The sequence below is a fragment of the Ammospiza caudacuta genome, chromosome 16 (assembly GCF_027887145.1).
Source record: "Ammospiza caudacuta isolate bAmmCau1 chromosome 16, bAmmCau1.pri, whole genome shotgun sequence".
Taxonomy (NCBI): Eukaryota; Metazoa; Chordata; class Aves; order Passeriformes; family Passerellidae; genus Ammospiza; species Ammospiza caudacuta.
Genome location: NC_080608.1, coordinates 16,291,886 through 16,362,042, shown reverse-complemented (window position 1 = coordinate 16,362,042; position 70,157 = coordinate 16,291,886). Strand labels below are relative to the sequence as shown.

General features: G+C 49.0%; 2 protein-coding genes across 2 annotated transcripts; both read right to left on the bottom strand.

The window, feature by feature from the left end:
* Nucleotides 1-1,271: 1,271 nt before the first annotated feature.
* Nucleotides 1,272-3,644, bottom strand: NKX2-5 (NK2 homeobox 5). Its single transcript, XM_058815437.1, has 2 exons — nucleotides 3,359-3,644; nucleotides 1,272-2,757 (listed from the first exon to the last, which is right to left on the bottom strand). Exons 1-2 carry the CDS (start codon nucleotides 3,642-3,644, stop codon nucleotides 2,150-2,152), a joined length of 894 nt encoding a protein of 297 aa, XP_058671420.1. The 3' UTR covers nucleotides 1,272-2,149.
* Nucleotides 3,645-31,887: 28,243 nt separating this feature from the next.
* Nucleotides 31,888-40,979, bottom strand: STC2 (stanniocalcin 2). The gene is made up of 4 exons (XM_058815481.1): nucleotides 40,811-40,979; nucleotides 38,513-38,655; nucleotides 35,878-36,089; nucleotides 31,888-32,426 (listed from the first exon to the last, which is right to left on the bottom strand). The coding sequence occupies exons 1-4, from the start codon at nucleotides 40,977-40,979 to the stop codon at nucleotides 32,054-32,056; spliced, it is 897 nt and encodes a 298-aa protein (XP_058671464.1). The 3' UTR covers nucleotides 31,888-32,053.
* Nucleotides 40,980-70,157: the final 29,178 nt, after the last annotated feature.

Genomic DNA, 70,157 nt, shown 5'->3' with positions numbered 1-70,157 from the left:
AATGACAGAACTGTTCCTGATAACTAAACTCACTCCTAGGTATGAAAGGTTTGTCATAGGCACGTTATTTAATTTAACATTTTATTGTTATCCGATGTTAGAATAATAATCTTTTCCCGGAGTTTTGGGACACCTTGGCTCTCCTCAGGGCATTTTCCTGTTGCTCTGCTGCCTCTCTCCCACCTGGACCCTGTGTCCCCCTAAGGCAAAGCCCCCGTGGAGCCCTGGGGATGGTTCCAGGTGAGGGGAGGTGGCTTCGCCTCCCCCTGGGCTGCCCAGGTGCCCTGTGCCCTGCTCCAGGCTGGCAGACTCGTGTCCCTTTGTCACAGAGCCCGTGTGGCTCTGCGGGGTGAGCTCCCCGAGGCAGACTCCCCTCGGGGTGAGGCTGAAGGTCCCTCCTTGCCCAGCCCCGAGCCCCACACAGGTGTTTGTACTCCATTCTCTGCACTGGGGGCTCGGTGGGCAGCACCCAGCGCTGCTCTGGCATTCACTGGGGCTGGGAGCTCCTTATCTGTGCAATCCCCCCGGGGAGGGGTCTGTGGGGCTGGGAACGAGGGGCAGAGGCTGCAGGCAGCTCCCATTCCCCGGCAGCCTTTCACGCTGTGTCCCAGGGCCACAGCCACCCTGTCTCCATCGCTGTTTACTGATGGGGCCGATAGGGCCGAGCAGGAGGGGTGGCAGCTCCCCCTCATCGCGCTCTCACCGCCCGGGCAGCCTCAGCCGCCCTCAGAGGATGTTGTGACTGCGCTGAATTACGGTGTTTGTTGTTTCTCACTCCCAATAATTGACATTTGATAGCGACTACCGTAAAAGCGGCCCAGGGGCCGGGGCTGCGGCACAGGAGAGGCGGGAACCGGGCAATGGGGAGCCCTGGGCGCTGTCCCCGGGCACTTTGGGGACAGCCGGGGGGCCCTTTGTGCCTCCCCCCGTGGGGGCAGGATGGGCAGGGGCTGTGGAAATATCCCGCGGATGGGCTGGGGGCAGTTGGGGGCTTTGTGTTATGGGTTGGGGTCATATATATTATATATACACATAATATATGTACATTTTATATATATATATATATAAAATATATACATATAATATATGTACATTATATATATTTAATATATAATATACGTACCTTATATATAATATTTATTTATTTGTTTATTTATTTATTTATTTATTTGTTGTAATTCCCCGCACAGAACTCTTTGCAGTGATTTCTGTTCAGGGAATTAAATGACAAATCAGCCCCGCGCCCCCGGAGACTGGGAACGATGGGCTCGGTCCCGATCCCAGCCCGGGGACACGGGGCCGGTGCTTAGCCAGGCTGGGAGCTCGAAAAGCGGCTTTAAAATAATTTTAAAAACTCCTTAAAATACCTTAAAATACAAACACTATTTGCAAGCGGTAAAACGGGGATGCCGAGGGCACGGGAGGGCTGCACAAAGCCGGGCAGGGAGGACCGGCAGGGAAAGGCTCCGGGATCGGGGAGGAGGCCCCGCTCCCCCCGGGCTGTCCGGGATGCGCAAGAACGCCAGGGACGCGAGGTTCAGCCACTCTCTTTAATGACAACTCGCTGATCTCTCCGCTCGTACAGCAAAGGGCAGCGCGTTCGAAGGGGCGGACAGTGCATTTCCACGCTAACTCACGTTTCAGTGCAGAGCCCTACGGGACCTGGCGGGCCGGAGTGTCCGTGTCCCTTGGGAGTCTGTCTGTCTGTCTGTCTGTCCGTATCCCTGCCCAGGCCGGCGGTAGCGGCCTCGCAAGGGACACCTGGGGGTGCCGAGATGCCGAACTGACCGAACAGCGGGGACCGTACGGGAAGTGCAAAAATTAAATGTGGACGTCAATAATAATAATAATAATTAGTATAGAGTAAAAGTTAAAAAAAAAAAAAAGGGTCGCAGGGCTTGGCTGGGTGTTGTTGGGAACAAGTCACATGAAATTACCGGTTGGTCTGTAGGAAGGAAGGAGGGGAATTATCAGGGTGCTGAGCCGGGAAATTCGGGCATCCCCCGCCGGTGCGTGTCTGTCCCCGCACGAAACACCAAAACCACCAAAACCCGCCCCTTCCGTGGCCGCCGCACTCGTGAGATCCGCGGGGATGCTGCCCTGAGCCATCCCAGCCCGCAGCCCGGCCGTGTCCCGAGCCCGGGGCGGCTCACCAGGCTCGGATGCCGTGCAAGGTGGAGATGCCCGCGTTGCCCTGCGGGATGGGCGCCTGCACCGAATTCAAGTCCCCCACGCCGAAGTTCATGAAGTTGTTGGCGGGCGCCGAGGGCTGCATGGGCTGCATGGAGGGGTAGCTGCAGTTGTAGTTGGCGTTGCAGGCGGGGCTGTTGTAGTTGCTGTACGCGGGGTAGGCGTTGTAGCTGTAGGGGTTGATGCTGACATTGTAGGGCGAGCTGTAGGGGGAGGATTCCCCCAGGCACGGCTTCCCATCGCGCACCAGCACGGGCACGGCGATCCGCCGCGGGGGAGGGATCCCCACCATCTCCAGCGTCTGGTCCTGTCTCTGCCTTTTGCATTTGTACCGCCGGTTCTGGAACCAAATTTTCACCTGCGTGGAGGTGAGCTTTAGGACGTTCGCTAGGTGGTCCCTCTCCGGGGCCGAGAGGTATTTCTGCTGCTTGAACCTTCTCTCCAGTTCGTACACTTGGGCTTGAGAAAAGAGGACGCGAGGTTTCCTCCTCTTCCTCTGTCTGGGGCGCTCGGGGTCTTCCAGGTCTCTTTTCTCCTGCTCCAGGCTCTTGTGTAGGGAACACAGTTCTGCAGCAAAATCAAGGGGCGAAGGAAAAAAGGGAGAAAAAAAAAAGTGCAAAAAATTTATAAATATGTATTTAATAAAGAGCGAGGGAGTCCTGCCTCTTCCTCGGCCTCGCAGGCCGCTGTGGCTGCCCTGCCCCTCTCTTTAGGTTCCTCTGCAGCAAATTTTCCGCGGTTTTTGTTTGAAAACAGCGGTGCCTTGTGCGCTGATGTGAGTGCCGCCCGCCTGTGCCCCAGCCTGGATTTATGGCTCGTAGCTTTGTGCTGAAACCCATCCCGACCGCCGAGCGTTCAGGAATCGCATTTGTCACCTGGTTTGTGTCCAGACTCGAGGCCTCGCGTGTCACAGCTGTGCCCGTCCCGTTGGACAGGGGCGCATCCCCGGGGGTCTCAGTGGGACCCTCCCCGGTGGGCTCAGCCCCGCTCCCGCGCGGGATAAGGATGATAACGATGATAACGATGATAACGATGCTGCCGCTCCCCGAGCCCCGACACCGAGCGCAGCCCGCACTGTCCCCTGTCCCCGCAGCCCTGGGCACCCCCGGCCGACCCTGCTGGGGGATCCCCGTCCCCCTGCCCTCCCTCGCTCCTCACTCGGCTTTACCTTTCTTGTCCGCCTTGGCCGAGTCCATCTCCACGAAGCTTTTCCCGTAGCAGGAGCCGGGGAAGGCGGCCGCGGCTTTGCCGGGGGGCGGCTCGGGCAGCTCGTCCCGCAGGTCGGGCAGGGCCGGGGGCTCGGAGCCGAACGCCTCCTGCTTGAAGGCGGCCAGCATGCAGGACGGGGAGGCCAGCGCGGCCAGCTCCATGGAGCCCAGGCTGTGCTGCTGCTGCTCCAAGTTCAGAATATCCTTCACCGAGAAGGGCGTGCTGGTCACAGGGCTAGGGAACATTGCGGAGGGCAGCGGGGCAGCGGCCGCAGCCCAGGGTCATGGAAAAGGAGGTGGGGAGCGGCCGAGGTGCAGCAGCGGTGCAGCGTGGGCTCCCGGAGGGGGCACATAGCATTCCCGAGAGTGGCCCTGCCTTGTGCTCTGCCGCCAGGTAGGAGCGGACCATAAGGCCGGGGAAGGAGGGACTAGGCGGTTTTTGGGTGACTTTAGCTTTCTATTGGCCAACATTGCGGTGATGGTATGAGAGATGCAAAGTTCCATGTCACCTAATATAGTAATACATCTCAAAAACAGCTCCGCTCTTTTAAAGGGGCGGCACTGCATTTATCCAGCTTTGCAGCGGAGGGTTTGTTCATCCATTTGAAACAAAAAAAAAGAGAATGGCCTAGTGCGTACAAAGTCACTATCTGATGCTATCTATCATACGGTCACATTAAATAAACAGGCCGGGAGGAAACCATCAACCAAATATGTGCTGATTTAATTTTTTTTTTTTTTAAGTGAGACAACGGAGGTTTCGTTTTTAGTATTCTGCAATATCCGATGGCAGGAACTAAAAAACGTGAGTTCACCGCTGTGTGAAGCGCGCTGAAGGGGAAATCCGCGCTCAGGGTTTATACAGATTTTCTAAAGCAGCACAGTGATTGCAAAGTCCAGCTGACAGCAGAGAGACCCTGAGCTGGCTTTGGAGAGGGAAATGCCGACTGGGTTTTCCTCTCGTTTGTTTGTAAAGCTTTCAAACAAAAAATGCGACACTGTCTGGGGGGGAAAAAAAAAAATTAAAAATCAATCAAAACAAGCGCGGGTGAAGGTGTTGCAAATATAAGGGGTGAGAGAAGAGTAAGTAAAGCAAGGGGCCGCCGGGCTGCTGTGCCCGGCCGGGTCCCGCGGCTCGGGTGGGCGCACGGCCCCCGGTTCATGGAGCAGAGGTGGGGCTCGTTCATTTAACTCGCGTGGAGCCGCTCAAATAAACCTCGGCTGCGAAGGCGCGGGTTGCGGAGGGGCGGTTCGGGGCTGGGTGGGTTAGGGGGGCGAGAAAAAAAAATTAGAAATAAATAAAGAATCTCAACCGGGCGCTGGAGCGCTAAAAGAGAGAGGCACAGGGATGGGCTCGGTGGGAGCAGAGCAGAGAAACCCCGAAGGGCTGCGGCGAGTTTGGGGGGCCCTTGGCTGCGCGGCGGGGTCAGAGCCGTGCAAATCCTTTCTCCTCCCGCAGGACGGGACCCTCCGGGGCGGGCGGAAAGCGCTGCCCACCCCCAGCGGGACGGAGCCGCCGCTGCCCTCGGGATTTGGTGTTTTGCCTCCCAGGGGAGCTGAATTTCGGATGTTTTTGCGGGAGCCGCTGCTGGGAGCGGTTTGCTGCCGAGCCAGCCCCGGATCTGGCGATGACAGTCGGAGCGATCCCTGCGAACGGGGAGGCCTGAAATATTGCGATTTAATGAGGGGAGGGGTCGATCTTCGCGGCTGCGTTTCCTGCAGGCTTCCCTGAGAAATAACTGCAGGGGATGGATGCCCCTGTGCTGCAGGAGCAAGGGTGAAGTGCCCCAGGAATGTGGAGGCAGCCTGGGGAGAGGGCCCTGTGGAGGGGCTTTGCAGAGTGTTTTTGGCACTTTTGGCCTTTCTGAACCTCGTTGCCTCCTTTTTATTACAAGCTTAGGTAGGTTAGATAAATAACGAAGCGGTCCCGACCCTCCCCAAACCCAGAGCCGCCGCTCAAATTCGCCATCCCCATCCTGCGGGATGGGAGCAGCGCCTTGCAGCGCTCCCTTCCTCCATCCCGCTCCTGCCCGGCTCAGGCTCGGAGCCCGCACGGCCGCTCCTGCCCCGGGGCTTGCCCGGGCAGCCCGGAGCGCATCCCGCCGCTCCGGCAGTCACGGAGCATTCCGGGCTCCCCGCAGCCCCCCGGTCTCACGGCGGCTGCCGATCGATGTGGGCCCGGCTGCACAGGGTGGAAGTGATTAATTGAACGATAAGCCGGAGCTATCATTTGGAATGTCATTAATGCGTCGGGGAGACATTCATTGGAGACAGACAGCGTTATCTCCGCTTTATCTTCAACAATGCATCACTTTTAATACTGCAGTTTAGAAACAAATGGGGGCTTTAGCCTCAGCCCTTCTCTTCGTGTTTATATTTTTGGAAGAATCACAACTAGTGGGAGTCCCGGGCTCGGCCCCCTGATAAATGAACATTAGCACTTTTTAGAACTACTGTATCAACAAAAAGAGCTGCAGGGCCGCAATAATTGGTGAAAAAGCAAACACTCGGCAAAGAGAGGCCGGGTCTGCTCTGTGTCCGGCTGATTGATGAATAAGTTACTGACGTACAGCAGCTCACGGACTTTCCGGGTCGGGGCTCAGCACCCATTCCTCCCCCCATTGCCGGGGCTCTCCAGCAGCTGGCCGGTGTAAGGGACAAAGGGACAGCTTCCCCCAGCTCCGGACACTGCTCGCAGCCCGCAGGTCCTGCCCAGCCCGGGGGCATCCCGAACTCTCCCGCATCGCTTTTAACTTCTGCGGACTCGCTTTTGACCGCGTTTAAATAACTCAAAAAAGAAAAAAAAAAAAAAAAAAAAAAAGGGATAAAGAGAACCAGGACCCCGAGGAGCGCCCTGAAACACTTTCTGTAGAGTTCTGTAGAGCCAGGGCTGTAAGTGGGGGCGATAGGGCGAAAACCCGCTGCTGTTTTTTCTGGCTGTCAGGGCAAAGTGGGGGTGCCCTGTTCTGTCCCCCGCTGCCTTCACTCTGCTCGCAGGTTGCTCTCGCTGCGCCCTCGGGACTGAGCCTGCCCCGGCCTCTCACAGGCGAGGGTCGTCGTCCACACCCGCCCGTTGCTTCTCTCCGGGATTGCTGAATGTGATTAATGCTAGGTTTATTGTGCTTTTGTAATTTTTTCTTTCTATTTTTTCTTAAAAAAAAAAAAAAAAAAAAGAAAAAAAAAAAAAAAAAAGAAGGGGCACCAAAAACTTTTCTTGCTGAAACCAACCAAACAAAGAGAAAAAATCCCCAACCCCGCAATTAGCTCCAGAGGGCACATCCTCTCTCCCTCGGAGCTTTCGACACCTCGGACTGTTTAGAGAGAGAGAGATGGTACCTTTTAAAAAAGTTTTCCTCTTAATCCCAGCCAGTTAAGATGTCCAGGGCCCCCTCCCGTTCTAATTCCCAGCTATCTCCGAGGACTCTGTTTATACCTCGCCAGTAAACGCTGGGGTTTGAAACCTTGTCACTAATTGAGTGCTAACACTTCAGGTGCTATAGATTTGTTAAGAGCCAGTAGTCCAGAAATAGCCTATTAGGGTTTCCTTGCGGGAACCGGTGCCAATCTCCCGCTTCCCTCCGTGGCGCCGGGAGCCGCCGGGACCCCGCGATCCCTGCGGGTCCCGAGGGCTCCCCAAGGCCCTTTGGGCAGGGATTCTTCCCAAGCCATTGGGAAGGTGCTGAGAACCGGCGATCCCTGGCTGGATAAATGCTGCCGTGCCTGTCGGGGTCCCACCGGGGCTCCAGGAGGGGGTTTGGGGGTAGTGGGGATGGCTGGGGCCAGGGAAGGTTTTGCTTTCACTCCTCTGGAATTCTGCAGAGGGAAAAAAACGCTTCGGAGCTGTCCAGGCACTTCACTCCGCCGCAGCTAAAACCTCCTTTTCTTCCTACTTCCCCCCCCCCAATTTAAAAAATTTTGGTTTTATTTTCTTCTTTTCCCCCGGTCTTTTCAAGCTCTAACGGCCGCCAAAAAAAGAGTTTGGACCTTGATGCGAAGCCGGCCTTGGAGCGAGGCCTCTGCTGCGCCCGGAGCGCTGCGCTGCCAGCCCGGGGCTCCCTCCGGTACCGGACCGGGACCGAGACCGGAGCCAGGGCACCCGGGTGGCCCTGCCACAGCCCCAGCTCACCCCGCCGGGCGTTTCGGAAATAATCGCGTCCCTTCCCTCCGTGCAAACCGCGGGGAGAGCGCGGATGCTGTGAGGGCACAGCAGCCGGACAGCAGCACGGAGCATCCCTGTATTACAGCACAGCCGGTGCGGAGCCCCGGTGAACCCCCGGTAAAAGCTCCCCGGTGCTGCTTCGCTTTGGGCACCGCGGGCCGGGGCTGGCCCGGGCCCCTCTTTCCGCCTCCCTCGGTGATTCGGGTGCGGTGACTCGGGCAGGAGCGCTTGCAGAGCAAATGCCTCCGTGGAGTTTCCCCTGCTGCCCTGGGCTCCGTGCCTGGAATCTGACAATTCAGCCGCTCCTTACACCTCGGGTGCTGGACGTGTTTTCCCCCGAGACTGAAGCGAAAGCTGGGCAGATAAATGAAAAGCTTTAATTTTACCCTGCTTGTAGGTTTTTTTTTTTTTTTTTTTTTTTTTTTTTTTTTTTTTTTGCTTGTAACCGTGCTGGGTTCGCTGGTGAGCAGAGAGCGATGGGGGAATTCTCCGACCTTCCCGCCGCCCTCTCCCCGTCCCCGGGCAGCGCTCGCGTTATTTGCGCTCCTTTCGGACCCGCCGCTTTTCTGCGCTCCTGAAAAAGTTTTTTTACCCGTCCAGGTAATCCCCGAAGCGCTTGTTCGTTATGTTTCCATGGGAAACATTCAGGGCAAGAGCCATTCTGTGATTTTTAGGGATGGGGAATTAAACGACCGAAGGGATTTTGATGCGACAATGTTTTGTCACACGCGTCCCTCCGCCGGGACGCACCGGTGTGCGGTGATGGACAGGAAAAGAGTTTCAAGAACGAAATACCTTCCGGGCACTGGGAAGTCTGGGCTGCTTGGAAGGACAAAAAGCTCTAAACACGGCCGGGCTTCGTCCCCATTCGGGCAGAGGGGTCCCCGCGGCTCCGCTGGGAACGGGAGCGGCGCTCGGCCGGGAATCCCGAAACTGCCGCAAGATTTCAGGGTGTTTGCGGCTTGTCTGTCCGCACGATGTTTTCCAGAGGAGATAAAGGTCTGACTGCTCGGGTACTTCCTGCTGGCCACGTAAAATCCGATCCGTCTTGCGGTGTCACCGTGCGCGCTCGGCGCTCCTGGGGGATCCGGGCCGGGGGAGTCACGTTTAACATGAGCGGCTGTTCCGGCTTTAATTTGTCCTAAAAGTGTTCTGTCCTCGCCCGCACACACCCGCAGGGGTGAGGGACCGGCCGCGTTCCGGCATCGGTGCTGGATCAGCCCGGCCGGGCACTGCGCGTTCTCCCGGGGCTCCCGCAGCAGCATCCGGATCCATCCCGGTCCTACCCTCTGGAAAAGGCCCTTCCCGAGGGATCAGCTCCCGAAACAGGATCCATCCCGGTCCTACCCTCTGGAAAAGGCCCTTCCCGAGGGATCAGCTCCCGAAACAGGATCTATCCCGGTCCCTACCCTCTGGAAAAGGCCCTTCCCGAGGGATCAGCTCCCCCGGACGGATGGCAGGATGAGCCCGGGTGAATTGAGTTACAAGCGCTGACCCCCGGCTCCGCTCCGGCGTCTCCCGGCCGTGTCCCCTTTGCTGCCAGCCTGTGACCCGTGAAATGGGCTGTGCTGGGGCGAGCCAGGGCTGCGTGTCCCTGTCCCCTTCCCTGTCCCCATCCCCGTGGCTCCCGCGGGGCCGGCCCGGGATGGCCGCTCTGCCCTTCCTGCCCGTCCCTTTGCTCCAGAAAAGCGAATTCTCGCTTCGGCCCCGCTGCTTTTGCCGCACTTGGCTCTGGGCTGTCCCCAGGGAGCCTCCCCGCTGTCCTGAGAATGTTCCGGGGTGAGCTCCTGCTGGGAGCGCCGCGCCTCTCTCAGGTAATAATAAATAATTTCCGAAAAATCACAACAACCCCTCCTCAAAAACCAGCGTCCCCTCCGAATTCAACAAATCAACAAAAAAAAAAAAAAAAAAAAAAAAAAAAAAAATTTAAAAAAATAAAGGAATACTCCCTGCTACCACGGAGCTCTCGGAGCCGCGATTATTTGATTATTTTTGATTATTTGATTATTTTTGCCCCGAGATACGTTTGGCAGAGCCGGCTCCTCCTTCCCCACTCCTGAATCCCGCAAACGGAGGCACCGCGAAAAACTCAGCCCTGCCGGAGCAGGACCAGGGCTTTGAGCCGGTTTTATTTTTTTTGGAAAGCGGGGAAATTATCCGTTGTTGGGTTTTGCAAAGGTCTGACGGGGAATGGATCGGTTTCTCCGAATTGTTTCATTTTTGCATCTTCTCCGGAAAGCAAAAATTTCGGGTGCTACCGCGGCTTCTTTTATAGAAAGTAAATGTCTGAAAATAAATCCCTGCAAAATTAAAATATATAAGAAAGAGAAACCGGTAAATACACACAGGAGAAAGTGTTTTCATCAGCGTGATGAATCTATAAGTCACCGTACGTAAAACACAAATATCTCAAATGCATGGCAAGAACAAAAGGGTAGAAAGAAACGAAAATCTTGTAAAAGTTATTCTAAGTTTTTACCTTGTTCTTTTTTTTTCCTATTCTGAGTGAAATGTTCAAATATAATAATAATAATAATAATAATAATAATAATAATAATAATAATAATAATAATAATAATAATAATTTCTTCTTTTTCAAAGAAATGTCGCATAAATAAAACCAGGTCTGAATTTTTCCCCTAAATTTTGCCTTAATTATCAGCCCGTTTTTCAGCGGTAGAGGGGAAAACACCTTTTAAACGACACCTTTTATTTATTTATTTTTTTTTTTCTCAGAGTTCTGGAAATCCAACAAAAAACCCAAAAAACCTGGCGGAATGGAGGGAGAAGCGCCCGGGTGCCTCTGTGCTTTCCTCCCTACCAGCTCTGAGCGATCCCTGCCCGGATCAAGCCCAGCCGCTGCCGCCTTTTCTATTTGTCAATTAAATAAAAAAACAAAAAAACCAAAAAAAACAAAAAAAAAAACAAAAAAAAAAAAACCAAAAAACACAAAAACCAAGAAAATTCGGAGTGAAACACACAAAACGTAAATCGCCCTTTAATTTCGCGGGTAGGGTTTATTTGTTGTAGAATCGAAAGGATCTGGGGTTGGCTGCTGCCACTCTCTCGCACTTCTGTCCGTGCTTTGGAGTTACTTTTGGTTTTTGGTGACATCGTATCTGCCGTGCCTGGAAGCTAAAATTAGTGCGGGGAGCCGGCGGGGCCGCGCTGGTTTGGGAGAGGAGGAATCTGAGCCAAGGGATCAACCCCGGGGAGCTGCCCCGGAGAAGGGGCTGGGGTGGATCTCGGCTGTGGGAGGGGGGATTGTGCCCCCAGGGGCAGAGGGAGAGTTTATAAACCTCGGAGCCGGGTTTGGAGCCAGCACAGGGATCCGCAGCGCTCTTGCTGTGCTCGGGGTCCGTGAGCATCCCCAGGGTTTGTCTGGAGCGCACATCGCAGCACCTGCTGCAGGGCAGGGAGGGGAGCGCGGCGATGATGCTGCTGGACAAACACCACCGGGAGCCCACGGCCAGGCCCTGCTCTCCAGATTTCCCATCTGGGAAAAGGTCCCTGGGCAGGCACTGCAGCTTTTTGGGGCGCCTTCACATTTGAGCTTAGAGCTGGAGTCACAAAAGATCCTTCCCTCTTATTTCTGTTGTTTTCCTGACCCCGGCCCAGCGCAGTTTTAATGTTCAGCCTTGATCAGAGCTCAAGAGGACATTTCCTCCTCCAGTGTTTCTCTGGGCAAAGAGGCACCACCAGATTTTTTCCGTAATGATGAAAACATCTGGCCCTCTCTGAGCTGTCAGGCTCTGCTGTGCTTCTTCCCAGATGCCTTCCCCAGCACAGCCCCGGTGCCCGAGGAATTCCCGAGCTCCAGCTCAGGGATACTCGACCCTGTCCGCACAGGGAGGCTGACTCCTCCTGCATCTTCACTCCCTGGGTCGGGATTTTAGGTGCAGCCAGCCCAGGGAGGGGGAAATCTCCACCCTGAATTATTTTCTGAGTTTTTTTTCCCCTTCACTGTGTCCAACAGAAGTTGTTTCCATCACTGCCTCTGTGTGTGTAGATCAGGATTAGCTGCTCCATGGCTTCCATCCTGGAATGAGGGGGTGCATCCATGCTTTTTCATGATTTTCACTGTCAAAACATGCTTTAGTAATAATGTGCCCTTAGTTCTGTGTGTCAGAGTTAGACCAGGCATCCACTTTCAAAAAAAGTAAAAAGATCATAAACTCCCCAAAGAGAAATAAGGAAATATTGAAGCACTAATTCAATGAGATCCTAAAGTGCTGATCAAATTTTAAATAGCTGAATTATAAGGATCTCTCATGTGATTGAACTTTCATAACAGAATTGAGGTGGAAAATTAGAAATTTTATTGACATATTGTGATTTAAAAGAAAAAAAATCCTGAAACTGATCTGCCCCTGGAAAGTGAACAAGGGTACATCAAAGTGGAATGACTGAAAAAATAAATATGTTCTTAGGCCACAAGAAAACACTCTGAAAGATGCATTTGGCTCCAAGTAGCCAGAGCAGCCTGAGCCCTGTCTAGAGCAACTTTCAGGATTTCAGCATATAAAAGGAAAGGGGGCGATGTCCTATGTTTAAAAATATGGCTTTACTTAGTCCCAGGGAAGAATAAACAAAGCAAAGCCAAAATCCTCAATGTCTCTAGAGAGAAAAAAAAAAGTGTTTAACCACAATTCTAAACTATCCTTTTCCTTATCCCTCCCCACTTTTTAAAAAATGGACAAATAACAGCGCCAAGCCCCAAAGCCTTGTGTCATATTCCAGCCTCTCCAGCTTCACTCTCATTGATGCCAAAGTTCATGGAAGAACAATAATATTTACAAAACATGAACCTGATCCAGTAGCTCACATTCAGGCAGCGCTCTGCACTGAAGGTGATGGAAGCTGTGGCAGAACAGAGCAGAAAATCCCAACGTGAATTGAATTTCATCAGGGATGGGAAAGCTCTGCAGGCTGATCCTCCCTGGTGCTCAGGATTTTGGTGCTGGGCAGGAGAACAGGGATAACTCCATGGTGGAGATCTAATGGGAAGAGATTCCTGTTCCCATTCCCGTCCTCATTCCCAGCACATTTATTCTGAACCACTTGTTAGCATTAGCTGGATTAAAGTTCCAGCGGGATAAAATGTCCTGCAATAGGGATTTCTGCTCTTGGTTTTGAGGGCAGTAAATGCTGCTGTCTCTGTGCACATTTTTATTGTAAGCTCCACTGGCCCTGGAGAAAATCCTCATTTTGAAAAAGCCCCTTGTATGACTGGAGTCACCCTGAGCTACTTTTAATGTGTATCACACGTGAGGGGAAAGGGACGTGGTGTGAGCTGCAGAGCCAGGCCCCCAGCACTCAGGATGTGACTCTGTTGTGTACATTCCCTGTCAGGCTTTTGGGTTTATTTCAGCTCTGCCTCTCCCCCCTAAAGCCAGAGTGTCCCAAAGTGCACAGGCTGCACAGTGCTTGCGCAGCAAAGTAACAATTCAATATTTAGGTTTATCCCTGTTGCTGAGCTCCCAGCTTTGTTCCACAGCAAGATCCTGAACTTTCAGTTTTTCAGTTTTTCCTTCATTTTGAGGGTGCCCAAGTGGTCAGAAGGTGTGAGAGCTTTTCCTTTGCCTATCCCACACGTGGAGAGGAAATAACCAAGAATTTCAGCCCTGGATTTAAGGTACAGAGTGTGAGGTTAAAAGCATCCATGAATTTGGGGTACTCCATGTGACACTGTTGCAGCGTGAATGAAAAGAATTTTGGAGGTTAAAAGATGCTACAGCATTCCAGGCATGGAGAAAGCCTGGAGAAATTGCTGTTAAATGGAGGGAAACTTGGTTATGTTTAGGTGATTCTCATGTAGATAAGAAAAATTCCTGGTCCTGGTGCAAAGGTGAAATATTTTCCTGAATGCACAGATGTGTTACAGTCACTCAAAGCAAAAATCCTTGGGATTTTTCTGGTGCATTGTTTTCCAGCCTTGCTCTACCCGAGGTTTTCCAAATAAAGCAGGTAGATACAGGTTCCAAAAAGAGCCAGGTGCCTTTTGGCTCAGCTGCTAAAAAGTGTTTAGTAAGTGAAAATAATGGAAATATCAGTCAAGTCTCCATTAGGTGGAGAGCCAGGGATGAGAGGCTTCTCCAGCTGGCCAGTTTGGAAAGCTTTTGTGCGTGAACAAGAAACAGAGGGAAAAAAAGGAGATTTTTCTTGGGTAAATGCCCTGATCTGATGGTTTACAAACTGTCCTCCCACTCAGGCAGCCCCTTTCTCTGGGATGAGAAAATTTGTTCAGACAGGTGCCACCAACACGTGCATCTGCTCCACCTGCAGGCACTTGGACCATTCTAAAGCCAGAAAAAGTGGAGCTCCAGCTTGCTTTTTGTTTACTTTCCATTTTGTAAGTTTAAACCCATCTAATTACAGTTCTCCAAGTGAACGCTCCATTTGTACAAGCTTGCAGCATCCTGCCCTCCTGCTCTTTACAGGCAATGCTATCTCAGCCTGTCCATATCAGCTCTGTCTGCTTTGGGACACCCCATCCTGGAGTGGCTTCACTTTTATCAGGGCTGGTGGGACATTTTCCTGCTGGGAAAGGCCATCCTGAGGAACAGGAGCTGTTACCTCATCAGCAAGGTGTGAGGTGGGGCTGCCTTTTGATCACTTGCTTGACTCAGACTCGATGCGAGCTCTGTGGCAACTCCATGGCTGGGGCACCAAGGCACCCTGTCAAACCCATCCCCTTCTCCTCCTCCCTGCCATCCAAGGCTGCAGATAAGCAGTAGTGAGATGTCTGTCTGTCTGATGGAACCAGCAGTTTCTGGTCTAATCCACGCCGGGCTGCAGCACAAGTGTCTACCAAGGATGACAGAGTATTATGTTTTATACAATACATTCTGGTGGGTAAATTTAGAGTTGACAAGTCCCTTCCACAATTGGAGGACTCAAGGACAGTCCTATCAGGTGGCAACTGGCTGGGGGAGTATTTATAATCCATTTGCTGACTGGAATTAATATGAATCTGTCATCCCTTGTGCTGCTTGGGAAGCCACGTAACCGGGGCTGGCGGTGCCAATGGCTGGGGGAGATCTTTGTTGGCAAGAGCTGGACGTGTTTTTCCCCACTGATTTCAGAAAAAGTTGTCACTGAGATAAAGCCCTGTCTGGATCCTCTGTTTTGTGAGCCCTGCAGACCTGGGGAAAGGGGACATTTGACACGGGCAGCAGATTGAGGTGTGGGGCAGCCGAGGCACAGCTGGCGTGTCCCAGGAGCTGACAGCTGTCTGGGGAGCCAGCTCAGAGCTTCTGGCAGGCCAAGCAGCTTCTCCTGCTGCTGTCTGCATTTAGCAGGTAATGCTGCCTGTTATCTGTGCCCACAGACGGGGAACTGAGGCTTCCTCTGCTCTAAAATCTGGTGAAATACAGCCAGGCCAAGCGAGGGAGGTGCTCGGTCCTTTCTTGTCAGCTGGAGCCACAAATTCACTCAGTTTCCCCAACCTGCTGGATGTGAATGCCTTGATGGAGTTTCTTAGCCTGACCATTTGATTTTTGTGTGTGTTAAAAGCAGCTGAGAGTGTTCCCTGCAATGCTGTGCTCCTGCAAACACCCAGGGGCTCCTCAATGGGCTGGAGCTCCCTTGGGAGCAATGAAAGCTGTGAGGGGAGGTTTCCTGACAAATGGCATCCCTTGGCCGTGCAACTGGGTGATGTAGATGTGATAAATGGCAATAAAAGTGGGGACGGTTACAGCTGAGAGGAATTGTACAAAGTAATTAGTTTTCCCCAGGTTTTGATGTCCATTTTTGCATTTCATTGCGTTCACAAAGGCACAATTTCCCTCTACTCAGACACAAACCTCTTTCCTTGGAGATATTTTTTTCTCCACATTTTATCTCCAAGCAATAAAAGCCAAGTTATTTTTGATCCATCAAAATAACACCCTCCAAGACCAGCCATCCAAATTTTAGACACAGAAAGACAAAACCTTTAAGAAAATAAAAAAAAGTTTTATTCAATGAGGGTTTCCTGGAGACTTTTCTGAGGAATAAGGGGAGGCCGGTGGCATTCCCTAGGGATCCATGGGGATGTCCCCTGCCTGGTGACCCAGCTCTCCCTCCTGCTGATGCCCTCCCAGGCCCTGGGGTGCAGCTCCCTGCCCATCCCAGATGGACACAGCCAGGTTTCAGAGCTCTGGCATTTGGAAAAAAGATCAGAAATCCGGCCTGAAGTTTCCAAGCCGGGAATTAGGTTTCATTTCCTCTCCTCTGCCCCCACACTGGGTGGAACTGGGGCTGGATGGTTTCAGAGGCAGTGCAGGTCATCAGAGGAGCCTTTTTTCCCCTGCCTGTGTCTCTTCTGCGTGCAATGATGGCTCAGCTCAGGCAAGACAGTTCAGCTCTTAATAGTTTCAGATGTCTCTTCTAAAATGAGTGCAGGGAGAATTGTTCTTCCTTTAGGACAGTCCTTCACTCCTGAAATGGGAAGTTTTGTCCCTGAGACCTCTTGGCTTCTTGAAGAGATATTTTATTCTATTTTTAAAGAAAATTTAATTGACTGTAATTGTGCCTGCTAAATCTGAGCAGGATCTTGCATCTCTCAGTTCCAAATGAAAGTTCCTTGGAGTTTTAAATGAGACTTCAGGCAAATTTGATGTGCTTAGGGCAGGTAAAATAACTGGGGATAATATCCAGAATTTACCATTTGGCCTGAGACTGCAGGGAAAGGGATACAAATCTCCCCAGTTTGGCACATGGCATGCACAGAGAGAAAATTGTACTGCAACCCACAGCTTGCTTCACACCAGATCTTTTCACTGTCTGAATTTGACTCCAAGCCCACGCACGTTTCAGAGGAGAGCTATATTCTGCATCCCTAAATCCCATGAACTGCTGGAAGTTGGCACAGGTTTGTCCCCAAACAGAAACCAGAGAAAAGGCTTCCTTCCAGAAAATCTGTTGCCAGATGGTCATTTTGAGCAGAAGGAAAGGAAGAAAATGTGAAATACTGCTCTGCTTTGAGGAGTGGTTTCATAAATGCAGCTTCATGCACACTAATGTTATTGGCTGCTCCTTCCAAAGCAGTGTCAAGAAGTGGATGTGTGCAATTTACCAACGTGTCTGTTCCCTGAAATTAATGGAAAAGCCAAATTGAAAATCTTGGACTCTTAAATTCTTCTGTATTTCATCTCCTTTTTCTCTTTTCCTCTGCACAAACCCCACCACCACTCTCCGCTGACCATTTCCCAGGCCCTGCTGTTCATTTTGGTTTCTTCAGGTATTTTTTTTTTTTCTCCTGGTGCTTTTTCCTGGCACCACAGACAGGTCTGCGACTGCTGGCTGCTCTCAGCCCCTGCTTTGAGGACAGGCAGTGCCTCTGCCCTCTGCCTGCCTGCTGTATCTCACCTGTCCCTCACAAGTTCACTAATGGCCCCGATAAGCAGCTCCAGGAGGATCCAGGGATAAAATTCCTTGGGGACAGCTGATTAGGGAATATCCCACTCTGCAGCTGGTGCTGGCCCCACTCAGACTGAGCTGTCCCTGCTGTCGTGGTCGCTGTTGGTGCTTTAGGTGAGGAGAGGAGCCAAGGCTGGGGGTGTTTGTTCCCCTGCAGCTGCTGATCCTTGCAAGGCTGTGGGCACAGAGGGGTTAAACTCCTTCAGAGGAGGTGCATGGAAAACCAGCACTGTTCAAATATTGATTAATCAGATTTTATACAATGAATTAAGCTGTTTTCCCCTGTGTCTGAGCCCTGTTAACACCTGGGAGGGGAGGGAGAGCTTCTGTGGGGCCAGCAGTGGGACAAGAGGAATGGGCAGGAATTGATCCCAGAAAATTCCACCTGGATTTGAGGAAAAGCCTTTTTCTGGGCAGTGCCAGCCCTGAGCAGGGCCCAGAGGGGCTCTGAGGGCTCATGGCAGAGCAGGCTGGACCCTGCTGTGCCCTGGACTGGCCCTGCTGGAGCAGGAGGTGGCACCAGGGACCCTCTGTGATCCCTCCAGCCTGAGCCACCCTGGGATTTTGGGTTCCCTGCTGCTCATTATCATTGGCATCCCTGCTGTTGGATTTTGCTTTTTACTGACTTAGAGATGGGGCAGCTGAGAGGTGTTTTAAAAAAACTTTTATTCTATTTTTAGTCTCATGTGAAGGGTGAGATAATACAGATATAATTTACACTATTACAATCAGAAGCTAATTATTTTTTGATTACATGATAAGTGTTTCTTGGCTTATTAGCTTTAGTCACACTATGCTCTAAATGCTTTAAAGCTAATAATTTAAAATTACCCCTCATGGGTCTTACCACAATGCATCTTCCACAGTTCTATTTCTCTAAAGCATCCAGTCTTTTTTGCAAGGCCATCCTTTGAAACTTGTTTCTGGTTCAGTTTCTCAACAATGTCTGTCCATTCCACGGCATTTCTAAGCCAGCATTTCTTACCTCAGGGTTTGCATGCAGATTTGTATTATGTGAGCCTTCTGCCAGGCACTGGGAATTTTGTGTAAATGCATTTCCTCCACTCTGCAGTGCTTCCCAGCCCCTCTCTGTGCCCATGAGCAGCGCAAGGTTGCCTTCAAGTGAAAGCAGAAAGGAACTGCAGGGAGGGACGGATGAGGGCTGGGGGAGCTGCAGCTCTGCACCTCACAGGACAACAGAATTTATGAATTAAAAAGACAGGAACAAACTGCCACCCCGATAACGTGACAAATTAAAATTTTGGTCACCCCGACTAGAATCTGTGTCTCCGAATCCACAGAATTTGCGCTCCTGTCCCAGCGCTGCTCACAGACTGAGCTGGGGCTGGGTGGGAGGGGTTGGTGCTGCCAAAAGGAGTCAAAGCTTCACCTTTGAGAGTCAACACCTGACACGGGGCTGTTCTCACCCTCCTCTGCTTTTCCTTCTGTGGAAATGAGTTTTTGTGTCCACCCACCCTGCCTGACACCAAGGGCCAGATCCTGAGTGTGTAAAAGGATGAGCTTTGCTCTCCCTCCCCGCAGCCCATTGCTCTGCTTTTCTATTAATGGAGAATTTAAAATATCTCATGTATTAGTGGCAGGTAATTTTGGTCAATTTGGATTATATTTCTCCTAAAAAATGCAACTAACTTCAGAACTACTGACAGAAGTGGTCTGAGCGTAACTTTCCTGAAAATAGCCTTATCTAAATTTTATTTTCTTTTACTAAAATAGCTCTTGAAATAATATCTCAGAGTTTACTTATAGTTAATATCAACTTTCCACTGTTTCAGAGCCCAACATCCATTTTTTGGAGGTTCTAAATTAATATTATTTTTATTTCAAGTCCTTGCACCTCCTCTGCTGTTACCCTCAGAGTTCTATGAGAAACTGGATACTGGGAGGAGAAAAGTGAGCTCCTCTCCAGAAATGAGGAGACCTAACTAGGAGTGTCAATTTAAACAAATTATAAATCTCCAGCTGCTCTATGTCCTGTCCCCATCAGCAGTTGGAAGGCAGGAGAGTGTGAAAGGCTTTTTTTTTGTCTTTCCTAATGCCCTAAATCCACATGGGAGGGAATTCTAGGACTGGGGACAATGTGTTAGAGGCTGTGGGGCCATATTTGACTTTTTAGACTCTGAGCAAATCACATTTGTTTCGCATTTCCTTCCTGTGGTGGATGTGGCTGTGCAGGGCAGGCTGCTGGGAGCAGACCCAGGGAGAGAATTTGGCAGATAATTTGATTTTAGCTGGGTGCTCAGCCGCGCAAAGCTGCACTTCTGCAGTCAGACAAGGGGCTGTGAGTGCAGTGTAACAATAAACCACCAAATCCCACAGACCGTTCCCCAGTTTGGATGTGCCGGGGTTTTTCTGGGCTGGCAGAAATCCCACCCTGCCCCAGAGCTCCCATCCGTTGGGGTTTTGCTGCTGCCTGGAACCGCAGCTCCTGCACAAGGGGTTTTCCTCCCTCTTGCTGAAGATGGTGCTGCAGAATCGGGAATTGTGGCTCTGGAGAGGAGCGTGGGTGGGCGCTGCTGCTGGGGGCCGCGGCCTCCTCCTCCTCCTCCTCTTCCTCCTCCTCCTCCTCTTCCTCCCCTCCCAAAGCTGCAGGAGCTGCTGGCAGAGCTGGGGATGCTCCTGCCCTCCCTTCCAGGGAAAATGGGATCCCTGGGGATGCTCCCACACCTCCTGTGCCCCACAGATGTGGGGGTGTCGGGGCAGGATGGGATGGGGGGACCCTCCCCCACCTTTGCCACGGTGCTGTGCCTTCTCCTCACCTGCGCAGGAGGGGAGGTTCGGGCGTGGGGCTGCTCCACAGCCAGGGGATGCACTGATGTTATCGTGATTTAAATCAAGATTTTCCAGTTTCGAATCCCAGTCCTGTCCCAGGACTTCCTTGCAGGGATCCTGGTTCATGCTTCGTAGACAGATTTCCTGCCTGATGGGCTCTGGGGAATCTCTTGGCAGCAATTTAGGATATTACTGCCCCTGTTTCCCCACCTTGGGGACAGGACAGGCTGCACTTGCAGCTCTCCAGTCTTAAAACTTGGTTTATTTATTTATTAATTTTCCTATTTATTTTGTTTTTGTTTTGTTTTTGTTTTTTGGGGGTTTTTTAATTTTTTTTTTTCTTCTTTCTTTTTGGTTTTTTTGGGGTTTTTTTTTTTGGTTTTTTTGTGGGGGACAAACTGACCTTTGCCAATGGTTTCAGTTTACGTACCAAACCCCTCCTGAGATGGAGGTGTGGGTCTCATGGGGCAGGTTTTGCTCCAGGAGTGGTGACCCTCACCAAAATCCTGTAGGGATCCTAAACTGGGCTGCTGTGGTTGACCAGAGAATGTCACTCAGAACCTTAAACAACTGCATAAAATTTGTTCTGGATTTCCCATACCTGTACACATTTACCTTGTCCCACTTATCAGGCATTTATTCAGATTTTCAGTAGGATTATTTATTCCATAAGAAAATTATGCCGCGTATATTTTTTAAAAAATTTGTTTCCCTTTTTTTTTTGTTTTCTTTCATGGTTTATGAAATTTATCAGGATTGAAATGGAAAATCAGAAAAGAAATGAGAAGGAATTATTATCTAAATTAAACTGTCTAATGTGTCAACTACAGATGAAAAATAAAGAGTATAAAGGCCTGTTCTGTGTATAAAGCTGATTTGTTGACGGAATTTTTAAGTAGGGAGTGAAAAGAAGTATTTTTGCCGGTCAAGGTCTTCACAGTTTTAGTGGTAGAATATATTTTGGACTTTCTGATGACTAGAAATGGAAAATAAACTTTCCTGCTTTTCAATTCATTAATTAACGCCTGAATGATAAAGTACCCCACTCAAATTAATTAAATAAATCAGAATGAACAATTCTGATAATTTTTTCTGTATTTGCAGTAAAAGTTATTTTCCTCAAAATTTGTTGAGTTTTTTGCCACGTTCGGGTCATGGTGTGTCGCTTCCACCATCTCAGCAGTTTGACTTTCCTTTAAAACGTTCTCATCATGTATAATTTGTGCAATTTTTCCCTGTAGTGCAAAGGATTTTGAGACATGACGGTATAACTTTGATTCTATTTCTGATGTTATTTTAAATTCAAGAAGGCAAAATGAAAAAAGCCCTAAACTGTAATAATTTAATGTACATCTCCACCAGGAGCCCCACTGGCTGCCCGTGCATGACCCAGCAGGTATTTTCAGCCTGGCACTGCTTTTGTTGGCATTGTTGGCATCCCTCCACTGGGGAGGATTTCTTATTTTCTGCTCTCACCCTCCTGACATTTATTCCTGGAGCTCTAAGAGTTGTTGTGAGGGGTTTGGACTTTTTTGAGCTTAAGGATTCTGCTGGGGATGTCTTCCCAGTGCCCAGAGCTGCAGCCTGGCATGGGCAGAGCTGGGACACCCCGCACTGCTCTGGGTTAATTTGTCAATTCAGGAGCCCTGCTTGGCCCTGAGGAAGCCACCAGCACCCTGGGCCATACCTGGAGCCCCAGCTGAATGTCTTGGGAAACAAAACCCATATCAGCTGGCTCCTGACACCTGTATTTTGGCAACAAACCCTTTCTGTGCCCTGCCAGGCGCTGCTGCTGTGCTACGTGGTTTTGGGCCAGTCACTTCTCACCTTTGCTCCTTTCATCCTTTGCTGTGGCTCTCCCCAGCGTCGCCTCCTCGGCCCAGGGACTCCTGTACCATGTATTTACCTGGTTTGAGGAGGGTAATAATGGGTAATAATCATCAGGGCCACCTGCAGCAGGTCTGACGGGTCCAGCTGGCCGAGCACGGGCACAGCACGTTCCCTGCTGGGCTGTGCTGGGCACCAGTGCCCACAGCTCCCTCCTGCTTGGTGCTGGGCTGCCCAAAATCTGGGAGCTGGGTGGGATGAGGGAACAGAGAATGGGTGCAGGAATAGCAGGATGTGGTGGCAGTGGACACAAAGTTGTGTGTGCTGGCTTTGCCTTCCTGCTGGACAGGCACATCCCTTGGCTTTGCCTTCCCGCTGGACAGACACATCCTTTGGCTCTTGGGGTGTTTTTTGGGGACCAGAGCAGCCTCCCCTGTGTGCACAGGCTGAGCCTCATTAGCAGCTCATTAGTAATGTCTCCGGAGTGATTTCTTCACTCCCTTGCCTTCCACACAGTCTCTCCTTGCAGAGGATGGTTGTCCTCAGGGAAGGGTCGAGCTGAGTTTGCCTCTTGAAATACACCCACAGCCAGCAATTTGTCAGCTCCACTCCCTTGAAACCCCTGTGAGAGGGAATTGTGGAGCAGCTCAGAGTCCCCATTTGCCTTCTCATCTTTCCACATCTTCTCTGTTCCTCCCCTTTCTGCCTTCTCTGTTCTTACACTTTCCCTTCCACTTGTTCCTTGCCTCTCTCTTTCTCCTCATTTTTTCCTCTCTCTTTTCTACCCCCTTCTCTTCCTCTCTCTCTCTGTGCTGCTGGATATTCTGAGCAGTGACAGCAGCTGCTGGGAGCTGGAATCCAGGGAGATAACAGCACTGCCATGAGAACCAGCCTGCCCAGCCACAATTAGCCCTGCTGATATCTTTCACCTGGGCAGAGCTGCCTTATCATCGCTACTTCTTGGAAAATGAAGGGTCACAGATACTGATCACAGACTGCAGCATTTCCCTCTGGTTTTTGCGTTGCTGGAATCCCTTTCTGGCTCCCCTCTCCCCAGGATTAGTTCTGCATCCCTGTGGTTCAGCTGTGCTGCTGTCAGATGGAAAGCAGGCACCGGAGCTTCCCAGTGCTGCTGGCTGGAGCAGAGACCCAGGAAAATCCACCTGGAGTGAGTGACACCACAGCCAGGAACCCTGGCAGTTCAAAGCCAGAAATAAAATAGCACAGCAGTGCTCCAGGGCCTCTCTCTGCTGAATCCTTGCCCTGTCTTTGGGAGCTGTTGAAGGGCACAAGGCAGAGGGGATTTTTCCTGTGGGGCTGATCCAGTCCCACCCTGACCCTGCAGGGAATGGATCTCTGTTCTCTAGGGATATGGAGATATTGGCAAATACCCCCACTGGTTTTTTTTCTCACCCTGGATGGGCTTTAGCAATTATTTCTAAAGCCTGTAAATAGTGGGGTTGTCCTTCCTGTGTTTTGGTGGCAATTTCACCTGTGTGATAAAGAGAAACCAGGGCCAAATTTGTGCTGCTGTTTCGCGGGCTGTAAGATTGCAATCAGAATAATTTTTGGTTTATCCCAGTGGCAGACTGGAGGCACCAGCCCTCCTGTGACACCAGAGTGGCCTTGCCAGTGCCACAGGAGGGTCCCTGGCTCTGGCCCTGCTGTTTTCCTGCCGGAGGACTGAACTGTGAGCGCGGGGGTGTGTGCCCTGCAGCGTATTGGAGCAGGGGTTGTGCAAGCCTTACTACGGCTGCAGCTGCACCTGTGGGCAGCCAGGGCCTCGTGTGGGGCTGGGGCATCTCCTGGACTGGGCTGACCCTGCCTTTCATGTGTGTCCCTGCAGTGACCGTGCGTCAGCGCCGTGCTGCTGCTGCTGCGCTGTGGGCACACGACGTGCCTGCCCCAGAGCCCTGCAAAAGCCCTCCTTGCCCTGCTGATGGGGCTCCAAAGTGAGCCCTCACTGCTTTTGTGAACCCTGAAAGGGTTTTCAGTTCACTCATTTTCTTGTACCGTAAAGAATTGCTAAGATAGAGCAATACTTGCATTCTTAATTCAAAGATAAGGATGGGTGTTGCACTGGAGATTTTATTTTTCCTATAAAATCTGGGCTTCCCATTTCATCCTCTGCCCTCTCTGCCCTGCCTGTGCCTCGTGCTGGTGGAGAACATGATCCTCCTTTGAGCTGCCCACAACCCTTTGTCCCGACAGAAGAAAACATAGGTGAATCGCCAGAGGAATGTGAATCCAATAAATTGCAACATTTGGATGTTTATCTGACCCTCAGTGTTTACAAGGTTGGCTGGCAGTGGCACGAGAGAGGGTTTGACCAGCTTGTTGGTCAATTGGGCTGAAATCTGTTCTTGTCTGGTCAGTCTGGCAGTGCCCTAAGAACAGCTTGTTCCAAGCAAGCTCCTAAATGAGTTTATGTGCTGAACTGGCGTCATCCCATGTTCTCACTACTGTCTCTGCTCCCTTCTCACTCCACCCCTTCAGGTTTTTGATTTCTGTGCTATTGCTCAGAATAATTATTCTATTTTTCCCCCCAAAATGGTCTCATCCTGCTACTGTTTTCCTTGGGGAGGTACAGCTGTCTTTTCTCCTTTAAAGAGAGGGCCTGACCTTTTTTTCCAGGCTGTGCTAAAGCTGTGACATGTGACCGGCAAAAGGGAAGTGTAGGATGGCCAGAATTCAAGCAATAGGATATATAATGTCATAAACCTTAGTAAACTCTATTGCAGATTTTTAAAAGCAGTATTCAAGACTTATCCTTGTCATACTTAAAGAGTTGTACAATTCTGGATTATGTGGAGAGGCAGGATGGATTTCCTGCTTTTCCATGGTTTGCAAATGGTCTGTGCTTAGGGAGTGCTGCATGAAAAGCCCGTGCCTCAGATCAGGCATTGCTGAACGTGGGAAGTTTGAGGACAGATTATTTTCAGCCTCATCTCTTTTCTGGCTTTGACAAGACTGTCCCTGATAAGCCTGTGGAGTCAGGGAAGCTTCAGTGATTAGGAAAAAGCCCAATCCTAATGTACTGCTGTTGTTATCAGTGGGTTGTTTTAGAGGTTCTGATGAACCCAAGATCCTTTAATTGTTACCCCAGACTCGTTGCCCAGCCCTGTGGCCAGCTCTCCCCAGCCCGTGTCCCACACACAGAGCCACATCTCCTTTCCCAGGAATCTGCAGAGTCAGCCCTGCTGCCAGGGGCTGCTGGCACTCTCAGGAGCCCTTTATTGCTGCAGAGCATTTCCAGCCTCCCTGGGCATCCTCTGCCCCCTCCAAGCCATCCTGGCTGCTTTGAATCCCTCTTTCTGTGCAGGCTGAAACCCTTTTAATGAGCTTCTGCAGACTCATCACCAGTTAGTGGCAGCTTTTGGGTCAGCAAGTGTAGGTGGGAGAAAACCACGTAATTCCTGCCATTGCTGTTGCAAAGCATCTTGTGCAGGCAGTTAATGCTGAGTGCCCAGGCAGGCACTGTTTCATTTTCTGCATGGGGAGGCAAAGGGAAATGTTTCCTTCTCCTGTTTTTGGCCAGGGTTCTCTCCTGTGATACACGGATCAGTAGCCCCAAGGTTGGGGCTTGCTGACAGCCAGGAGCTGCTGCAATCATAAATAATAATAATATTTTACAGAAGTCTTGAAGCATGTGCACTGCATCCCTCTGCAAACTGATTTTGTAGTGACTTGGTTTCATGTCAGTTTAGCAAAATGCTGAATGTGCATAGTTCCTCTTCATTTTATCTTAAAATAGGACATCTAAATAAGGAGCTCTGTAGGCCTTTCCCAGTCTCTCCTGGCTGTCAGCTTTCACTGAGCTTCCCCACACCTCCCACTGCATTTTTCTCCAGGGTAGGAAGAGACTCTGCAATGTAAGTGGGATTATTCATGGGTGACAAATGTAGCCCGGTGTGACTGTGGGATATAGAAAAGCAGCTACAAACTGCAGAAAATCTGAGAGATGGAAGTGGGGTTTCTAGCAGGGATTTCATGCCATAATGGCTCAGCTAGCACAGGGCTGATGCTGTGCTGGGTTACGATGCAGCCTGGTTTTAGCTTTTCCATGAGCTGCTGTTTCCAGTGGCACTGGGGTGGGAAGCTGGTGCTGCCTGTGCCACGGGGACACTCTGCTCCTGCACTGTGTCAGCCAAGCCAGCCTGGGTTCAGCCCTGCTGAGGTTCCTCTTGCTCAGGGCTGGTGGCTGCGGTGTCACCAGAGCCACTGAGATGTGTGGCAGCATATCCAGCACTGCCCCTGGGGCTCTTCCTTCCAGCAGAATTCCTTAAAACAGCCTCCATCTACATGGAGATCCTCGCAGCAGAGAAAGGCTTCTTACTTGAAAAGAATTTCTAAATCAACTCCAAGCCACGTTTTTATAGGGGAGGATGGTATTTGCAGAAAAGGTTAAGGCTCTAACAGGCAGTATTCTTGGAGATAGGAATTCTCAGCCCTTGCAGCTTCCCATAATTTGACGTGTCTCTAACCCTCGAGTCCCCAATCGAGAAAGATATTCCCATTTCACATTCCCAATCAAGAAAGACACCAGGTTTTCATTTCAAACTGGCTGGGAGGTTCTTCCCCTCTAGAAAACTTACAGCAACAAAAAAGGTGAGGATTTCATTAATTACAAGGTTCTGCTTAGCCCCAGCCCCGTCCAGGACCCGTTGGTGCTGGTGCTGCAGGAAGGACCTGGGAAAGGCTTTGGGAGGCACCAGAGGAACTCCTGCATCCCCTCTCCAAAATCCCCCCCTGGCTGCTCACAGGGCAGCTGCCCACCCTGGCCCAGGCTTTGCTCGAGGCTGGAGATGAGCTGAACTCATCCCTGGGGGAACAGGCAGGAGAATTTGTGCCTGGAGCAGGTGTGAGAGAAGCCTTTCCTGCGAGAGTCTCTGAGAGGAGCATGGAAACACGAACAGAACCAGCAGTGAAAACTGAGTGGGATTTGTGTTTCTGGTGAGATGTCAGGAAATAGCTTTAGAAAATGCTCTGCTGAGAGGCTTCCCAGCAAGCTTTTAACTGTTCCCTCACCTGGGCAGATGGCTGGGACGGATTCCTCAGGCGTGACGCAGCACGGAGCTGCTCTGGAGCCGCCTGGGCTCTCCTGGCATCTCCAGGCAGAGCAGGGGAGGGAAGGGCACACCTGGGAACCTGGGCAGAGCAGGCAGGAGCGCTGGCAGCGGCTCTGACTCAGCTCACCGTGTGGGCTGACATATGGAAATTGCCATATACATTTGTAAATGTTTTGGTATGCCTGAGCAAGCCAATATCTGGAATTAATTTTGTTCTTTTGGGAGGCAAGACAGGGGAGCCCGTAAAGAGGATAAGTCCAAATGGATCACAAGTTTGAATACTGGGGGGGTTTCGTTCAGCTGGCTGTGGATGCGCATTTGCAGTTTGAATTTTCTGGGTTTGGTTTTCCTCACCTCACTTGTAAAGGGACTCGGAACAAATTGAACTAAGATCACTCCAGCCTCGAAGCAGACTTGTAGCTGGTATTAAACATATTTTAGTGGGTTGTGCAATGCAGAATCCTTGCTCTGCAGTCTGTTTTAGTGTTTCTTTTTCTCCCTGTGCTTCTGCACTTTTTAATGTCAGCACTCTGTTACTGACTGTGCTATTTTGTGAGACGTGATGCCCTGAGGGGAGCTGGGGGTCCTTTCTCCATCACTAACATTTGCCACTTTGGGGAGCAGGATGCAGGCTCACCATTTTTCATGTTAGGAGATGAAAAATAACTTTTTTTTTGGTCGAAATCGTGGGGAGGAGGCAGAATGCAGCTACCTCAGCTGCATCACAGCCATGGTGAGGAGCAGCTCCTGCAAGCAAAAAATGCACTGGGATGGTGAATGTCAGCGAAGGGTCCACACCAGCTATTCCTTGGTCTGAGCTCACATCCCAGCAAATTCTGTGACAGCTCTGCTGGCAGGGTGCACTCTCCCGTTGGTGTTTGACAGTCCATGACAGGATTATAAAGAGCTGCTGCACCTACAGGCAAAGAAATGCTACAGGTCCTACATTGCTGCAAATCACATTTAGGCTTGTGAAGCCCATCTCATCCAAAGGCTTCAACTGGATTAGTTATTTTTAAACCCCACAGAAGGAGTGTTAAAAATGTGCTTTTTCATGCAAGCAGCCTTAAAAAAAAAATAAAAATCCGTGCTTTATGTTCTGAGGTGCTTTCTCATAATTTCCCCATCCCTTTGCTGCCTACACCCCGACATGGTATGAAAATGACTTTGGAGACAACACAAAGGGCTGTTTCTGCAGCTTGCTTTTTGTAAACCTTAGGGTTTTGCTTTTCTCCTTTGCTGAAACTCCAGTAAGCATCTAAGATTTCAATATGTGATTTAAGAGAGAATTACAGCTCCTGTGATATCCCTGCACAGAGCCACTGGCTGGTGCTTACTGATAGGTTATTAATAGCTGTCAGTGGGGAGTGAAAATAGATGTCCTCTGGTTTTAGGGTAAAATCTTGAAGGGGTGGCTGGCTGTGTGACATGAACTGAGTCTCTCATAGGTGCAGGACGAATCTTATCAGCTCTTGCAGCTTGCAGCAAGGTTTGCTGCTGTATTTGCTAATGGGTCTGGCTGGAATCCAGGGTTCGGGCTTTGGGGGCTGCCAACACCTTGGCCGCAGGCAGGTGCTGTGGTCAGCCACAGATGCCCTCCCCGCTGCTCTGGGATGCTCCCAGGGATGCTGGGCTGTGCCTGAAGCCAGCCTGGCTGAGCTCAGTGTGCCAGCTCCAAAGGGCTTTGGGAACCTGGGATCACCAGGGCAGTGAGGACAAACCCCAGGAGTGCACCCCTGCTCCTGCCCCAGCCTCACCCTGCCGACCCAGAGCCATGGGGCGCCTGCAGTGACCCCAAGACATGGGGAAACCTCCTGGTGGAGGGGCTTTGTCTGAGCTGCAGAACTGCAGGACTTCTGCTCCCCGCTTTTCACCCTGGGGTTGGTTCTGCATCTCCCCTCCTGCCTCAAGGCCCCAGCTATCAGCAGAGAGGTCTCCCTCTCCTGGGGAATGGCACACAGCCTGTGCCCTGCTCTAAAGGGGGGATTGGCTCTGTCCCCATGTCCCTGTGGCACTGCCTGGCCGGGGGCACCAGCAGCCAGGTCACCCCAGCCCTGCTTGGCTGCGGCTGCTGGCTCAGCTTCAGAGCGCTTCTCCCACCCCTTATCTCACAGCAGCTGCAATTCCAGCTACACAAAACCCAGCCACAGACTTACTCCAAACATTTATTAGTGTTTAAGGAAAATAATAGTGTGTGAAAGGTACAGAGCTTTGTCTAAAGCCATATGCATTTTCTTTATTTACAAGCTTATTTGGCTGCAAACTCTACACGAGATAAAACTAGTATGTTTTTCTCACAGAGATTTGGAATTAAGGACAGTTTGTCTTTTATTTATTTATTTCATTTTATTTTTCTCCTTTTAGTTCAGCACTGTAAGTTAGGACAGCATTTGCCAGGGTTTACTGCTATCTTTTTTCCTGTAGGCGTTTTGCTTCTCTCGCAGCATTTTCATTCCAGAACAAGGCTCATTCCAGATGCAAAGCATAAAGGAAACATTCATACCTTGGCTTTTAAGCTAAACCTCCTTCATGAACAGCAAGTTCATAAGGAATGTTAATTAAAGCATCATACAGTATCTAAATGGACTTTTTTTTTCTCTTTTTTTTTTTTTTTATAAAGAATTAAGGCTATGTAGATGTCACAATAAAATAATCTCAGGTAAAACACACCCTATCTGTTAGATATGAAAGAAAGGTTTAACAATAAATAAATGATTTATGCTGTCAATAACATTATGGAACTGTATAAAACTATATTTACGCAGCTTTAAACATAAAAAAAACCATACTAGTGGCATGAATATATACAACACAGGTCATGACATACGTTTAAATTATCATAGCCAGCAGTGTTCTTTTTTTTTAAATGGGGACACTATAATAAATAGAAATGTTAAATATTTACAATAATAGCATATGTGGAATCAGTAGATGAACACATAAAATCTTCACACACAGAGGAAAAAAAAAATGATGCCTTATACAAAAATCCCTCCCACCCACAGCTCCCCAATTTTCATTGACTAAACAAGGGGAATACACAATTTTCCCCACAGAACCAATGAATACAAATAAAACTGTATGCATGCTGAGGTGATATGTTGACTGAGACATTCAAAGATGTAGATCTCTGTTTGGTTCCCATTGATGAATCAAGACCTCTAATGACAGAGGGATCTTATTTTAGTTCAATGCAAGAACATTGGTAGCAAGTTGTTGTTTCTGGTTTGTGTTAGCTTTTTTTTTTTTTTTTTTAATTATTTTTTGTGCTAAAATGCTTGGATTGTCTTTTTGGTTTGAGCTTGTTCTTCGTGGTGGTGCTGTGCCACCAAGGGGGAGAGGACACTTGCAGGAAACCCACGGGGAGGCACGTGCCAGAAACCTTCTTGGGGCACCACCAGCAGGATTTTGGAGCAGAGGAGGTGGCCAAGAGAGTCAGGCCCACACCAGGGTGTTCTGTGGGGCAGCCTGGGTGTCCCAGGGGTGGCTGAGCTGTCACCAGCCCCACGGGGCAGATGCCACACTCACTGCACCATCACCGAGGTCTCTGCTGCTACAGCACCTGGCCTGATCCCAGCTCTTCCCACTGAAACCAAATGAAAATTTCATCACAGAACTTTGCTAAAACCGGGCAGGATCGAGGCCAGGTCTCTAAGCAAAGACCTGGTGATCACAGAGACACCTTTTCAACTCAACTGTCCCTCTTGCCTCCTACGTGGTCGCTATTTAAAGCGGTGCCTCCAAGTTCTGCGGGTGGATCCCTGCATTAAACCCTGAATGTAGCTATTAGGAGCCGTGCTCACTTAGCAGGAACTGAAATCTGAGTTGGAAATTGTAGCCAAATTCCAACACCCTCCTCTCCTGTTTATGCAGCTCCTTCCCACCATGCAGCAAGACGTACGTTGGTTCATGGGTACGTTCTGTCTCTGCTGAACTGCCTTCCTGCCCCCACAGCTTTCCTCCCAAACTTTCCAAATGAGAAGGCTCCAATCCCCAGTGTGATTCCCACTTTCTAAGAAAACCTCCCTTTTTTCCTCTAGAGGAAGCTGAGAGCTCACCCTCCTGTCCCTGTGGGTGCTGCAGCCTCCCCTTCCAGTACAATATCTGGGAATATAGGATTGCAGAGCTGCAACCTGAGAATAACAATTGCATAGGGGGTAGGAGAGATATGGCCAAACGCCTCATTCACACTTGAAACTGCTTAAAGACAATCAACTCTTGACACTCTTCACCTTTCCTAACTCGTTCTGTGGAGATTGGTTGTCGTTACCTGCACAAGAATTACAAAACCCAAGTCAATCCCCTCTCCTTGTCTTTGGCATTTGGATAAACCAAGCTATAGGCAGGTTAGAGTGGGGCTCCACATCCCAGCAAACCACACCACACTGCTAAGGAGAGGCAGACTTCTGATGGGCCTTCAATGCAGCCCTGGTAAGAACTAAACATATGGGGATTTATAGGGTCCTTTGCTGTCTGAGCCCACACCTGCCCCTTCAGGCTTGGGCTGTGAGGGTGGAAGACCTGTATCACTGAGGGGGCAGATGGAAGCAGAGAATATGCACAGGGCCGTCAGAGGTCCATGAGAATGCTTTTGGGGGTCCTCCACACCCTGTGCAAGTCTTAACAGTCACGTTGCCTTGTCTGGAAGCTGATTACTTGCCTTTGAAGTGACTGGGTATGGTTCTGTGATCAGCAAGTGTCAAGTTATGCAGCTGTTAAAAACTAACAGGGGGCACTTAAAACCAGGCAGCGTTGCCCAGGTGGGAACAATGGCTCAGAAGTTACTTCAGAGAGAGCGGTGGAGCTCCAGACCACACGGTTCCTGTGCCAGAGACAGGGCAGCTCCTTCATTAGAGAGCTTCACACAGAGAGCCCTGAGCTCTGGCGTTCCCAGCCACAGGCAGAAACCAAATCCCCCTGGAATTCAGCCATCTGCTGTGAGGCTGTGCCCTGAACCTTTGGAGGTGCTAAGCCACAAGCAGCCACATGCAGCCTGGCAGAGCCCGCTTGGAACCTTCTCCCCTGCCAAGGAGACCAAAGGGAAAAAAAAAAAAACCCAAATGAAAAAAAAAAAAACCAACAAAAACCCCAAAAACCAAACCCAACCCAACAAGATCCTAAATTTCAGATGATGTCCGTTTCATAACAAAAAAAAAACAAAATAAAAAGGGGGAAAGAATTTAGCTGGAGACATTTTGCCACCCGAGCGCCGAGTTTGCTGGATCGATAACCCATTGCCACTGCTCTCCCTTTGCTACTATATACACACTGATGCCGAGGTCCATAGATATCTTGCAATGCCCTGTGCTTGACCTCTGAATGGGAAATGCTTTGGAATGTCCATAGACAGGAGGATGGAATCAAGGGAGGAGGTTTCGGGGAGGGGAAGGGGGAGCCGGTGCCTCTTTTCACCTCCGGATGTCGGAGAAGTCGGACAGTTCGTCTGCCCGGTCCAGGATGCCGTGGGCCCCTTTGGGAGCGTGGCCCCCAGCTTTGACCCGGGCGTTGGAGTGGCCCTTGGTACCTCTCTCTGCCTTGGCTGCTCGTGGGCTCTCCCTGTGCTCGGCGTCAGCGTGGGCTGCCATGTCCCCGCGGCCTGCAGCGGCCCTGCTGCCTTCCCCCGCCTTCCTGTCGTCCCCGTGCACGGCCGAGGTGCAGAAGCTCAGGATGGAGCAGAGGCTTCCCCAGTTCTGCTCGCACTGGGCCTGGACGCTCCTGGTTATTGCCTTTTTCACCTCCTCGCCGCAGGTCAGCAGGATGTTCACTAGGTCAACGTAAGGCCTGCGGGGAAAGGGCAGCGGTGAGAGAAAAGTTAAAAATCCACCCCAGGGAATCGGTGAAGAATCTGCCTCACCCTCCCTGGGCATAGCAAATCCAGTGGTGTGAGTCCCTGGCACCCCCTGACTCAGCAGCAATTCTGCCCATGTTAATTATGGAAAATCCCATATTCTAATCAGGCATTTTGCTGCAGGAAATGCACGGTGGCATCCTGTCAAAGCCTCTCTGGATTGATCTTGCTTGCTCTCCCCCTGGAGAGACTCTGGGAGAACTGGAATGTTCACCAGAGAACAGATGAGCACTTGCTTGGCAAGTGGAAGAACTGTCTCACACTTTCTGCCTCCTTCTCTTTCCATACCCTCCCATCTTTGTCACTCAGGACAGCAGGCAAAGGACACTTGCTCCTGCCCAGGGCCATCAGCTTCACCAAGCAGGCTCTGCATTTGGGTGAATGGCAGCTACAGAGCATTCTCCAGCCCCAGTCTGCAAGAGGGAGGCATTTTCTCACTCAGCTAGAGTGTCTCTGGCTTTCCTCATCATCTCTGGAGCACTGGGTGCTGATCTCCATCACAGGCAAGATCCTATCTGGACCCAGGATCTGCCTGAACAGAGCTCAGACAAATGGAATCCACTTTGGTGGCACTTTTTTCTTCCCACACCAAGTCTTATTTCTTCATTTCCTTACAGAGGTTTCAGTATCCACCTTTTCCCAGCCAAACAAGGCCTCAAAACGTGTCCTGGCTGAATCTCCCCCTGTGCTTCTCACCCACCCCTGAGTGTCCCCAAGGCACCAGCAGCTTGAGCACAGGCACTTGGGCTTCTCAGCCACAGGTCACCGAGTGCAGCAATTTTAAAATACTTGTGGTCACAAGTTTTGTGGGTCAATATTGATGTTGTCTATTGACACAACTGCTCAGCTGCTTGCAGCCCCAGAAGGACGTGCTTAAAAATCTTCCACGGCAGGAACCAGCCACAGCACAAGGGGAAAGCAGCAGTCGTGGCTGTGTGGGGTGGGTGGTGGGGCTGCCCCTCCTGGGCACCCCATCCACCAGCTCTGCTGCCTGTGGACAAGTCTAAATCTCTTCTTATTAACTTAAGACAGAAGAGATGAGGAAAAACCAACACATTATGCTCAGTGTCTAACTTTACCAACCGCTTAAACTCATTTTGAATCGCTAATCTTGGAGAGCCACCTATTCCCCCTATCTCAAAATATTTCCCATGGTTGGATTGCTCCTACTGCTCAAAAAAAAAAAAAAAAAAAAAGTTACTTGGAATGCAGCAGGGACCAATCTGCCAAGGCCTGTCACCACTTCCACCATAGCAAATCAGCCTGACCCCCACAGCTGACTCAGGAGGAGGCTTCGCTGCCCGACCGCGTTCCGAACACTCATCGGGAGAGAACAGCCAGGGCACAACAGAGAGCAAGCCTGAGAGCTGCCACTTGCTCCTCTGCTCTCAGGGTTTTGTTTTAAATGTAAAGCAGGAGATAAGAGAGAGCTGAGCACGTTGCATACAAAGTGATCCAGCAAAAGGACATAAACCTCTGTCCCTCCCAAGGAATGAGCTCTTGAAATTGGGCATAACCTCTGCAGAAATCTTTGTAAGAAAAAAGGTCGCTGGTATGACTAAAAAGTGGCTCAGCTGCCAAATATTTCAGGTATTCAGAGCCTGCCAGAGCCCTGCGGATTAATACTGGCCCATTTCTCCTTGCCTGTTTTACTTTCTGCATTTCAGCCGGCCTGACCAGAGCACCTGAACTGAGCACAAGGCTGCGAGTCAGCAGACGTGATTTTATTTCCAGCTCTGCCACACTTGCCTATTGATCTCGAACAAGTTCCTTAATTCAAGAGCTTCAGAGATGGCCTCTAAATTTAGGGGAGGGGAGGAGGCTGGCTGGTTCTATTTGGGGAGTCCCGCATAGGAGAGCCGAGCTCCCACTCCGGGAGATGCTGGAGTGTAGGAAGCGCTAAATGAGATCATGCAAATTATAGGTGTTCAGCTGAATGACCCTCTCTTCTCCAACCAACAACCCCCCAGCCCAGCTCCCCAGAAATAAGCAGCTGCCTCTGAGCATTCCTGCTTGAGCCTGTTCATAAAACAAGGATAACTCACTCCTCCTCGGACAGGCTTTTGGCTCGCACGGTTCTTTTCATCCCCAAATGATGGGGGGGTTAATTGGTGCCAAGTACCCAATTTATAGCTGCTGACACAGCCCAGGCAGTGCCCAGAGAGGTGCTGCTGGGCAGGATGGAGCCCTGCTGCCCTCCTCCCCCAGCCAGCAGGATGCTGCCCATGGCCCTGGGCACAGCAGCTCTGCCCCCAGCCATGCCTTTGATCCCAGCCTCAGGAATGTCCAGGGAAAGGGCTTTGCTTTCAGGCCACCATGTCCAGCTGGAACAAACCACAGCACAGGATTTATGGGAGCAAATTGGCACTGAAGCATCTCTCTGCAACTGCAGCTGAAATATTAGTGGGGGGTGGTTTTCAGCACTAAGGGAGGCAGAGCACAGCTCTTTTGGGTAGTGAGGAAAATAAAATGCAAGGCTAAAATTCCCAAAGAAGTGATTCTGCAAAAAAATTTCTCTCATGACTGCTGGGATTTGAGTTTCTGTGCTAATATCAAGGCACAGAGGTGTGGTAGGAAGATGCTCTAAGGTTAAGCTTGATGCCAGGCTGTGGCTCAGCCTTGTTTCAGGAGTGAGATGTTCACCTGCAAGAAAAACAGGCTCTGATTTTTGCATTTGTGCACAAAGAGTCAGTGCAAACAGCTTGTGCTTGGTTTGTTGCTGTCATGCAGCAGCTTTGATCAATTGCAAGTAGGATTTGTGCCTGCCATTCCTTGGAGGACAGCTGTGCTCCCAGTCAGAGGAATGAAGTCCTCAAAAATCTGACTTGTGCCTTCATTTTGTACAACCCCATGTTTTATTAAAAAGCATCTGAGATTAATAAAGAATAAGATGAATGGGAGATTACCTGGGGGACTGCAGCTCTTTCAGGGACAATTAACTACAAGACATTTCAAAGTATGTATTTAAAGAAGAAATTATCATCTTGCTGACAACTTTGCATAAACCTTCTTCCCCCTTCTCTAGTTGTCGCCTCTAACAGGATTCTGAGGTCAAAATTATGCCTTTAAGCTCAGAAAACAAAAAAAGCATTGTGAGATACCTCTGGAAAAGGCAGACACCCATGCTGTATTTGCCAGAGCACCAAGGGGACTGGCACATCCAGCTCCAACTCATTTCACCCCCTTGCACAGCCACATCTCACCCCTGGTACACAAACCTCAAGGGGCCCTGCAAAGAGAGCTCTGCCTTGGTGCTGCACATGGGAAAACAAGAGGTGCTGAAGGCCAGAAGGAGGTGAAACATCTCTTGGGCAGATGCACAGCCCACTGGCACTCCTGGAAGGAGCTCCCACGCTCTGACTGCACCAGCACGGAGGCACTTACTCATGCTGCAGCAGGTCTTTGAAGTGAATCATCTCCACAATGACCTGGACGTTCTCCTTGGCAGCAGAGCAGAGGTCATGCTTCAGGTAGCACTCCCGCTGTAACTGGAACACCATCTCTTTAATGGCAGGGCACTTACGGCTGATGCAGCTGAATTTATGCCTCAAGGCATGAGCCTTACACTTCAGAGCGTCTTTAATGAAGGATTTTCCCTGAGAAGGAAAGAAATGGAGTAGGTCTGTATTTTTGTCCATTAAGCACAGCAGCTGATTTATGCCCAGCCAGCTGCTTCTCTGCAGGACAATGTCAAGGGTTATTACAGAGCTAAGGATATCACTGCATGGCTCTCCCCTTCTGCTCTGTTTCTCTGCCCTTAAAGACCCTGCCAAGTTACCCAGCTTTGCTGCCCTAGTGGATCTGAAACACTCAGGGCTTCCTCACTGCTCCTCTGAGCTTTCCTCTGCCCCAGCAGCTGAATGCCCAACGAGGGAAAGAGCAAAAGTAAGCACCTTGAAGTAATTCAGTGCTGGAGTTACTGGATTAATTTGCTTCCAGGGTGGCAGAACAACAGGTTCACACAAAGGAGAGGGCATCCTGCCATGCTGAGCTCCTCAGGACCACAAGAAGATACCATTCAGTAACTGCAGGGTTTTTTTTCATTTTAAAATTAGTTTACAAGCTCAGAGACATGTATGCACTGTCTATATGTACCTGCCCTATTCCCCAGCTATCAGTACTTTCTTCCTCAGAGAGGGACTCAAATCAGCACTAATCATCATCATCATAATCCTACAGTGTCTTCATGCCTGTTGCAAGAAATTCTAGGTGAGATTAAGAAAATCACACCAAGAAGCTAAAAATTAAGTTGGAGGGAAGCTGCTTTAGCAGCATCTCTTTACCCATTGTGACTCCTTCACTCAGTTGATGGTGGGCATCAAACCTCACCTTCCTTTCCTCTTTTATTGGACCCTGCAGCTACAGCTCTGCTCAGACTCCCTGTGCCTTGCTGAGAACAGGCCATGGAAGGCAATGCCTCCAGCTCTCCATCAGCCTCAGATTCTTTATGCAGGTGCTCCATGAAGACCAAAGCCTTGCTCCCCTTTATCCCACTGCCCCAGCTCCACTGACACTAAATAAGATTCACCCAGACCTGCAAGCAGATGTTGTCCCCAAATTATTTCAAGTCAGAAATGTTTCTTGCTCATCCAAGAGCTGCTTCACCCCTTTCTGTTTCCCATAGCAAAGGCACTCCCTTGCCCTTCCCTCTAGGAACAAACACACACAGCACAGTAGGCAAATAGGGGTGAAAAAGAGAATTCTTATATAAACCCAAACTGACATCAATTCTCAGGTTTCAGAGCAGAGAACAGAAAATGGCCAGTGTTAGTCTTGTCATTTAATGCAGCTTGAAATAACTGGAGATAGTACAGAGAGGAGCTGTGAAAAGCCATGTCATAGCAGAGGCTAAAGTCACCTTCATGTTAAATAAAGCTGCAGGGCTTTAAGTCTCCTGCTCTGCACTGGAGACAGGCTGGATGTGAGACAGGCTGTGTTTGATGAGCAGTACCAGGGGATCTGGCATCAACGGCTGCTCTCAGCCTCCACAGGCACCATTCCCTGCCTTCCCAACTTTCCTTCCCTACTCCTTTGGTCAGCTCTGTCCACTGACAGAAACACTGTGCAAAAATAAACGAGTGTTTTCTGGAAGCCCCTTGGAAATTAGGTTGAAGGTTTTCAGATACCCACAAAAGCAGCATTTCCCATTTTAATGAGTAGCCAGGCCCTTGGTACATCCTTGAGCATTTGAACCTAAAGCTCCAGCACTCCCAAAAAGTGCTCCCTGCTGGGTGGTCCCAGCACCCCTCATGGGACAGGCTGCATCCTGAGGACAGCTCTGCTTTGTGCCACACGTTGAGCAGTGCCATGGAGCTGGTGCTTTTAGTCAAGTTATTCTGGAAGCTGCCTGCTCAGGCCAAATGCCGCTGGCCTGTCGGAATGTTCCCTTCCCTCCGCTCTGAAATGGGAGAGGAGGTTTACAGGACATAATAACAGGATGGCTCAATGATGCATAAATGGTCTGGGGAGAAAATGAAGGAGACAAACTTAATGCCACATACCATGGAAGTAACGTATTTTAACGTCAGGGCTCAAACCCAAGGCTTGCTTGGGTACAGCAGCTTTAGGGGGTTGCCTGGGCTGGTTGTGTGCAAGTCTTGAGGGCCAACTTTAGTAATTGTTGGGAAATACTGAGATAATTCTAACTTAATTGGGAGCCCAAGTTGCACCTCATAGTCGGCTTTGACATGGTGTAGAGGCTTAAGCCACCCAGGTTTCTTAAACCCATGTTTGGCTCTATGAATGGTTCTGCTGGAGTTATCATGGGTACAGGAGGTGGAATGGATCCAGGCAGCTGCAGCTACAACCAGCCTGTCTCCTAGGACAGGCTGCTGCTTTATCACTGTCCTGACGTCCTGATTCTGCACCTTTCAGCCAAAAAATTCCTAATGAATCAATGAATCACAGCAAGCAGACCAGCTCTGTGAATTTTTTGGTGCAAAGGTGTGTTAAGGAGCTGCAGCACATGCCAAGTGTGTGTTAGAAGCAAGCACGCAGGTAGGACATGTCCCCGTGTTACCTGGGCATCGAATTTTCCAGCGTTGTGCAGGAATGTCATGCAGATCTCGTGTAAGCCTCGGATCTCGCAGGAATTGTTCTCAAAGCATTCAAACACTCCACATCCCACATCGCCAGCATTGACCAGGCAGTGCTGGATTTCAGCTAAAACGAGCATTGGTGAGAGTTAATCTGGAGAACTCTTCACAGGAACTGGTGGTGGGTAGAGAGACAAGAGTTGTTTTGCTACCAACATCAATTTGAGAGAAAAATGCGTGACAATGGTTAATCGTGCCCGCTTTTCGCAGGAATTAGGCCAAAACTTGGGTGTATTACGTTATGAAAGTGATATCCAAGAAAGAAATGCCAAATCCACTATGCTTACGTCAAACTATTTCACTTGAGAACTGTCTCATGCTCTTGAATTCCTCAGGAGCAAAGGACAGGCATGATTTTTGCTCTCTGGCTTGTGCAAAGCCCCCCTGGCAAATTTAAGTGCCAAAATGAGAAGCCCAGGGCCCAGCCAGCCAAAGTTTTTCATTTTTGGTACTTTGAGCAAGTTTCTGGTCATTTAGCACAACATTTTTTACAGACCTCTGGGTTTTGCCTGTCAGGATGACTCTCAAGTTAATGGCAAAACTCCCACTGATAGATAAAGTCCTTTGCACCAGGAGTTGTATTAAAATGCAACTGTGTGCTCAGCTATGCAGAAATCAATAGAAAATATTTCTATTTCTATGTGTAGTACATAAAGTAGATGTACTGGAGCTAGCAGTTACATATGTGTTCATTCTGCCCTTTCAGATGTTATGTAATACTGCAAAAAATGCTGTCTAATACTCACTTTCAAAAAAAAAAAAAAAAACAACCCAAAACCAAACCAACCCCACCAACCCAAAAATCTAATTCTTAACATGACAGTTTCTGGTCCTTTAAAAAAAAATGGATGTAGTAGTACTGCCAGAGGGAAGGTGGTTGCTCAGAAAGCCTGGGGATAAAGTTAAACAGGGGTAGCTTTTAGATCAGAACTGAGGATGCTAAGAATTCCCGTACTCTGTGCCCTGTGGTACCTTTAATTAAAGTTCGCCCTTGGGAGCCAGCCTAATCCCCCTGGAACCGCAGCGTGTTTCAGCCATCCCCAGCCTCCCCCTCTGCCATGCGGTCCATTTGCAAGTCTTTACAGCAACTTTCGGTCTAATTCCCACCCGCTGCAAGGCAGAGCGAGGAGCCGCGGATGGAAGCGCGGAGCCTGCCGGAGTTCTCACGGCCCCCCCCGCCACCCGCTCGAACCCAAATCATCACCGCCGCACTTTTTTCTTTTTTTGCTTTTTCCCCCCACCTTTGATTTTTTTCCCCTTCTACCTGCCCTGAAGTGCATCTGGGGGCGGCCCAGGGGTGGGATGCAGGGGTTGTCTGAGCACAGAGGGAAAGCCGCAGGGGAAGGAAGGGGCACTGGAGCCCTTTGTGGAGCGCTGCGGAGCGCGGAGCCGGGCGCGCTCGGGGCCGGGAGCGCGGCTCCGGTGCTTGTGTTGGCATCCGGATGCAAACCCTTCGCCGGATCACATGTCCTGGCTCCAGCGTGCTGAGAACTGCACAGTGCCGTGATTCACATGTGGCAGTCCCTAATGGGCATTCGTGCATTCCTGCTCGTGTGTGTTTAAACACGTCTCGCAGCACGGAGAGTGTTAAAAAAAAAAAAAAAAAAAAAAAAAAAAGAAAAAAAAAAGAAAAAAAAAAGGGGAAAAAGGGAGGGGGGGCGGGATGAAGGAGGGGGGGGGAAGGGAAGCGTCTGGATCCCGCGCTCTCTCTGCACGGCTGGGAAGCGATCCAGCCAAGTGCACGCCCCAACTCTCTCTTCCTAGGCAGATAATGCCCGGGGGAGGGAGCGCGGGGGGCGGGAGAGGAGGAGAGAAACCCCCGGCCCGTTGCATCATTGCCCGGCTCCCTCCGGAGGGGGCAGAGCCCCGGTCATGCCCGGACCCTCCCGGCTTTCCCCGGCCCTCCACCCGCTTTCCAGCGCCGCGCCGAGAAACTTTCTCCTCCTCGCCGGGCTCGCAGCATCTCCGCGGGGCTCCGGCCGCGCTGCGAGCCGGGCGCGGGGCCGCGGCCGGGCACGGGCAACACGTGCTTGGCAGAGCCGGGCTTTAAAGGTAATTAGGAGCGAGCTCCGATTTCCTGCGATGATTTACGCCTGACAGTCGGACAGCGAAATAAAACGCCTGTCATAACTCGACGCGGCTGCAGCAGCAGCAGCCGAAGCAGCAGCAGCAGCGAGGGGAGGGGGACACGCAGAGGCCAGCCCGGTGCCCCCCCGCCGTACCTGTGTTCTGCAGGGACAGGCGCCCCTTCTGCTGCGGGGTCCTGTCCTGCGGCCCCTCCGGCGGGTGCGTGGCCTCAGTGCCCGCGGCCGCCCGGGCGCTGGCCAGCAGCAGGGCCAGCAGCAGCGCCGGGGCCAGCAGCAGCAGCTTTCCGCCGAGCTCCGCGCACATGGTCGCGCCTTCCCCCCGCCGCCGCCGCGTCCTCCCCCGCGGGGTGCCGCACCCGGGCCCAGCGCGCTGCTCGCCGCGGCCCCGCGAACCGCATGTGCCCGGCGCGGCGGCGAGCGCGGAGTGGCGGCGGCGGCGCCGGAGGGAGCCTCAAATATCCCCGCCGAGCCCCGGTGTCACTCGCATGAGGGAGCCGAGCAGGTGTCGCTCCGCGCCGCGGCCAATGGCAGCCGCCGCCCCGCTCCGCCCGCCCGCCGGGGGCCGGCCCGGCCCCGCCGGCAGGTTGCAGCCGCCCGCCCCCCGCCCCACCCGCGCCGCGCCGGGGGATGGGGGTGCCGGGGGATGGGGGTGCGGGGGGAGGGAGGGATACCAGGAAAAAAATAATTAAAAAAAAAAAAAGGTGAAAAAGCGCGATTTTGACACGCTCATGAGGGAGGCGGCAGCCAGCGGACGGTCACCCCCCACCCCCTCCGTGGGGAACTTCGGGGCGCTCCAGCCGCGCCGGCCTTGCGAGAGGAGCAGCGGGGTGCCCGTGCCCGGAGCCGGCTGCCAGCGCCGGCCGTCCTGCGGCACTGCCGCCTCATGGCAAGACTTGATTTCAAAGAAAAAAAAATTCCCTTTCCGAAGCAGCTATTGCAATGACTTTCTTGGAAATCTTCCACTCCCTCGGTTTTTTCCCCCCCACCACCCTGAGATTTTGTACTCTGCTTGCTGCGAGGGGATTTGGGCCAAATGCATCACTTGAGGGGGGAAAGTGGTACCCTGGGAGCACACCCGGATGGGCGAACAGGGACGGACGCTGCTTTCCCGGGGGGGAGTAGAACCCCTTTCAGACCATGGCGAGAGCATCACCCTTGCGACCCCCCCAGCAGCTCTGGCTGCTCCCTTTTGTCCGGTAGCTGGATCGGGGTGGGGGGGACACGCTCACACACACCATAGGAAAATCCGTAGCAGGTGATGAGAAGTGCCGCGCTGGCTGGGGAGGGGCGAGCGTGTCTCCCCTTGCCCTGCCGTAATGCACATCAGATGTTTCATCAGACCCCGCCGGCCCCATGCGCTCCTGCCGCCCCCGAGCCCCCGGCAGTGCCGGGGCGCGCTGTGCCGGGCCGGGGGCGGGGGTGCCGCCGGGGGGGCGCAGCTAGGAATGTCTCCAGCTGCTGCTGCCGCCCGCTTCCTCACAGCTGTCAAAATGCACTTGAGGAAATCCACTCACACCTCCCCGAGCAAGGGTCTCCTCGGCGGGACGTGACACCGCGCCGCAGGACCATGGCTCCACGGCTACGCACCAGCAGGCACGTCCTGACACCCCCTCGCAGCCCCCGGGCAGCCCCGGCCTCCCCCGGGCTTGTCTCAGGCCCACGGGGGTTTGTGTGCCGGGGCTGAGCGCTGCGAAGTTTTATTTTAATTTTTTTTTTTTTTTAAATCCTTGCGGAGGGTTTGACATCGCAACGTCTTTTTTAAGATTGAAATTCTTAACGGCGGTGCCAAGCTCGTGTGGAAATTCCCTTTTATCAACATGCTGCTGCCTTCGGAACTGCAACTTGCAGCTTTCCTCTAAGGAGCTGGCTGTGCCAGCGAGGACGGCTGCAAAGCCCCCGTGCCCCTGGGATGGGCTCTGCCCTTTCTGACTGCAGGGCTATTAAAGGAATAGGTTTTTCTTCTTCATTTGTACCTCACCCGGAGTGCCTGGCCCTTCTTTTGTCCTTGTTCCCTTACTATTTATACTGCTGAAGAGTTTTGCTATTTAATTGCCTTTGCTAGGTCTAACTTAGCTCGAGCGTTGAAAGACCGGGGGCTGGATGAGTTGAACTCAGGCAGGAGAATTTAAGGGATGGCAGTTTTTCTCTGTTGCAGGAGATAGCAGCCAATGCACTGCTTCTAACCAGTGAGTTTGTATTATATTTATATAAAATATATTTTTTCCTGGTGCCTGGCAAATGATGCTTTCTCATAATGCTGTTTCCCTGCTGCTTTCAGTCTGATGTCCTCCTGCAGCCACTCCTCATCAATCTTTCTGCCTCTTTTTAAAGTTACAATTTTTGGACATGTTTTACCCTTTGGACTTTTGAATTTTGTGCAGTCTCCATCCTCCAGACCCCATGTTCCTCCCTCTGCTTGATTCCTCCCGTCAGGTCTCCTAATTTCTCAGGACATGTCCTTCGAGCCTCACAACCCTGGCTGCTCCTCCTTTTCAGCCCCTATTGTATTAATCGCTGCAATCAAGGTTAATTTAACATCTTTTCCTTACTAAAACCATGCCTAAAATAGCCCCTCATGGTGTCACTTTGGGGGAGAAATCTGCTGGCTGCCAGCACATTGAGCATTTCCCATCTCCTCCTGCTCAGCGGAGCAGGGCAGCGGGTGGCACTCAGAGCTGTGGGATTTCCCTGCTTTTCTCTCTCTCCACGTCACTTCCAGGGTGTTCCTGGGTTTAGGGGTCCTGGTGCCATCCAGCCCTTCCTTAGGGAGTCAGGGAGCTGTGGCTGCACTCGGGAGGTGAGTGATGTGAGGGATCCACCACGCTCCAAAAATTCTGGCATCTCTCGGAGCGTGGTGTAACTCACTCCCTGGCAGCAGGATGGACTGCCCGGTGATTTTATGGAATAGTTACCAATCCCAGTGATTTAGGGATGTCTGAACCCCAAAGGCACTGCAGCTTTGCTCCAGCACTGGGAGCTCGTGTGGACACAGGAGCCTGACTGCAGGGTGCTGCCCTGCTGCGAGGCGTTTGAGGACACATTTGAGCAGTGACACTTGGAGAGGACCACAGCTCCTTCCAGAAGTTCTGAACACCTGTTGGCTTTCAGGAATACACTCTGAGCTGCCTTTGGTTAACATACACAGGCTTTTCTTTTTAAGAGTGTTTCATAACTCCATTGAGGCTTCATATGATCAAGCAGTGGCACGAGCATTTTGCAACTGCCTTGAAATGGGAAGCATTTAATTGTTTGGCGTCTTTGGGGAGATGAGCTGCCCTCATGACTATTAAGAGGGCTGTGTCCCTGCAAGGCCGTTGCAGGCAGGTGAAGGCTGAGGAATGCTGTGCAAGAGGCTCCAGCACACAGGGAGAGAGCAAGCACACCCACTTCTGAAGGACAGAGAGGCCGATGACTTCAAAAGGGAAGAGGATGCTGTGGGGAAGGTGTGCCAAGGTCTGCATTCTGGGCTTTCTATCTGTGACTAAACACATTTCACACTAGGGTTAGAGTGAGCTGTGCTGTGCAGCCCCGGCAGCGCAGTGGGATTTCATCAGACTCGAGGAAAATAAGCAAGGCAGGGGAATTGAGTGTTGCCTCTTCTCCTGGGTAATTTTCCCACCTCGAGGCTTAGTGCAAGGTGCTGACTTGCAAATGACACATCATTACGAGGCCAGCCCAGAGCTGCAAAGCCCTGCTGGGAACGTGGTCAGGAGATCGGGGGAAGCTGCCTCTTGGACTTGGTTCCTCCTGGTGTGGGACCTGCTCTGGGAACATGTTGATTTAATTCCCACAAGCTGGTTCTCGGATGGTGCGAATAAAGCTGCTGACAGTGACTGAAATGGGATTCGACACTGGAGAACCTGTTAGGCTCAGAAAATGTAGGGCTGTTGGGAGGCTTCAAAGGGTTGTATTTTAAGCCACTTTTCCCCTCTCATCATCGATTTTGAGTTTCTGGTAACTAGTTTTTATGAGGAACGAGTAAAAGTTGACCATAAAGTCACAGAAAATGAAATTTATGAAAAGCTAAAGCTAATTATATTAAAAATGACACATATATTCTCTTCCTGATTTCTTGTGTAAAAATCATATATTTGAGAAATGTTCTCAATGAGTTATGCACAGGTTTAAAGCTGATGTGGCTTCTTTGATAAAATATGAACCATTAGAAAGATTTATAAGAGTCAGAAATGCTGCAGAGTATTTCAGTATTTAGAGCGACAGGAAACCACTCTGAGATATTTTTAAAACAGGTATTTACTCAAGTAATTGGTTACTTTTAATGTGGAATAATAAAACCTGGTGCAGCTCTATTGGTCTTGACATAAAAGACAGGTATGCAATTTGTGAGCAAAACAGGGTGGAATGTACACATTGTACCTGGGGAGGTATTTCAAGAAAGACAACTCCTTGAGACAAAAAGCCAAAACAACTGACACACTGGGTTACATGCCAGAATTGCTTATTCCTCAGTTAATCAGCTGTGTAATGAGTGTCCAGAAACAATCCCTTCTGCCCAGGTAGTTTGAGTTTCAAACTTCGTCAGCTTTGTGGCTGTCATAAAACAGATTACATGGAAGTTGGACCAAAACCACATGTTTCTGAGAACATTTTGGTTCAAATAACAATAATGATAATAATAATAAAAATGTGGCAATGCCTGTGCCAACAATTTACTACAGAATATCTGAACCAGATGCTGTTAAACTATAATTCCAAACAATTTGCCAGAATTATATATTTACTTTATTCCTAAAGTCAAACTGAAGATATGCATGTTTTCTATTACTGGTGGATATAAACAAAAATGTGATGAGATTACAACTCATATAAGGCAGATAATGCCCAACAGTCAGGATTTCTGGGACTACTGCACGAGCTAAAGAAAAACTGGAAGTTCTGTTGGTAATTATGTGTGACAGGCTCATCAAAATGGGGCTGTTCAGACTGAGACATATCAGACTGCAGTCTGCTTAGTCACCACAGAAGAGCTTTGACCAAAAATCATCCATTTCTCCCTTTTTCTCACAGTAGTACATTTTTTTTTTCTGTCCTGAGAGAACGGGGAAGAGATCTGCAAGACGTGGAGAGTTACATTCTTGGGTAAAATAATCCATGGAGGGGTCTCCTGTTAGGAGATACTTGTAGGCCATCTGTAATTTGCCAGTTCTCATGCAGATGAGCTGCTCAGTGATGGCTGAAATGACAGACCCTGATGTCAGAATCAGCATCTTGCATGGACAGAGTGAGTTTCAGCAGGGGTTTTTGTGACATTGCATGTCATTCAGGTTATGGAGGCTTCTAGCTGGCACTCCCCCCAGCTGAAACAATCTTTACCTGCTGTCAAGAGGCTCTCAGAAAACCTCAAATAATTTCCTCGAGTGAAGTGGCTACCTCAGGCAGCTGCAGCCTGACACAGAGGAGTGCTGGACGTCCTGTACACCCCTATGCCCAGGTTGGCTCCAAATCAGCAAGGAGAAAAATCCACCAGAAAAAAAAAAAAAAGAAAAAAAAAAGGAAAAAAAAAAGGAGAGTTTCAAGAAGCAGCTTTGATTTAGGGAATTGTTCAGTAAGGTCACCAAAAGCAAATCCCCCTGAGTGCTGTAAAGGAAAGAAGGATCTGCAAAAGATTTGTGGTGGAGTCTCTGGTTTCATCCAGACCACGGCCTGCTGGGACACAGCTCTGGCTCCCAACCCAGGGCTGCAGTGTGGGATCCAGCTTGGAGAGCATGGAAACTCCTCACAGCTCTTCTGCAGAAACCCTGCTTGATTTTGGGAAAGAAGAGAGCAAAAAAGCATTTTCTGGGTCCCCCACCTGAAGACCCCATGGCACATAAAGCGTTCTCTTTGTTTGATGTGATTCAAGGTTAACATGGGCTCAGTACTGGGCAGCATCAAATCCAGAGGTGAGCTGGGTTCCATGTGCAACACAGGATGGTTTTGAGGTTTTGAACCCACCAAATCCTGAAGCAGTATCTACAGGAGAGGAGAGAATCACTGCTATGGCATTAATGTCAAAGCACAATACAAATAATTTGATCCAGTGACCCAGGTGACATTTATCAGACACACCCAGTTTTTGTGTGTTTGTCATGCAGTTACACGAGGCAGAAATTAAAGATAAGCAAGATTTTATGGTCCCTTCTCCTCTGAAGTACCAGATCCTTCCAGTGTTCTGCTTCCTCCATTCCTCCTCCTCCTCACCTCGTGAAGGAGCCACAAGTTAAACTTGCAGTCAAAGCGGACATTGACCTTTTTTTTTGCTCTGGGAAATAAAAAACAACAAGCTACCTTGGCATTCCTGGCCTTCCAGCTCACACTAAGCCTACCAGCTTGTGGCCAGACCAAAAGCAAAATGCTCCAGCCCACTGTGGTAGGAGTATCAGAAAGGCAGGTCAGGTAACGGGACTGTAATTCCATGGGGCTCGCCAAGAAGGAAACGTGCCAATGTAATTAGAGTGGTAATTATAGCACCCGAGTCACCACCCACAGACTGCACAGAGAGTGATTCCACAATCAGAGTCCAAACAATACAGTGCTCTGGAGCTGCTCGGGCTGCTCCCAGCTGGCCTGACCTGGGATCCACAGGGCATTGCTGCTCCTGGGAAAGGCCGTGCACAGGACAGCAGCTGGTGAAGAAATTAAGGCTCAGGTTTTGGTTTTATGTCGAACCCAAGAAATTCAGTGCAATCCTGCAGGGCTGGGAAGGGCAGTGAGAGAGAAGATCACCTCTGCACTCTGATCTTGGGCTCTCACCGGCCTTCCATAACCACATTTCACTTTTTATGTATAGATGGTCTTCCCACTGATTTGGGATTTCTCAGTTGGATCAGACAATAATTAACCCATAGGTCCAGGAGTTCCTATGGCCTGGTAGGACCTCTCTTTTCACTCCTGTGGGATCTGGGCAGATGCTGTGACACACAGCACAGCCTGTTGACCATGTTGGCTTAGAGGTATTGCATCCATGACCCACATGACACAATTTATAGGTTTTTATTCTTCCTGTGGAATAATGAGTACTGTGAGTTGAAATTCACATTTAAAACCCCCATGCTTTAAAGTAAATAGTTAATTGCCAGTTGAGGCTAAAAAGATTCTCCAAATCTCAGCAATTATGAGCCAGGCTTAGAAAAACCAGGACTCAGTGTAGGGAGCAGAGTCACAGAGCTGTCCTGCTCCAGCTGCCTACCCTGGAACAGGAAACTTTTGAAATAAAAATGAAGGTCCTGCTGCTGTTAGGGAACTTACTGGGGCCACTTGGATGCAGGAACTGCTTGAACCCCTCTTTCTGCAGGGCTAATGCTGGCATCTGATTTCAAATTAACACGGTGTTCATCCACCACAATGTGATTTGCAGTAACTCTGCCACCACCATGTGCCTCTCGCCTGCATCACCCCTATCTGTGTTTATTTAATGTGTTTTTAGGATGAATAAGATTTGCTTGTGGTGGAAGCCCTTTATTTTGTGGGGCTGTGGGGACGGGAGCCCTGTGCTGGTGTTTGTACCTTGCCCTGTGCTGGCTCTGGGGAAGTTGTGTCCACAAATGTTCCCTCCTGCTTCCAGCAGGATCCCAGGCCAAGGAAAACACATTCCTTGAAGAGATAGGTAATTGCTTGAGACTTTGTCTAATGTTAGAGCAAGACCAAAAGAGCACTTGAACCAGTTCAGTATTCATAATAATACGTGGTTCAGGGCTGACTAAAAGGCTATAATTCTTTTGAGGGGTTCCTCTGACATCATAAACCACCAGAGCTCAGCCAGTCAGCAGAAAGCAAAGATTGGATTATAGCTGGGCTCATCAGCATGGCACCGTACATGGCAGTTTCTCATGTCTGCAAAGGGATTATTTCCAAAGGTTTTTTCCTCCTCATTCCAAATTACTTTATAACCCAAAATGGAAGAATTGCTGGATGCTGTTTTCTGTGCGAAAAACCCTCAGAGATAATACTTGCTGTCTTGTCTGTCCTGGTATAATCAGATTTTAATCTGGAACTGTGTCCAGGAGTGCAATCCAATCCTTTCACCCCCTTAATAAGCTGTGGTGCTGCACTACAGCTCCAACAGCACATCTGACTGGTGCACAAATGGCCCCTCATGAAATTGTTCTTCCATCTCCCCAAGAATTTTGCCCATCCATGTACCAATCCTGGGCCCCAGATTTACTGAAACAGAATGTAAATATAACAATATAATGTAAACACATACATAATATAGCATGTAATATAATGTAAACATAATGTATATGAAATATCTTCTGGATATGAGTTTGGTGGGTTCTTTCCTGGGGCTATTTCAGCTACACCCATTTTCACAGTCAGTAGTGGGTTCTGTGTGCCAAGCATGCCTTGACTCTTTGTTGATGTCATATTGCATTCAGAAGTAGCTGGGGACCATTTCAAAACAGAGATCTGTTTATATAAATATTTATATGTAATTTTCTGATAGCCTCAGGAAACCAAGTCAGTGACTGAGGAAATAAATAGGCATGGAAAAAATCATAAGGGTATTGTTTATGAATATAGACAGATGATAATAACAAGCAGAACGAATTCATTGGAGAGGGAGAGCTGGCATGATGGATGCTAGCTTTAACACCATGTACTAAACTTTCTGTACATCTTGTTTCAGAATTCCTATTTCATGAAAACCCACAGGAATAAATTAGTGTGTGGGTGAGAGGTTCAGACAGAGCCGACTTGAGGGTGGAATGTGCAGAACAAGACCACAGACAGGGTGTCCATGGCTTTCTGCTGCCTCCTGGGACTCCTCTCTGTCATTTCCAGTCTCTGTGTTCAGCCCAGTGTCTCTTCTGATAACTGCTGGCACTTTGGCCAGAAGCTGCCTGTGCTTTTGTGCTTCTGTGCCCTGCAGCTTTGCTGGGTGCCCTGAGAGCTCTGAGGTTCCTCTGAGTCCGAGGTGTCCCCAGCAGGAAGGTTGGGGTGGCTGTCCCCAGTGGCCTGTGCCACACCAGGAGTTTCATCCAGGCTGGGATGTGCAGCAGCCCCTGCTCCGAGGGCTCACAGCAGCCTGGAGCCATAAACACCCAAAAGAAGAGAGTAGGATATGGGCTGGAGATCTAAGGTCAGCTTGGTTTTGAAGTGCTTTGAATTCAGAGCTCCCCGTGGTCAGTGGTGGGTGACAGGGCTCTGCGCCACGTGCCACCCCTGGGTGATGGGGAACGGGCACAGCAGCCTCAACTCTGCCCAAATCTTCTGGGGAAGCTTTGCAGGGCACAGGCTTGAGCCCAGCACAAGCTGCAGCCAGGCCAGCCTCAGCTTGAATGGCACTGGGCTTGGGTTGCCAGGAGGGTTTTCAATAATAACAGCAGCTGTCCCAAGCAGTGGCACAGTAACACCCATTTATATGATTTATGGGAACACTGTATGTAATGATTCCAGCATATACAAGCAGGACTGAACTCCTTTTTAGCCTCCTGAATAGAGGCAGTTGTGTAATACCCACAGGAGCTTAGTACTTGTAGGAGTATCCGGCACTGCCTGTGGCTGGAGGAGCTGTTTACATCCATCATTTCAGCTGACCCCATTAGGAGCTTTTGCAAGCAGCAGAAGAAATTTCCCTGCTGTTGAACCTAGGAGAGAGCAGGTTCCTGCCTTCCTGAGGTTTCCACATCCTCCTGCCTGTTCCTGTGGCATGGTCAGTCAGGGGGATGCAGTTTGTGTTTGGGGCTGGATTATCAGTGAGCATAGAGCTGGCATTGTCTTGGCTGGCCCATCGTTGTGGGCAGACTGGCTGACTACAGTGGCTTGAGTCCTGAGATCATACCAGCAATTCTTCTTCCACAGCCAGCCTGCCGTTATAGGCTGCTGGAACACACTGGGGTATTTCCAAATTCCTTTTTTTTGCCTCTGTCTAGGAGGGTTATGGAGTTCCCTCGGCGTTTGCCTCTCCTTCAGTGGTCATCTCTGATGGGCTCAATGCACTAAGCAGGACCAAATCTTGGGGTTTGTATTTGCTAAAATGTAGAATGTTCAATTTCCTCATTGCTGGGAAGGATTTGTTAGGTATGGAAAGCTTGGGGTCCCCCTTTCAGAGCCCTCCTGACACAGGGAACCCTCGGGGATGTGTGGATGCACATCTGTGTCCACACACATTCCTCCCCGTGTGCCTGGAAAGCAGAGCTCAGCACAGATGTCCTCAGCTGGCTAAAGAGCACTGAGGAGAGGTTCACAGTGGCCTTGTGACAGTGATTCACAAGAACAAGTCAGGGTAATATTCTGCAGTCTTCTATGAACTCCAGCTAAAAAAAAAATAAAGTTGATTGTGTTCTTTGCAGTGCGGAAAAAAAATATTTCTCACTACCCATTTCCACCTTATTTAAAGCGAGTATTTTGTAGTGATTTACATTTTGGGGTTAAGTGTATTATGTTGGGCAAAGTTTGATCATAGGTGCTGGTGTTATTCAGCTGATCTTGATGGATCATCACCCCAGAGTAGCCATAAAGACCCAAAAGAAGAGAGCAGGATATGGGCTGGTATCTAAGATCAGCTTGGTTTTGAAGTGCTTTGAATTCAGATACATGATAAAGGATTGTTTTAGGCAATTTTGATTGAATGTTATTTTTTTCAGTCAAAAGTCTCTATTAATTGGTTGACATAATAGTTCTGTGCCTCTTCTGTGAAGTTTTGAACAAACCTGTATGATTTTTTGGCACCTACAAACAGCTCCTATGCCAAAATGTGTCTCCTGAAATAATCAGATGATTAAATCTCCTGCCAGGAGGATATGATTTCTCTCAAATTGATGCCTAGTCCCTGCAAATTTCATCTCTTGTCTCATTAAAATGATTTGGAGCCTGTTATTCTCCTACCAAAAGTTCAGCCTGTGTTTTAAGGACAGAAACAACATAACTTAAATGAGGATGTTTCATTTCTCAAATCTCGGGTTAGACTGTGTGTCATTCTCTGACGTATCTCTTGAGCATTTATGGCTTTCAATGACATTCATCAGAGCAGATTATCATTGTTTTACTTTGATTTTTGGGTGCTGTTTTAGTCTGATGGCACCATGTCTAAACTATGAACTTATTTCCCTCGGTGTCCTGTCCTGGGTGTCTGCTCTGGGATAAAAGTGGATTTATTTGTGGATGAAGGCTCCAACAGACAATGCTTGTGCCCAAGTGTCTCTTGGCGTTGGCTCTGCTGCAGTTGGGTGTGCTGAGGGCAGCTCAGGCAGTTCAGAGCTGCCTCTGGCTGTGCTCCAGGGTGAGATTTTCCCTTTCCTTGCTGCCTGGCCAGTGTGATGATGACAGAGCCTCTGAAGGGCTCACTCTGCTTTTAGTGCAGCCTCATTTTGGATGAGTCTCCCAAGTTCTTCAGCCCTGACCTTTCATGAGAGCCACATTGCACCTTTCTCTCCTTTCTGCTGCTGCATCTGCCAGCCTTTACCTCACTGAGCTGTGTCAGAGCCAGCCTCCTCCCTGTGACACCATGTATGCCGACCTCTGTCCCCTGTGACGTGACTTTCCACCAGGCTCCACCTGATTATGTAATTTTTCTGCAGAATATGGTCTTTGATCCAGCCTGAACTGGTCCAGCAGGAGCAGCTCATTCCCACCAGTCTGTAGAAATGGCACAAAGGCTTGGAGGAACATGAATGGGTTTTGTTAACAGGATTCACCACAATTTTACTCCGAGTCCACATGAGGAGCAATTAATCTCTGCCACCCTGGAGGGACAGTGAGGAAACCATGAGTTGCCCCCAGAGTCAGCAATCGTTCTTATTCCCACCCACTGGAAATGTCCAGGAGAAGATTTAGCCCAGTTAACAGAGAGATGAACCCCCTCCAAACTATCACCTTTCTCAGTTAATTTAACTTTCCATGGTAGAACAGCAGGTAGCTGAAGTGATGGGTCAGTCAGAGCCCCACAGCCCTGCAGACAGCGATCATTTTATTGACATATCTGTATAATTTATTATTACACAGACATGAACTTGACTAAGAGCTGGATTCCTCCTGATGGGGCTGATAATGATAGTTTATTTAGTTCTTGCAGTTCCATTTCTGTGGGACAGAGTTATTCCTGACCAGCACTGTGGTTCCCAGGCTGTCACTGTCCCACCTTTGATGGCAGCTGAGGTTTTGCTTGGGCCTTGGGGACACTTGGGGATGGCGACTCTGCTGCTTCAGCAACTTCTGCTTCCCCCCGTGTGGTTTCCCTACACTTGGGCAATCCTGTCACAGGTGACCTTTGCCCCTGCACTGCCTGGAGATGGCATCTGCCCTCAAACCCCTGTGGGAAACGCAAGGACTCCTCCGAGCTGTGGGACACCCACCACAAGCTTGCACTTGGGCCTGCTCCAGCTTTCAGCTCACTCACAATCCTTTTTGGAAGGGCTTTATCCTGCACGCAGGGAAGGAGTGGAAATTGCACACAGATGGGAGCTAACAGCTGGTGCTTTAACAAGAACCCTCTTTCTGCTTCCCTGGGGGAATCTGGCTCATTGACATTCATTCCCTACCTTCCTTTTCTTCACCAGTGCAGAGTTTGGATTTCCTTTGGTCGGTTGTTTGTGACCTGACTTTTCACAGCAGCTTTTTTTTAGTGGAGCCCTGGTATGAGCAGGCATCTTTTCCTATTTTGAGTTTTGCATTCTGCTCAGTGCAAGCTGCTTCCCAAATCCATTGCAGGGCTGAAGTGCTCCACCAGGGCATCCCAAAGCAGTCTCCTCACTGCACGTTTGGTGCCAGGTCCATCTCCTCCCTCTGTCTGGCATTTCCAGCAGTTTTCATTGTAGCTGTCTGCAAAACTCCAGCCTGTGCAGGCAACAGGAAAAAAAAAATAGAGGAAAAAGAATTTTACTAATAGCTATTGCTAAAGCATTTTGGTCCAAAGACCTAAAGTCCTTCATGAATATTGCAGTGGCTTCTCGACTGGCCTGCAGTCCACACAGCCCCCATCTGCTGTGCTTTTTCAGACTTCAGCTCATCTGCTCCCTCCTGCACGTCTTCACCAGTGGAATAACTTTTTCCTAGCTGAAAGCCTTTGCCAGCTGTGCTAATACTTGCTTATAAACTTGCTTACAGAGATTTCACAATTCCAGCAGGCAGGACTTTACTCTTAGCCCCTGCTTAAAGTGCAGGCTGAAATCCTGAACTTGGCCCTTTCTGAGAACTCATTTCTTTCCCTCTGCAGACTCATTGCAGGGAATGCTCATTCCCCAGATTCCCATGTAAACCTGGCAGTCTTCTATGAACTGCAGCTAAAAAAAAATGGATTGCATTCTTTGCAGTGAAATAAAAAGAAGTTGCTTGCAACACATTTCCACTTTATTTAAAGAGAGAATTTTTGTAGTGACTCAAAATTTGGGGTTAAGTGTATTATGTTGGGCAAAGTTTGATAATGAATATTGGTGTTGTTCAGCTGATTTTGATGGATCATCACCTTGGGGTAGCCATTTACCTGCTTATCATGTTTTTCAACCATTTTCCTGTGAAGGCTCTGAGACAGGAGACTGGCAAACTCATTTGGGTGGTGCTTGCACAGGCTGTGTTTGTAATCCCAGGGCAACTCCCATCACAGAATGGGTTGGGTCAAAAGGGACCTTAAAGCCCATCCAGTGCCACCCCTGCCATGGGCAGGGACACCTCCCACTGTCCCAGGTGCTCCAAACCCCATCCAGCCTGGCCTTGGGCACTGCCAGGGATCCAGGGGCAGCCACAGCTTCTCTGAACACCCTGCAGCGCTCATTGTTGAACAAAAATGTTCCACTTTTTAATTACTTTTCAATTATATCGGTCTATCTAGTATGTTTTTATATTGGATGGATTAGGGTTGGATTTTTATTTCCCTAAGCAATTTTGTTTGATTATGTGTTCAGTCTTTTCCTTATAACAAAAGAAAGGTAGAATCATAGAATCATTTTGGTTGGAAAAGAACTCTGGTATCATCAAGTGCAGCCTGTGCTCCATCCTTCTCCAGCCTTAGGATGATATTTTTCCATATTAATAAGAAAATGTATGAGTTTTCTTCTGGTCTTATAGCCCTGATTGTACAAAAATGGAAAATTATCTTGGATTTAGACTCTGCTTTTGTTTCTGTGAGCTTATTTCCAGGATCAGCTTCTCTTGCCCACTCATTCATTTGGATCTTCAGCCCTGCAGGAATCAGTGTCCTACGGATTAATATCAAACATTTCCCCCTCTTGTGTTACTGTTTAGCTTTTTATTTTAATCTGGGAGTTCTGGTGTTTCTGTGCACCGTTTGTACAAGGATTTTGCTGTTTTGAACTTCATTTTCCAGGCGAGGTGCTGTTTATTGCTGTGTTGGTATTGTGACTGTGAGGGAACAGTATGTTTTCATCCCTGATGTTCCTTCCCTGAGCAGATCAATCCCAGTGAACTCTTACTCAGCAAAATTATGGGAGTTTTACTCAACATTTGCTCAGAAAATACATTCTGTGGTTAGATACACTGCCTGATATGACCACACTTCAACAGCACTGTCAGAGCTGACCTGGGATTTAGGGCTGTGGGGTTGATGCAGAGCAAAGGCTTCTTGCTGCTTTATTTTAAAAAGTTGGGTAAAGCACAGGGGTAAAAATAAAATCATGCTTAAAAATACATAAAATTTAGGAAGAAAAGACAAAAGTTATTCAGATTTTGGTTCTGTGAAGCTCAGCAGTGTCCTTTTGAGGGCCCTATGCCAAAACAACAAAGCCCTGTGATTCTCAGGCTGTTTAAAAGAGCAGGAGAAAGAGAACCAGTCCTTGCTGAGGCTCTGCCAAAGCCTCAAGTGGAGGCAGACGCTGATGTCAGAAAGCTGCTGGGATTGTTTGCTCCGTGATTGACAATCCCTGTGACACCATCCCTGTGCCCAGCACGGCTCTGTTGGAGTTTTCCACTGGCTTTGGTGAGAACTGGCTCGAGTCCTGCATTTGTCTGATGTGTTAATGTGTTAACTGTGTCAAAAACTTTGTGACACCCTTGCCCATTGTGCAGCTGATGATCTATGGGATGATAACTGTATCTGAGGAGGACAGACGACCACAGGAATTTCTCTCAGTCTCTGTTGCATTGTTATTAAAGACAGAACTATCTGTGGCCCTGACAGCACAATTGCGTTATAACAGCAGTAGGTTTTGCAGGGAGTTAAATTTTGGATTGCCACTTAATCACCAAACCAGTGAAGTGTTGTTTGACTGAATGGAGAACATTTTGCCTTTGACTGGATGGTTATTATTTTGAAGTGCCACGTAATTTGCTGTTATTATTTTCGGTCAAGAATTAAAAACAAGTCCCTGGTTTGGGTCCAAGCTTTAGATAAAGAACATTGCGGCAGAAACTAAGGGAGGAAAGCCCAACATATCCTTTCTGATACTCCTGTCATCCAGGGCTTTGTTGTTAAGGGCTGTGTGTATAACAGGATGGCTTAAACATTTAATTTGCAATATAATATTTAATAAATACTACATAAAAGTAGAATATCTGTGTTTTCAACAGCTACACTCCCTAAAAACCCTTGTAGTAACCATGGCTGGACCCCAAGGTCCTTTATTGACTCTGCCTCCTTATCACACTGAGCTCCAGTGGACTTAAAATGGGAGTTTTGCTTGAGGAGAAGGGTGATACTTGGGATTCAGAGCAGGATGTTCTGTGAAAGGACACTCACCCATAACCTATATTGCCTTGACTTGGCAGTATTGTTTTATCTGGTATATCTGACACTCTCACCGCTTACGTAAGAAAATAGTTTGTACTGTCAACAGCTCTGTTTAACCTTTAATAACAAAATTAGTAACTAAAACCAAGGGGCCCAAGTCCTGAGGCCCGTATTTGGGTACTTTCCATCGAAGCCAATGGTAATTTTGCCAGGGAGAGGTCTGGAAAAGCCCTGAATTTTGAACTCCCAATTTACCCCAGCAAGCTTTTTTCAGTAGCCTCTATTTCTGCTCTCCAAAGAGCAACTGGGACTACAGTGGCAGGGAGAGGAAACGTTAGAGGAACCTTCCTGTACTTTCCATGAAATGACTTTATTGGAGCAGACATCTGATGATACCAGGTTTTTCTAATTCCCATTTTTATAAGCGATCTAATGCACGGAAACGTCAGTTCTGGGCATATGTTCCCGTCCCTGGAGTCTTGTTCAGACATTAGAGGAACATTTTCTGACTCAAAAGATAAACACTTCTGCTTGAGTTCAGGGACGGAAATTGTTTTCATCGCAGCAGGTGTTGCCCATTAGTTCTACTAGAACTGAAACCCTAAGCTGGGCTTTAAGGGAGATGCATAATCGAGCTCTTACATCATTGTGAGATGTACCGTACTTGAACCTTTTGCTTGCTGAGACTGTATTTCCTCCAAGAAACATCCTGTTTTGCAATCCCCCAAATTCCCCATGTGCCATACAGCATTAGGGATTTCATCACCTCCCGGGCACACAGGCTGTGCTTTCTGCACCAGACCCGTAGGGAGGGAGAGACAGAGAGCCAGACAAGTCAGAGGTTTCCATATTTCCTGATGGGACCATGTGATCCATGAAAGATGGCTTTATTTTCATTGCCCCCCTCCTTCACTTCACGCTGTTTCCATTCTAGACCTGCTGGAGGCTGCTGATTGCATCATGTCGAGGACAGGATCACGCTCTCCTCAGCCCTGTTCAATTGTTCCAGGTCTCATCTTGCTTTTAATGGCCTTGGCTGCTTTATTTCTGCCCTTCACTGTGGCATGTTTGAGAACAGAATTTATTTCTTAGCGGTTTTTCATTTCGCGCTGTCACTGTAAATCTTCATTTATAACTTTAGGACCTAGTTTGATTCATCTAAAGCCACTGGGGATTGTTACTCTGGGTTTAAATAGAGGTTTGCCAGACCTCAGCAGGCTCTGACTTCCCTGAGTGGCTCCATCTGGGCACCCACCTGTGCTGGCAGGTCCTGAACTGTGTTAAGCTCAGCCCTGGGGATGTGGGGCTGCTGTGCTGGGCTGTGGCTGCACCTTTGGGCTTGCTTTGGGTTTCTCTGGGTCTCTGGAGCATGGCTGACCCCAGCCATGGCCACTGCTGACCTCTTGCCCAAAGACTGCTCACATCTTATATTCTGTACTAATATTTGAGACCTGCTTACAGCTCTGCTGCACATTCACAGGTTGTGCCACAACTACAGCACTCATTATTGAACAAAAATGTTCCACTTTTTAATTACTTTTCAATTATATTGGTCTATCTAGTATATTTTTGTATTAGATGGATTAGGGTTGTATTTTTATTTCCCTATGCAATTTTGTTTGACCGAGTGTTTATAACACACAATCCTTATTGTGTGTTTTCCTTATAACAAAAGAAAAGTAGAATCATAGAATGATTTTGGTTGGAAAAGAACTCTGGTGTCATCAAGTGCAGCCTGTGCTCCATCCCCACCTTGTCCCCAGCCCAGAGCATCGAGTGTCACTCCAGGGATGGGCTCTCCAACTCTCCCTCGGCAGTTCCAGTGCCTGAGCCCCCTTTCCATGGGGAAATTCCTGCTGTGCCCACCCTGAGCCTGCCCTGAGCCCCCTTTCCATGGGGAAATTCCTGCTGTGCCCACCCTGAGCCTGCCCTGAGCCCCCTTTCCATGGGGAAATTCCTGCTGTGCCCACCCTGAGCCTGCCCTGAGCCCCCTTTCCATGGGGAAATTCCTGCTGTGCCCACCCTGAGCCTGCCCTGAGCCCCCTTTCCATGGGGAAATTCCTGCTGTGCCCACCCTGAGCTGCCCTGGCCCAGCCTGAGGCCGTTCCCTCTCATCCTGGATGCCCACCTGGCTGTCCCCTCCTGTCAGGAGCTGTGCAGAGCCACAAGGGCCCCCCTGAGCCTCCTTTTCTCCAGGCTGAGCCCCTTCCCAGCTCCCTCAGGAATTCTCCAGCGCCTTCCCCAGCTCCACTTCCTTCCCTGGACACACTCCAGCCCTCCAGGTCCCTCCTGAATTGAGGGTCCTAGAACTGGACACATCAATCATGGTGTGACCCCAGTCAGTGCCCTGCTCCTGCTGCCACACTGTTTTTGGCACACAATTACACCTACAGCCTCTGATTCCCTGGGTTATCACTGCTTGGTCCCCTACAAAAACACAGTTAAAACAGCCCTGACTCTGCAGTGCAGAGCTTCTAAGAAAAGATGATCCCAGGATTTCTTGCAGAAGCTCATCCTGGCTGGAATCACATCTCAGAGCTAAAACTCCTTTTGACCCAGCAGAGGTGTGGAGGGCAGAGGGTGTCAGAACCAGGGAATTCCTCTGGCTGCCCTGGAGGACTTGAGCTCCTGCCCAGGGAGCTCAGAGACCTTGGCACAGAGCCCCAGACCCCTGTGCTTTTGATTTAGCCCTTGGAAAAAACAATTGCCAACAATTCCAACAATACCAACCTTATAAGAAGAATTACAAGCCACAAAAGTTTAACTAAAATGATAGTGAATTTATCACAGGGTGAAAAATAGATTTTTGGGGTTTTTAGAATGGGGGTTCAGGGGGGCAAGATGGAGGAATCTGGGCATGTCCAGTCTTTCTCTTTCTTCCTCTTCTTGGCCTCCATCTTCTGGGTGATGGTGGCACTTTTGGATTGGTTTAGAGTAGAAGCTCAGTGTCTAACATAGGTGATGGGTATTAGAAAGTAATTGTAAATATTGTACATGTGGTTTTTAGTATAAAAAAATTAACCCCAACCCAGGGGAGGCAGAGTGCCTTGGACTGTCTTGTTGAGTGGCCCTTGACAGGACAGGAGAAAGAATTTTATAGATAAGAAACAATAAACAACCTTGAGACCGAGAACTGAAGAGCTCTGACTCCTTCTTTGACCGCCAGGCTGGAAAAAGAGACTTTCTGACACATCTTGGGGTCACTGTGAGCAGCAGGGACCCCGAGAAGAGGGGAGCAGAGGAGCGAGGATCCCCCCGTGCCCATCTCCAGGAGCATCCTGCCGGTGTCCAGCAGCTGTCCCTGCCTCCGGAGCAGCTGGAGCAGCACTTTTCCCTCATCCCACTAGAGGGTGGGTGCCGGTTGGACAAGCCGGGCTCGGGCTGGAGCTCTGCCCGCTTGGCAAGGGCACAGCGGGAGCCAAGCATTAATTTATCACCTAACGAGGGTGGCGGGGCTGCCAGGACTGGCAGTTGGTACCTCACAAAATATTCGGCTTGGGGATGGATGTGGGAGTTTTCCTTCTCTGCTTCAGTCTCAGGAATCAGGAGATGTTCTGAGTATAAATAATATATAAATAGAGAGAGCCAACTTTTTTTTTTTTTTTTTAATTTTAATCTTATTTTTAGTAGCTTAAACCAAAAATATCTATACTCCGTTTCTAAATTAATTTGAGAGTTTTTCACGTTAGCATGTTCTACCAGGCACAGCATTTAAAGAGTGCTTCTTTCAGAATAAAACAAATAGCTCAGATCATATTTTCTTTGAGTTTAATATCTGCAAAATCAGTTGCTTTGTGACAAAAAGATGGACAAATAAAACAGTCATCTTATCACTATCTTCACTTTTGAATTGAAGAATGGTTTGTACTTTATAATAAATCTCAGTTTAGAAAGGATCTGATTCATTGTATAGCCATCAGCATCATCTCATCAACTTCCCTGAACTCTACTTCAAGTACAAGATATTATTTCAGGTTTTTAAATTTTTTTTCACCTAATCTATTTGTTTGCCTTGTGGGAACTGAGAATGCAATCTCTGTTCAGGACTGAGCCAAATCATGTTGTGGCTGAACTTTATAAATAATTTCCAAGACCAGATGGAATAAAGGCAGAAAAGATAAAAAGTTTATAAAGTTTGGAGGGAGAGAATTTATCTACAAAGAAATAGAATGGACCAGTGTTAATCTGGTGTTGAATAGGCAAGGAAAGGCATTAAAACCCTGAGAAACTGGGTAAGGTGAAAAAAATAATCCTATGCATCTACTTCTGTGAGAAAAGATATTAATTTAGGTAAGAACAATATTTTGGACACAAAACTCAATTTGTGAAGTCAAAAACTTGATCTTAAGAGGAAGATGTTCAGTTGTATCAATCAAGCTAAAATAAAGACAGAAACAGAAAGGACAGTGGTCTGACTTGGACATATGTTGCTTGATGACAGCCCCTGAGAGCCTTTCCTCTCTGGCATGACATATTGCACACTTGCATGGAGCAGGGGAGTTTTTCCCTGGGTCAAGGGCAGAGTATTGCACAAGCAGCCCAGGTGCCTGCAGGCGTCGTGGATCCATTTTAATCTCCCCTTCCAACATCAACGTTGGCCTCTGCTGGAGACAGGAGCAGGGGAAGATGGATCGCTGAGCCTGTCCTGGCGTGGTAGCTCCTATGTTTTGTTCCATAGAAAGGGCTGTGATCAACAAAAGCTCTGCCAGCGGAGGTCACTTGCCAGTTTATGAGCAATGGGATTGTTCTGCTGGTTTGTGCAGCCCCGGCTGTTTTTGCTGTTATTGAAATGTGACGTTGGCTGACAGCTCTGTGGGATCTCACATATGGAGGCTCTGCTCCGCGGGGATGGGAGAAACTGGACAAATTGTGGAGGGTTTTCACATATGGGGCCAATTCATGCCTGATGAACCCCTGTGGAAGCTGCTGGCGCTGCACCAGCCGAGAGGCTGACCCGTCACATCCACTGATTCATTGTGGTGCCGTGATTAAAACACTCGAAATTTTCCCCCTAATGGGGGACCATGCTGAGTTTCAGCATGTCCTGCTCTGCTGCCTGCCTGTTTCTGTTGTTGATACATCTTCTGGGGTTGTTTGTGTTTGTTTAAAAGGAGCACAGTGAACTGAGCTGGCGGTTGAAGCGGCAAATGTGGCTTAGTGGGATTATAAAGACATTTGACATTCTTTGCCACCTTCTTAAATGTGTGACGTGAATGGGTATGAGAACAGGCAATGTGGATAAAGAGGAATCAGATGACAGAAATGAGACCAGAGTGGTGGAAAGCAGAGGAGATGGGAAAACCACTGGGATTTGTTTGTTCAAGGATGGTCCCAATCTGTCCCATGTCTAAGTGGCTGAGAAGAAGGGATATGAGTCTGGAGAAGGTGGATCACCCTAAGAAGATGATCAGGAATGGAAGGGATTTGTGGAACTGGGAAAAGAATTCCCAGATGTTTCAGCTGGGTTGAAAGATCTGTATGTGAGCAAGGATGAGGGAAACTTCACCAGTGTGTTGTGTATCATTAAATGTGTCCTGGTGGATGTGATGGCCCAGATTTGCAGGGTGTTAGAAGAGCTGATGAGGGCATGGATGCAAAGACATGACTGCCCTGCTGTTTTCCCAACAATTTATGGCCACGGTTTAGAAAGCAAGGGAGAGAAGATGTTGGGATGAGTGATTTAGTATAACCAAGCTCGAGTCTACTGTTACACACAGGCTCTCAGGGCATAATGTGGGGCTCACTTACACTGCTTGCAGTGTGCTGTGGAGCAGGAGACTGGAAGAGGAAAAGTAAAACTCCATGAAAATAGAGTTGTGAACTTGAAAAGAGCAGCAGGGCCATAGGCCCTCAATGAGGAAAACAGGGGCATTGTATCTGAATAATGGAAGATGCTTCAGAATGGGCTGAAAGGGTGAATAATAATCTGGTAATTAAGAAAAGGACTGTATGGGCTATATTTATTTTTAAGAGAGTTGGTAGTAATCCTAATTCCAACCAGGAATACCAGAGGAGGCTGGCTGGGAAGTGATGTGGGCAGTGAAATGGGAGGGTGGCTCAGGTGGTGGAGAGAACTTCCTTTGCAAGCAGTGAGAGTCTGCAGAATAATGAGTCCCACCCCTCATTTCACTGTGTTTGTGCACTTGTTCTGGCTGTTTCTTGTGCTGCGAACTTTGGGCTGTGTGAGCCCCAGATTTCAAAAAGGAATGAGGGATTAAATGTGGGCTCTGGGCTGTGACTGTTCCTGAGGTGTCACCACCTAGTGCTTGCCTTGTCTTCTCCCAATCTTTTATAACTGGACAGGACAAACACAAAGATTTGCAAGCAGATCCCACCATGTATCCAGGAAAACACCAGGTTGTAGAGGATTTAAAGAACATTTATTCTTTTGTGCTTAAATTTTAGCAATCTGGAGCCAATAGCAGCTGCTGTCTCCACAGGCTTAAGCTCACAGGTAAATTTGGAATCAGAGAGCTCCAGAATGGTTTGAGCAGGAAGGGACATTTAAGAATACTTAATTCCACTATCCCAGGTAGCTCCAAGCCCTGTCCAGTTGTGTTTGAGGTAGAAGCTGGTGAGGTTTTAGCTTGGAATCCAAAGACAGGACAGGAGGATGAGGCAGGGACGATGTTCAGGGGGTGTTAGTCTGGTTTGTGCATGCACCATGAGAGAAGGGAAGAGCTGGGTGGGCACAGTGGTGAGATGGAGGTAAAAGGAAAATGCAAAGATGAAAAGAGGCTAAAATTGAGGGTAAGGTTTAAAGTCAAAGATTGTTAGAGATAGGAGGTTGAAGGTGGTGGATATTGAGCTGTTTATTATTAACACCTTCCTCTCTTGAGCTCTCCTCACTCTTTTATGGTTTTTTTTGTGGTTCAGACTCTCAGACCCTGTTTCACCCTCCTTTCACTGAGCACAGCCTGTCCCAGGCAAGCAGGGATGGGAATTGCTTGGACTGCAGCGCTCCAGCCCCAAAACAAGCAGAAAATGCAGCTCCACACCAGCTCCAGCAGTGCTGCTCCAAAGGCCGAAGTTACTCCTACAAAACTCCTGATGTTACACTTAGGGATGGATTTTGCCTCTGTATTTGAGACTATGTGCAAGCTGGGCATCTTAAAAACTAGTAATAAAATTAAAAAAAAGGTGTTATTGCCTTCCACATCTGCTTGTGTAATCTGCCTGCAGAATGTCTGAGCCATCTTCTCCCAGTCTGGAGGTAGTTTTGGTTTCACATAGATGGTTTTTGACCGGCCACCTCCGTCAGCCACTATGTTTTGGAGCTGTAAAAATAAGAAAAATAATAATTTTGCTCCCCGAAAGCCAAATCAAACCACAGTACAGATCTGACAGCTGTCCAGGCAACTGAAAACAATCAAAACATCATGCCTTTAAATCAACAAATAGAGAACCAAAGAAATATCAAGTGAGATTAATCACTGTCAATTGTTCCAAGATTTTATAACAAAGGGGCAGGAGGAGGAATTAGTCTTGCAGACTTTACACCCCCCCTTTTTTTTTCTTTTTTATTTTTTTTTTCTCAAAGAGCAACAGTTATCCAAGTCAGTAAAAATGAGGTAATTATATTGCAAAATTCTTTGGATGAGAATGAGACTTAGTTCTAAAATCTGAAGCTACATTTACCCACAGCAGAAAATTGCTGGAAATCGGGTGAATAGCAGCTTGCATGTTTATTTTTCCTAGAAGAAAACAATTGACTCTTCAGAACTCGTTTGGAAGTGACTGAAAACAGATGGCAGCGGAGATGATTTGCTACCCAGAAGCATCAGGGTGGTTATGGATTCCTGGGGGCTCCTCTCGTGTTTGTCTGCCTTGGGCTTAAACAAATACAAACTGAGCTGGGGAGCAAAAGGGGCTTTTCAGGAGTTCGCAGTCACTGGTCCCTCATACTGAGAAAATGGGAATGCAGCTTTGTTCTTCCTATGCTGGGATCATTAGTTGGTTTGGTGTGTGCTAGGAGCTAGGCAGAGCTGGCACTACCTTCCCCAAATCCTGAAAAATGGATATTTTTATTCTGTACTGGGGGGAAAAAAGGTGTGCAGAATTTCCAGGCAGAAGTTTGATAAAGAGAAGTCCCCTCAGTGGTTTTTTGGGGTTGATCTTCCTGGTGACCCTCTAGCACAGTTAATTTGTCCTGCAGTAACTCCAGGTGTTTGTGATTGCAATTCAGGACTCCACCAATAAGAAATAAAAAGAAAAATCTCCATTTTGTGTGCAGAAGGTGTGAGTGGATCCCCTGTGCTAATGGGGGGAAATAGGAAGATGCTGTGGAGGTTGGTTTTCTTTATCAGAATGAAGCTGGGTATTCAGTGTTTGAGTAAAGACCTTTTCCTCTGATGCTTTTTCAGTGTTAATACACCAAGAATTCAAACTCTCTTTCCAAGCCAACAAGTAAAGGCATTAAATGGCAATTATGCTGCCTTTCCTCTAGCCAGAACACCCAAACCAGGCTTACCATTTCCCTTAGATTAGCCACTGAGAACAGAGATATAATTACCCCTTTTCTATGTCCTATTTATATATCCTGTACAAGACATGGATTTTCAATGTATTTTATGCATCAGTCTTCATAATTTCTATATCTCTGTGAGTTGCTGCGTGATTTTTACTGCTGTGTCCACAGCAGTGACAGAACCAGGTGTTGCTTTAATTAACTGTGCAGCCTGAGGACACCCATGGCAATACGTTGATCCAGAAAAGAAAATTATTTTAGATTGTCTGGGTTAGCTGTGTCCTGTGTTTAAAGGTGAGCACTCAGATCCCTGCTTTGGAGGATCAGGGAGCAGGTGCACATTTTCACAATGCTTTTTAATTTTTTAAAAATAAATTTAAAGGATGCTGTGGGGGGATTCCAGAGCATACTCCCATTTTCAGGTGGCACCTGTAGGGCTGTGAACTGCCTGGGCTCTGAAGGTGGAGCTGTCCCTTTTTTGCCACTTTTCACCCTTGGTTTCAAATATGAGGATGGCCCAGGCTGACCTCCCGTGCTGCAGCCCCTGGGGCGGTTCAGCCTTTCAAGGTTTGCTGATACAAGGTTAATTAGTGTAAAGTTTGACCCCTTGGCCCCCACTTTCTCTCTCTGAAGTCACAGCGAAGCTTTTGTGCCTTTTTATTTACCTTGCAGATTATCTCCTTTTGTTCTCCCCTCCCCTAGCACAGCTCTCTCTCCACGTCTCCAGGCTCTCTCCTTTTCCCTCTTGTTGTCACCCTGAGCCTCTGGAGATCTTTTTGCTGAAGAAAAGCCAGAGTGAAAAGTCCCCACAGCCCAGCTCACATAATCTGATCTAAATTTAATCCAATTTGCCTTGGCAGGAGTTTTAGGGCTGGGTTGGGCAGCCCCAGAAAGCAAACCTGGGCTGGCTGCACAGTGACATCATCCTGCCTTGCTGTGTCACGGCTGGCTTGGGCCTGGCCAGGAAGGTGCTGTGGGTTAAGGTTTAAAAATGAACTAAAAATGGATGGATGGCCTTTGGAAAAAGGACCTTGCACCAGTTTCCAGCAGAGGAAGAAGCTGGGACTGGGAAATTAAAAGCAGTTCAATGTGTGACTTGAAGGGCACTGGGGGAGTGACTGATCTCTGTGCAAGCCCTCGGCCTTGGAGGTGTCTCCCCATCTCCCCTCCTGCTAGAACCATCTCTAGGAGTTACCTTGTGGTCCCTGAATGATCTGGCTGCTTCTCCTTGTCCTCCTCTGAGGGGTGGAGGGATGTGAGTGTTGGTGGCATCAGCTGGAAGCACTGATGGCTTGATTGATAGAAAAACCTTTCTACATTTTAATAAATCAGCAGTTGGTTACTGCTGTCCACGTTTTCCCCCTCACACTCAGTGCAAGGATGAGCAGAGCAACCAGACCAAGTTTTTATGGCTCTTGGGATGGGTCTGTCCCCACAGCCATGAGCAAAGCTCTTTCCATGAGCACCATGAGGACTCTGAAGGATGCTCTGCTTCACTGTGCTCATTTCAGGCTTTTGGGGATTTTGATGGGAGTAGAGACTGAAGAGGTAGAGGAGGTACAAAACTGCTGTTTCCTGATAGTGTCAGAAACCAGAGTTTATTCCCAAGACTTTTAACCTTCTAGAGAGCTTAAACTTGTGCTGGTGGGAGGAATGTGTGTTGGGGCCCGTCTCTGAACAAAGTGTTCTTCAGGTTCTTGCTAATTTAGCACATGGCCAGGGTGCCTTGGATGTGAGCAGCATTTTACTCATGTTTACAGAGGCATGAAATAGTGTTCCTTGTGTTAATGGTCCATTTAATAAAGGCCTTCCAGCTAGGCCATTCCAAGGCATTAATTGAACTTCTTGGGTGCTCAAGGCCATTAACCTTTGATTGGAGCCCACACCAGAGGCAAACTAATCACTCCAGGTTCTCCCCAGGCATTATTGCTTCAGCACAGGGCAGGAATGTGGTGCAGGGTGGATAAATCATTCACCACGATATCATCAGGGCTGCTGGGCTGCCACCTAATCCTAGTGCAGGGGTACAGAATGTTACAAACCATGGCAATTAGCATTTGCAGGCACTGGGAAAGCTGCTTGAGTGATATACAGGAGTTAAAAAAAAAGAGAAAAAGAAAGGAAGGGAGGAGGGAGAACAAGAGAAGCAGGGAGCTGAATGTTGGCAGGGAACTGCAGCCTCCCCCCGGGCAGGTGCCTCACCTGTGTGGTAGTTTGCCCTTATCTCTGCTGATCTGGACCATCTGCCAGGTCTTTTCCATCCCTGTGCTGGAGGCAGGGTTGGCTTGTGCCATAATGATGCCTTATAACGGAGAGTGCTGTGCACATATCCAGAAAATCCAAAAGGATCCAGAAAAAACACCGGAGACAGTTTAGGGCTCTGTATTAGAAAGTTTATTTTCTCTTTTGCTTTCCTTGCTGTCTGGGGTAGTTCTCTGGGGGATTTGTGTAATTTTAGCAGTGACTCCAAGCTGCAAATCGAAGTTGGTTTGCTGGCTCAGACCAAAGCTGAAAGTCCTTCCCCAGGTAAAACTTACCCTGGCTCTTATGGGGCTTGTCTGAGGTGACAGTGCTCAGGATTTCCTTGCTGGTTCTTTCTGGTCTGCTGTAATGAGCTCTGCTCTGTGAGAACCCCAAGAAAACAAATAAAAAAATTGCATTGACAACTCATTCTTTCCACGAGTTAAACCAACCAAATAAAAAGACCATCCCAAACCTAATTTTCCCACTCTTGTTGGTCTTCTAATTGCCTTTCAAAGAGGGAGGCTTCCTCTCCTTCCCATCTGACTCCTCTGGGCACCCCCTTTTCCTTGGCTCTCCTGCTGGCTGAGTGCTGAGCTATCTGCTCATCTGAACCAGCAGGAGCTGTTTGGAGCTCTTCAGACCTCCAGTGGTGCTTGCATCCCAACACAACTTTGGTCTTGCAGTGCTGAAACACAAGCAGAGACTGTTCTGGGAAGGACAGGGCTCTGCCTGCCCAAAGCCAGGGGCTGGGACAAGTCCTCAGCATCCATCTCTGCTGATTCCAAGAAGCAGTTTTGGACTGCTCTGGTGTGAAAAGCTGTCTCTGCTGCCCTGGGGCTGTCAGGGATCTGGAGTCCTGGTCCCCAGTTGCCAGTCCTGGTTCCCAAAGAGAGGGACTTTGGTCCCATGGACAATAAGAGCAGGATATTCTGTGTGTCCCTGTCAATGTGACCTTGGAGCAATGGGAGTGGAGGGTGGAGTTCCCAAACTGTGTGGCAAGTGGCTCCAGTCCTGAAGGGATCCAAAACCCTCCAGTGTGCTCATGAGCAAAATGAGGAGGAATGTGTAGCTACTGGCTTGCTTCTAGGACACTGCAGTCCCTAAGTCTAGCCTAGACCCATTGCCAGAGCAATGAAAGAGCAGGGATGAGTTTGAGGGAGTGCAAAAGAACATGAGCTCACCCTGGAGGTCTTAAGCTGCCAAGGTTTTCCTGAAAAGGGAGCTGACTCCATGCAGACAGAATACAAGGACTCAAATGTCCCCAATAGGAAAGTTTCTATTAAAAAACCCAAATCCAGACATGTGCTTTTTTATTAATGAGAAAATTCTTCTGTTGTTTATGAGATCAACCCTTTAAGGGGGGCAATGGGAGGAGAAGAAGAAAAGAAGCTGTTTGTTAGCAAAATGAAATCCAGACAAATATTTATAGCTACTTTCAAGTGGCTTGTTCTAACATGAGTCGACTATCCTTAATACCTTCCCTTTAGCACCATTAAGCATCTCACTGGCAGTCAGAACAAATTTATTAATGTCTTATAAAAGTCAACAAGCCGCAGGAAAAAAATAAATAAAAAAGAGCCTTATGCAAACAGTGCTTCATTGCAAGAACTCAAACAAAGAAGGTCACATTCATCATTTGCTCCCAGAGAGGGAAAGCCAAGGAGACGGATGGATGATGACACAAGACCTGGCTGAGTTTAAATCCCCACCTCACAGGAGTTTCTGGAGGTGCTGCCAGGGTGGCCACACACTCTTTGCAGGCTGCTCTCCTGCCACATCTCACACGTTCCAGTAATTGCTGCTCTCCATCTGAGCTTTGCTGTGGCTGCTGGAGTCTGACCTGCAAAGCCACTCCAGGAGCTGAATTCCTGTCCAGTGCAGTGTGCTGGGCAATGGGCTCAATAAAACCAAGTGGGGGAGACTTCTGTTGTTGGAGCCTGGCCATCAAGTGGGGGAATTGAGAGGAAATCAGGTGCTCAAATGTGATTTCAGTATGACCTAAAGGAATATTCCTGCTGGATTAGGATATAATGTTAATTTTCTCAGCAGCTTTTAAGAGCTGATATAAAAAGCTTTGGTAGTTGCAAGCGCTGGTTCCCCATTGTATTCCAGCTCTGTGATACACAAAATGGCAATTCATTTATTGGAGCTTGATGCAGGTAATGAGTCTTTATCAGTTCTAGAAAGCTCTGAAGGCAGAAGGGTGATTTCACCATGAAAATGCCATTCTTTCAGTGACAAAGGCACTTTTCATTCTTTCAGTGCTGACAAAGAGAGGGCACCTGCATGGTGATCCCTGGAGGTTAAAGCTGGGCTGAGCAGGGTTTAGGGGAGGAATAAGGTTCAGTTCAGAGCACTCCCAGTCACCCACTGTACTGGGGAGACATTTGGGACTGGGCTCAGGGATGGGGCATGGGGATAAGCCTGGCTTTAGGGAAATGTTAAACCAGGGAAGAGATGGGGATTGTGGAAGGAATATGGCTTAGAGGATAAGAGATGGGGAAAGATTTTAGTCTGCACAGAGGATTGATGATCCTGGGTTAAACCTGGCACTGGAGGGGTTTTCTGTACATAGCTGGGGGTTTGGCTAAACAGTCATTCCAACAAGAAAACTCCTTTCTTGTGGCACCTGTGTCATTTCTGATGAATCCCTGAATTGTTTCTCAGCTCTCAAACCTGCATTCTATTTTCCCTTGCTTTGGGAAATCAGATCAGATTTGGAACAGAGGGGGTTTGTATTTTTTTCTTGCCACAATGGGGAAGCATGTATGTGCACATGGGTCCCATCCTGGCACAAAACCAACAAACACAGGGCTGCACTCCACTGAAACCAGAGCCAGGTCCCACCAGGTGATCAGTGCACCAAAGGGAGCTCTTCCCTTTAGCCCCCAGAGCTGTGAAATTCTTTGAATTTTGGATAAATGCAGATCACAGTGTGCACTAAATTACTGCTGTTCTTGCTCTCCTGAACCTTGCTCTCTCTCTCTCTCTCTCTCTTTGCTGTCATGCAAGGGATGCTGAGAAGCTCTGCTCCTAAATATAGGTTGGAAAGTCACTGTTCCTTGATAGGATTAATGCTGCCTCAAGTCAAAAAACCTCGGAGGGAGTGGGGCACAATTTGCTTGTGTCTATTCTGGTTTATGCAGGGT

Coding starts and splice junctions, on each gene's coding strand:
- NKX2-5 (XM_058815437.1), bottom strand. CDS start 3,644: ATGTTCCCTAGCCCTGTGACCAGCACGCCCTTCTCGGTGAAGGATATT. Junction 2,758..3,358: donor GGCCAAGGCGGACAAGAAAG/GTAAAGCCGAGT, acceptor ATTTTGCTGCAG/AACTGTGTTCCCTACACAAG.
- STC2 (XM_058815481.1), bottom strand. CDS start 40,979: ATGTGCGCGGAGCTCGGCGGAAAGCTGCTGCTGCTGGCCCCGGCGCTG. Junction 38,656..40,810: donor CCTGTCCCTGCAGAACACAG/GTACGGCGGGGG, acceptor TGCTCGTTTTAG/CTGAAATCCAGCACTGCCTG. Junction 32,427..35,877: donor AAAGACCTGCTGCAGCATGA/GTAAGTGCCTCC, acceptor CTTTCCCCGCAG/GCCTTACGTTGACCTAGTGA.